The sequence below is a fragment of the Panthera tigris genome, chromosome F3 (genome assembly GCF_018350195.1).
Source record: "Panthera tigris isolate Pti1 chromosome F3, P.tigris_Pti1_mat1.1, whole genome shotgun sequence".
Taxonomy (NCBI): domain Eukaryota; kingdom Metazoa; phylum Chordata; class Mammalia; order Carnivora; family Felidae; genus Panthera; species Panthera tigris.
In genome coordinates this window covers 54,499,431-54,571,519 of record NC_056678.1, presented here as the reverse complement: position 1 = coordinate 54,571,519, position 72,089 = coordinate 54,499,431, and the positions used below count along the sequence as shown (strand labels likewise).

Below are 72,089 nucleotides of genomic sequence, written 5' to 3'. Positions count from 1 at the left end.
ATCGCTGGTACTAAGATCAAAAAAGAAGTCATTCCTTTTGATGTTTGCTATTAGGCACACGCAGTGCAGGGTGGGAGGCTTGGGGGAGAGCGGTCTTAGCATCCAAGTTACTGTCCTGGTCACACGGTGGCCACTGATGGCAGAACATATATTTTGGATCTCTGTCCATTTTGGATGTAAAATTCTGTGAATAGAAAGGTTGAGTGTAGGGTGTTTTAAATTCATATTTAGGTTTGCTTCAGGTACGGATTCTTTTGGTCAGGACACAGAGGATGGCTGGCACGAACACCTGATGAGAACAACTGTATTGGCATGAATTTTCACCAGAAGTCGTACAAAGCTGAGGAATATAAACAAGCCAATGGGATTCGGCCTTTCTTTCAAACAAGAGTAATTGGTTGCATTTACTGTTGGGTGGTAAACTTGGGACATCGGAACCTTATTTGCAAATGAGAGGAAAGATTCGTGGGGTCGGCTCGTCCTGTATTCTGGACCCTGACCAGGCTTTGTTTGCCGCTCTGTACAAGTAGCTTTTGTCCAGCTTCTCAGTTAGTGGGATTTCTCTGAGCAGCGTGAGCCCCAGCCCATCAGCAGGCTGCTAGTCAGCAGCAGGTGTGAACAACATAAAACAGGATTAACACTGAACCAAAGTGTGTACTAAAAACAGAACCCCTGCCTTGCTTTTAAAAGGACGGCAGGACTAGAAGACAGAAGCCACTGTGGTCCCCTACACTTCGTGTTTACTAAACAGTGTTCAATGAACTATGCAAATGGCTCTGTTTAGGTGCCTGCCTGCAAGGGATCATGCGCTCTCTCTCTCTCTTTTAAACTATAAACTCAAAACTTATGTAGAAAATTCTTCTTAGACTTTCAGAGGGGAAAAGCAAAAGAGAACAAAAGTGATCTGGATAAATCTTGAATAACAGCTTAATATTGCAAAGGTACTGTCCTTACTTAGTAATTAAAGTTGATGGTCATCCCATAAGCTGTATCTCCAACCTTTAAAAGATAGTATTGGATAATATTGGTTGGTTTATCCTTAGCTTTTTTTGTGGGTTTAATTATATGACTTAATTTATATTTTTCACCTGGGTAGGTAAACCGCAAAGAAGTAAAATAAGTAATTTCATAGAGATCGTACACCCTCCCCCCAAATTCTTTTTTTCAATCAGTGATACCTGTAGAAAGCCAGCCGGCACACACAAAAAAATCGCAGTTAATATAAGAAATGGAGCATTGCATCAACTGTATGGTATTTGGGTCACTTTATCCATATTTGTTTAGGAATGAGAAAAGTGGCACCTAAAAATATATTTATATTTTTGAATTATGCTAATTATAGCACACTATACATTTCGATAAAATTAAAAAGTTTTTAAATTTGGATATCTGTGTTTTATTAGGTTTAGACGAACTTGTAGAACTTTAAGAGTTGGTCACATCTATAAGGGGGTCTGAAATGGGGAAATAACTCAAACAGTTAGAGAAAATGTATTGTATATATATAGAGATAGATACACACACACACACACACACACACACACACACACACACACACAGAGGTATGCATGCATGAACTATTCTTTCAACACATGTAAAACAAACGTAAGGTTTTTTTTGCATGTATATGATACATCGTTACCCTCATTTCTGATTCTGCAAAAATATGTTTAACTATAGATATTTATATAAGATGGATCTGTTTGAGAATGTCATATGTACTTCACTAAAGGATGATTTTGAAATGCTAAAAATCACAATTATGGTTATCATTCCCTTTCAGTTACATCTGGTATCATACATTACCTTTATTATCTTTTATATCCAGGCCTTAAATTGTAATCACCTATTTATTCCTTTACCCACTGCCTATACTTATTGTTTTTTATTTTTAAAATGGCAATTTTTTTTAGCTGAGACTTTACTGCTTTTTATTTTAGAAGGACTGTTGCCTGCTGGTGTAATTGTGTCAGTCTTAACACACATTGAATACACTGAAAATATCCAAATAATTATGAAATATATAAATTCTAAAATTATGTTTTAATTCTACAGTTACTATCTTTAAGTGTTAACTTACAAGCATTGACCTCACAATGTGTTTCTTTTTAAGAAATGCCCATTCCCTTCTGTTTAGTATTATTAAGTACCCTCAGTAGTATACGTTAATTAGGTTGTGGGCAAATAGTTTAATGATAGTTAATGAAATCAAGTTTAAAAGATATCTGTTTAACATTGATTTTGGAAGTGTATTTTTCATAACCAGTTTTCTGGCATCAGATTGCTTACAGTAACTTTTCATGTTGCATCATAAAGATTACATGCATTGTTTTGCAATTTTTTTAATCATTAAAGTAATCAATTCAGTGCATTAAATTACATTTTCTTGATCATTCATTCAAAAATATTTGACTGTGTACAGGCACTGTCCTGGGCACTAAGATCCTGAAATAAAGGATAAAAAAAATATAAAGTGACCTTGAATGCCTAAAAAAACACTTACAAGTGCGGCTTTTTATACGTACGCCCTCCAATTTAACCTTGAGTCAGTCTTCAGAAAATGATTTCAGGAATTTAGGGAGCAAGAGTTTTAAAACTTAAGCAAATTGAAACTTCCATCCTGGTTTTCTGGTTTATGGCTTTTTAGGACTGGTCTGAACCTAGCGCCATGAACACAACTAGGAATTGTACATTCAGATCCTGAATATTTCAAGAGTGTGATTGGGGGTCTTAGAATAGTCAAGACTGGTGTGGCTAAAAAGCCATTCTGACCCTGCTTCCTTATGAAGCCTTTGAAGATTTGATCACCAAAGTTGCCTTTACATCTTCAAGCACCCTAAATTCCTTACATATGGTTTGTTTTTCAGACTGGAAATGAAAAAAGAGTAAATGCTTTAAAAGATCATGTAAGAAAAAAAAAAATATCTCCTAGATCCTAGGGACAGCAAGGGGGATATATTTCAACCCTGGAAGGTTTATATGTGGTTTGACTTTGAAGGAAAGGTTTGACTTGGTAAACTCATTCTCATCAAAGTAAATGACTCTTAAGGTAGTTTTTGTAAGAAAACCTTACCCTTAATCTTGAGGTAATTTCACAGCTACTGTCTGTCCAGACTTCCCGTTCCCCAAAGGCTAGGATTTTGATTCGCCTGTCTCTACAGCATCTCCTCAGTGGGTGCGTTTTTATTAAACAGTTTTATTTATTTATTTTCTTTGAAGATACAGATTGGTTCGCTTCAGGTCATTAAAATGATTGTCGTTCGCATTTTTAGGTGTTTATCATTAGATGATTAGTGAAGTTAGGTAATAAGATTTATATTGGCATCAGTTAGGTTTATAGAAGGATTAAAATCATGGTATCATGGTACCATTGCCAATCGGAATATGCCAGAAATGTCTCCGGAGAATTTTTATCAAGTGTTTATGCTTAATTAAAATTTATACTTCATGTTACTGAGTGACTGCCTCATGATCTTGGCATCGTGATGTTGCAACCTTCTGAGTGCAGGTGATAGGCAAGGCGAATTCTGTGTGTTCTGGTACCATAGAGTTACAGACTTCGGGAGGGAAATGCCACACTTTTGGAGAAACAGAAGACAGAGTTGTCCCAGTTTGGGGATAGCTAGCCTTTTCTGTAATGGCAAAAGGCTATAAAAATGGGGTTTTTCTCTCCTCCCCTCAGTATCTGCAAAGGGCAGCTTACCTTTCTGTGAGACACTGCAGACGTGAGCTGAGTCATCACCTCACCTATGTTTTCGCTTCATTTGTGGTGTTTGCAAAATATTTGTGAAAATACATTTTCTCGCCCACAGTCTTCTTGACTTTTCTGCTGTCACTCTCTCTAATCCTCTTTTCTTCATTTTTTTTTTTTATTAAGCCGAGGTAAAATTTTGAAATGGATGCGTCCTTCCTTATGCATAGTGCCAAAATGCATCGCAGAACCTTCACCGTGGTCTTAGAAAACAAACAAACAAACAGAAAAAACAACCCACTAACAAAGCAACAGCGGAAAACATCGGGGGTTGCCGGGGGTGGGGGGCTGGGAGGAAGAGGGCAGCTGGTAATTTATGATTCCTCTAGTATTGCATGTAAAGGATTTGCCAGCGCCCCACTTCCACCCCACCCCCAAACTACACACCGCTCAGCGTTAGGATGATGATAATGTACCTGGAAGGAAAATGCAGTCCATGCCGAAGCAAGCAGCATCAGACAGGGCGCCTTGCCATCTGCCCCACCTGCTGCTTTTCTGAGTCCATCTGGTGACTGCAATAGCTCATTGTAAGCCTCTTCTGAGGAACATTCGGGCTGAAAAGCAGGCAGTGTGAATTATTTAGGTAGCTAGTATAAATAAATAGAGGGAAAGGAGAAGAGTAACGGGGGAAGAGGTGGAAAGCACCTCTCTCTCCTGCTCCCTTAGCCCTGGGTGATGTGGAATGCTCGAATGCACGAAAGCATTTGATTTGCATATAGATTTAGACGTATAGATCATCGCGCAGATTACAAACCAATGAGTTTTATCTAGATTTAGATAGCGCTCAGCCTGCTTTGCACTTAAAATATGGCCAGCTTCAGGTAGGGAACCTTTGGAGACGTTCAGCATAGGTGAAACGGATGAAGTGTAATGTTTGTAGGCATTGATTTGGCAGTTGTAAAACAATTGTGTATCCTTTCTGAAAAAGATGATTGTTTTTTGTATGTGTGGGGACAACACTTTTGACTTTTTAGTGAATTGTGATTTATCAATATTGTGTCCTCTTTTTTTTTTCCACCAGAGAGAAAAAGAATTAGAATTTCTGTGTTAATTTTGATTTGCATATGTGGCCGGTCAGAAATATGTTAGTTAGCTGTTATCTCCAAGACATGCTTACCGAAGTCAACATACACATGAGTATATATATATATACTAAATATAAAATGAAGGACTTCAATCATAGAAAAATATGTATGGCTGTGTATTTTGGGGTCTGGATAAACCACATGGTTAGGAATTACCTGATTAATGCAAAATGAACTACGTAAATTGTGAACTGGCAGTATAAATAAGTCATTTATACTGAAATACAGTCTTTACCGAAATAAGGAAAGTTTATCATTTGGATCTAACAAGAAGGGTTTATAAGGCTGTACTTGTCACTGAGGTCTAGGAATATCAGTTTATATAAAAAAAATTCTAGGTTTTGGGGTGCCTGGCTGGCTCACTTCGGTTGAACATGCTACTCTTGGTCTCAGGGTTGTGAGTTCAAACCCCAGGTTGGGCATAGAGACTACTTTAAAAACAAAAAGAGTACACTTATTGTCATGAGCACTGAGTAATGTATAGAATTGTTGAATCACTATATTGTACACCTGAAAGTAATATAACGCTGTATGTTAATTATACTGGAATTAAAATTAAAAAAATACTCTAAATTGCAAATGAAGGTTTAGAACTATGAATGGAATCGGTAGTATCCAGATTTGCAACAAACTCTTCCTGTTTTCTTTCCAACGACTCATTGAAGGATGATATAAATTTAGCATGGGAATGGGGACTTCACTTAAAGTGATTTATGATTCTTTATCCACATTTTTTTGTTTTTTACTTTATAGATTAATACAGATATATGGAGAAGGTGATAATGTGTTGTCTAGCCTGTTAATTTTTTAACTTCAAGCCTAAAAAGAAGCTTGATAGAGCATGAAAAAGAGAATGTTTTTGTGAATATTTCCCCCGGTTCTATTTGTACGGAAAGGGGTGTGACGTCTTGTGTTCTAGAATAGACTAGAGTCCTTAGGATTTGTTCATTCTGGCCCACTTGAATTAGTTCAGCTGCAAAGTAAAGTTAACGGATCTGCTTTTTTGAGCCAGTAAAGCTCTAGCCTTCACTTAAATAAGCAACATCTATCTGGAGCGAAATATGCATGAAAATGAATCATAGTGTTAATTCAAAATAGAACCAGTAACCCACTTCATATTTGTTCAAATAAAGTACTTTTTATTCAAGGAAATTTATTTATAACGCCTCTTTCCAAAAAGTATTTGAGAAGACTCCTTTTTATCTGCATTTGAAACCATTTTCTGGTGCCAAATTAAATGAGCTATTTGTCTTAAGCCAAGTAACTCCGTAAAATGTAAGGGCATTAAATAAAATTCAGCAGTGTGAGGCAACAGCTAGTTCAGTCCTTCTTCTGTGGCCTGGCATTTCCTGCTTTGACCTCCCAGCTTTCTCTCTCCTCCATTGAATCACATGACCCCCACCCCCAGCTTTGAAAACATGCCATTATAAAAATATCCCCCCAAGATTATATTTTTCCACAATTAGTAGCAAGGACTTTTACTTATTCTTCTTAAATTACCTTTTCCTGAAAAAGTCTATTCCTCCTAGAGTCACTTGGATACTGTTTGCTGCTGATTGAATGCCTACTCTTGCCAGGCAGAGGACAAAGTTGACAGACACATGAATTAATTAGAAGTAACACGCATGTGTTAGCGGTAGTGGTTAACTTCAAGAATAGGAGTTGGCTCAGTATTTAATTGGTAACTTCAGGGAACACTTACAGATATTTTGAGGCTCCATAAATGTACAAAGTACGGAAATGTTTTATAGAAAATGTTAAATATATCTGTGTGAGAACATAATTTTTTTTTTTGAAGTATGGCCTTAATTGCTGTTATTCCCCGCGACTTATAGTGCTCATTTTTAAAATTTTGCTTTTATTTAAGACTTATAGACAAGAGTCCTCCTGAGTACTGTTTTATCTTTATTTATTTTTCTTTTTTTTTTTGTATTCTGACAATAGGTGTAACAACATCTCTCTCATCTAATCTGGACAGGGCTGGCTCTATATGATCTTTGAATAATTCACATGCATATAGTTTTGTCAGATCATATGCTTGTGTCCCCTTTGCCTGGAACATGTGAAAACTCACTTTATCCTAAGATCATGAATTTAAAAAGTATATTCGTTATGAGATGAAGAGTTTAGAGTACGTTTATTTCCATAAATAGCAGTGGAAACATAGTACATGAACATGTATTAACACATGGTGCTTGCTATAAACATAACTTTTTAGCATTTTACAGATTCTTCTTTCATTTTCTCTCGTAAGAGCAGAAAATCCATAATATGGATATTAATTTTACTCTTATTTGATCGGTATTTTCACTGAAGGTGTACTTAAAGATGTCAACTTTTAGAGAAAACTTTGTACCCAAATATTTGCAAGGAGTTTTTTTTTTTTTTAATTTTTTTTTAATGTTTATTTATTTTTGAGACAGAGAGAGACAGAGCATGAATGGGGGAGGGGCAGAGAGAGAGGGAGACACAGGATCGGAAGCAGGCTCCGGGCTCTGAGCCATCAGCCCAGAGCCCGACGCGGGGCTCGAACTCACGAACCGTGAGATCATGACCTGAGCTGAAGTCGGACGCTCAACCGACTGAGCCACCCAGGCGCCCCTGCAAGGAGTTTTAAAAGAGAAATTTCATGAGCTGTCAAGGAGATACCCAGAAGGAAATTAATTAGTGTTACTACTTGCTTTTTAAGAATGTTGACTTTATAATTATGTAGTCAGTTGATAAGTCTAATGATTTCATTAGAACCAAAAAAATAAGTGAAATAAATGTTAATAAAAGCCTTTGTGTAGCATATTATATATTTCAAAAGTAAATGTCCTTTTTAGTGGTTCTTCTTGAAATCTGCCATTGACAGTTTAGTCAAATCAGCTGTATTTATGGAAGGCTAGCCTCTCTAAATACTGCACTCTAATAACAGTTATGGTGTTATTAATTATACGGGATAAGTAGCAAATAGTAGCATCCATGTTGCTCCTTAATAGCCTCCCATAAAGAACTTCATTACCCCATTCATAGGGAAGGAGCAGGATGTAATAATAAATCGTGGGTATTTTTATGGGCTTATAAGTGGGGAGGTAAGGTGACTACTTGGGGTTTCCCCAAAGCAAGGCTGATAACAGAGTGGTATTTACTTTCAGACTGAAGACAGTCAGCTTGACCTCGTCATCTTTTGTTTCAGGGTGCCACAACTGACCCAGGCATGATGCCTGATTTCTTTATGTTCTTTATGTTCTTATGTTCTAAAACTAGGTTGTATTTGATGGGACAGAGCCCATGGCAAGAGAGGAGACAGGTCTGTTGATGAGTGCAAACAGAAGGACCATTTAGGAGAAATCTCTCTCCGGGCCTTTCTGCTACCATTTCCTGTCAAGATCTGGCAGAATGTCCTACTGTTAATCTCGGGGTGATGGTTTGAGGATCATATTGAGTACGGGTTGTAAAAATAATGCACCTTATTTTGGGATGTAGGATACTATGGTACAAACCATGCCTTTGGAAGCCAGAGAAATTTGTCCTGTTACTCAAAATATGTTAACTTGAATGATGTAATAAAATAGCATGCAAAAAATGCTTGGTGAGAGTGGGCTCTCAATAAATATTTCATGCCCCTCCTACTTTGCTCTTGATAATGGGGTTGTTAGTAGCACTAGAAGGAAAGTACCAAACTGAGATTTCACTTCTCAAGGCCAAATTAGCTTCTTACCTCAACCGACAAATTCTGAAGTTGAAATGAGTCATAATAAGGATTAGTCAGGGAAGCTTGAATTGAACCTATTTCTCGTGCATGTGTGAGTCCTTATCAGTCTCCCACTACTTATAATTGCTGGATTCACTTTCTGAAATTAGCAAAGGGGAAAGCAAAGTAAAGACAGAAACCTAGCCACTTGCAATTTTCTTTCCTGCCTAGAATGTTAGGGTAAGAATAGGACTATAAACATATAAATAATTATTATGATTAGAGACATGTAGAAATGAAACTATGAAGGAGAAAGTACAGAGTCTCGCAGATTAGAAAAGTTTCTCTTGTTTTCAGTTTCAGCTGTCTTTATTTTTTTTTCAGCTTTATATATTTAAATAATCTTTACATTGAATGTGGGACTTGAACTCACAACTCCCGAGATCAAGAGTCTTATGCTTTTCTGACTGAGCCAGCCAGGCGTCTCCAGTGTCTCCTGTCTTTAAAAAGCATAGACATACTTCTCTTTTATACTAATGTCGTAAATACAACAATATGGTTTCTGAAGTTAGAAGTCCCTATAAGCCTTGTTACCAGTAGTATGAGTGCCCAGCTCATATTTTTTATTTTGTTTTTTATAAAAATACTTTTTTCACTTTTATTCAGTATTGAGGAAAAGGGCATGAGCAGGGGAGGGGCAGAGAGATCAGGAGACACAGAATCTGAAGCAGGCTCCAGTCTCTTGAGTGCTCAGCACAGAGCCCTATGCAGGGCTCGAACTCACAAACGGTGAGATCATGGTCTGAGCCAAAGTCAGCTGCTTAACCTACTAAGTCACCCAGGCACCCCAATGCCTAGCTCATGTTTTTAAGAGTGTGAGTGTGTGTGTGTGTGTGTGTGTGTGTGTGAGAGAGAGAGAGAGAGAGAGAGAGAGAGAGAGAGAGAGAGAGACAGAGGTGGTCCTCAATCTATTTCAGGTGAATTTCCTGCAAGAAGGGTTAAATCAACTGGTTGAGCTGATTTTACTCTCCAGTGGTGATATTTTATTTATATGATAAAATGCTTGGAAAGTGATTAATTTGTCAGGGGAACATCTTGTTACTGTAAATTTGCTGAATATGGAATAAAATTGCCATAACATAGATAGGAAAATGAAGATTTTTAAAAACGGAAATAGCCAAAGGGTCTTCTGTATTTCCCTCAGTTTATTTTTACCTGATATCTCCCTTTAAAAACAACAGCCTCGAAAGACCCCCAGTTTGCAGGTGAGGGCTGCATTGGTGCTGGTGAGGTAGGAAAGAGGGGGAGTATAATGGAAGAAGCAGAGATGGGTGGTGGATGTTGGTGCCTCGTTCTCTCTCCCCGGACCAACGATGACTGATACATCCATTAAATTTCAGCCCAGGCTGATTGACTGAGTGGATTTATATAAATTAAAAAATACAGGTCATATACCTTTTCTGATAGACTGTAAATGAGAAATAGGAATTCCTTTAAACCTCAAAGGAGGAAATCCGTAGGCGAGGCTTTCTAGTCAATAAAGCACTATAGCATCAACTCTTCTTGCTGTGTTTGTACAATAAGTTTTAGTTAATAGACAAATATTATACCAGCCTTCGCCTGACTCTTTCTAGCAAGAGGTAATTTGTAAATGAATTCACCCAGTGTTGAAGATTTCCCAGCTTTTGTTGCAATTTGAACTTGTGCTTTCCAGACATGAAGGAGGCAGAAATCATTCCTTGCTCCATTTTTTTTTTAGTGTAACAAGTGAAAATGGTATTAGTTAGGGAACAATGACTTTTATTCACACTCTTTCTCTCAGGTCCATGTCCATTTGTCCATTGGAATGAGCCACTTATCATGTTTCCAGGTTTTCCCTCTTTCAACATCAAGAGTTATGAAAGGAAAATTCCATTTTTTCCTGGCCCTCCATGACAGGCAGACTGAAGATTGTGGTCATTTGGATTAAAAACATATCCATCACCACCAGCCGGCAGGTTATTATGATGTCTCCTTTGAATATATGAATTTCATACACTGCATGTTGGAAGTCTAAGAATGCCAACTTTTTAGATAAATAATTATCCCATTGGTGATGTACAGCATACTGTTGCCATATTTTCTCACTTTTACAGCATTCTTGCCCTTATCACCCATAACATAAATCTTTTGCTTTCATATTTAATAAAAGTACGAGGGTAACAACCCCTTGTACTCGGTATAGTCAACCAATCACACACCATCATTTGACTATCATTATTTGTTTTCTTGCGACAGATATTTTCGTAGATCGTCTAGTTTAGACTTGACAGCATATTTGATACAGCAATGCAGGTAAATAAGTGGATGACCTTATTTATGTGCCTGCTGTGACCTCAGCATGCAGCCCTCAGCTTCGGGAGGTTCCGAGGATAGAAAGATGGATGAATGAATAAAGTTCCCAGCATCAGTCAGCATTATTATCTGAGCCTGCTCATCTGTCAGCTGAGTTTTGGAGAGTAGGAAGAAATATGTACATATGGGGGAAGGCTAGGACAGAAGTGACCATTTCTCAAGAGATTCATATTTTCAAAGCCTCCATTTCCTGCCTCAGAATTTTTGGTTCCTGAGGCATGGGAGAGAGGCATCCCTCTATCTCTCACAGGGAGTTTCTGAAGTAATGAAAACAAACTCCTTACACCGTTTCCCAGTCCTTTCTCTGATCTCCCCGCACCCCCCGCCCAAGTTTATTTCTCACCGTGGACCTTAGTTTCCTTATCTGTGAAGTTCATGTCTATACGCTGACCATCACTTACTGTGAGTTCTGTGATTTCTCATTAAACAAACAGGCCCAGATAGGAGCCTGGAGTTTGCATGAGGACATTTATGCCCCAGGAGGAGCCTGGAAATCTTATGTATGTAACTGCTTAGGTACCGTGTAACATTGGTCAAGTGTTGAATGAGATAAATTGTACTAACTTTTCCCTTTTTCTGTTTTCCCTCAATATTCCCTCCTGGACTTTGGATAAGAACAGGGAGTATTCCTGCCCTGTCTGTGTGCCTTCTGGAAAACGGACAGATTGACTGTCACAGAAGAGCCTTGCATGGGGGGCAGGGGAGAGACAAGTGGAGGAGGCAGGAACTGAGATCTCAGAGTGTGTGACCCAGCAGGTGCTGAGGCTGAGGACCGTTGGAACTAATACTGTGCCTTGTTGGAGTGACTCCAGTTTTCCATGGTTCTTGCATGAAGACTCTGCCTACAGTCAGAAGAGTCACTTTTTCTCCACCTCCAGAGGTGGGAAATCCACCTGTGGATGACAGGGTTCATCCACACTGTCTTGTCTTGTTCCCCATGTGGTTAGTGGCTGAGATGCTTGAATGTAGTTTATCAGTTTCAGAAGTTAACTCTAACTACACCCCACCCCCAGACCTGTGTTAAAGTAATCCTTATCCACATGGAATCTGATGGAGGGCTCTAACCTCATTAGCTTCCCGTGTGACTTCCGTACTACCTTAATTCTTGCCAAGGAAATTTTGACCTTCTCCGAAACTCCCCACGTTTTCCTTTGGTAAAAGATCCCATTCTTCTTCACAGCCAGCCACTGTTTCTTCTACTTAGTAGCACTCACTAAAGATTTGTGAACTGGTTTTAAAGCTCTGCTAAAAACAACCTCTTAATCTCAGGTACTAAGAAGTTAAGGCAATCATTTTGTGTGATATTGTGAGCTAATGTTGGTGAAAAATCAGTCAAAGTCAGAATGCATTATCAAATTATTTAAACAAGTATAAATCACAACAAATCTCAAAGTTGGCTAATTTTTTGTGAGAACACCAGGTAAGTATGGGTTTGTCTTTCAAGACTAGGTGCAGATTTGCTTTCAGATTTAATTATTACAAAGATTAAAAATGATATTTGTCCTGCAAATTTATAGTAACACTTTACATTTACATAACGCTTTAAGTTTTTCACAGTTTCATATCTGTTTTCCCATTTTTTCTTTTTTAATTTTTTTAAGGTTTATTTATTTTGGAGAGTGAGAGAGCGTGCAAGTGCATGAGGGACAGAGAGAGAGGGAGACACAGGATCTGAAGCAGCCTCCAGGCTCTGAGCATAGAGCCCGACGTGGGGCTTAAACCCACAAACCACAAGATCATGACCTGAGCTGAACTTGGATGCCCAACCAGACTGAGCCACCCAGGTGCCCCTGTTTTCACTTTAGAGTCTCAACATTCCTGAGAAGTAGAGAGTACAGGCATTAATTAATGCCCCCATTTTAATTAACAGATAACTGAGGCATAATGAGATAATTAATATACTTAATTATGCATATTTATGCAGTTAATTAACTGCAGCAACTAATTGGCCAGGAAGTTCTACCTAATATCTCACCCTGGTTTTCCATGCTGTGAAATCAGTCTGTTTCTCCTATATTAGAAGGCTGTAATCCTGTAGCCATTAAATAATATTCATACTTTAGCCTTCTCCTTTCTATCATATAAATAACATAGTATTTTCTAAGTTGCTCGGTCATTTAAAACAATTTTTTCAAATGTTTATTCTGAGAGAGAGAGAGTGAGAGAGCAAGTGTGGGGGTGCAGAGAGAGAGGGGGAGAGAGTGAATCCCAAGCAGGTTCTACACTGTCAGTGCAGAGCCTGACACAGGGCTCGATCTCACGGAGGTCAAGATCGTGACCTGAGCTGAAATCAAGAGTCAGACACTTAACCAACTGAGCCGCCCAGGCGCCTAGTTGCTCAGTCCTTTTGACTTCTTAACACTATTATTCTTTGTTCTTGGTCATTTAAGAATGAAGCTACTTTTTTTGTTTGTTTCATTTTGGTCACTTTTTTGTTATTGTGGCTTCCAGTAGTCATCACAGATACATCATAGCACTTATTTGAGTATACAATTAAGAAAATTAAAGCAGTGAAAAACAAAATCTTGAGAGGATTAAAGTGTTAGTAATTATAGATATGGCTACAGTTGACATTTAGTTGGCTGTTATAAAGTATGAAATCTTTGTGGTGTAGCATTTTGTAACCCAGAGTACAGAACTAAGACGTAGAAAATTCAAGTTCAAGTTCTGGCTCTATCATGGTCTTGTTTCCTCATCTGTAAAATGGAGATAAAATTTGTTCCACAAGGTTGTCTTGAGAACAAACGTGTGATTGTAACTTTTTTTTCCCACAGTAAAGAGAAAAGGAAAAAAAAAGTTTCCATATATCTTCCTGGGGCATATGCAACCATGTAAATATTAATTAGCATTATCTTGAGAATTCACTATACTCTTTGAGAAGCAGCAGAATAGAGGATCATCTGGACCATCATCTTTATGACCTTGACTAACTGGTATCTAGAATCATAGATTTATTTATTTGCTTATTATTTATTTATTTATTTATTGTTTATTTTATTTTTGAGGGAGAGTATAACAAGAAGGGGAGGGACAAAAAGAGAATGGGACAGAGATCTGAAGTGGTCTCTGCACTGACAGCAGAGAGCTGGATGCGGGGCTCGAACTTATGAACCATGAGATCATGACCTGAGCTGAAATAGGATGCTCAACCAACTGAGCCAACCAGGCTCCCTTCTATTTATTAATTTTAATTCTTTTTTTAATTTGAGAGAGAGAGAGAGCACATGTGAGAAGGCGGAAAAGGGTAGAAGAAGAGAGAGAGAGAGAATCTTAAGCATGCTCCACTCTCAGCATGGAGCCTAACACGGGGTTCAATTTCATGACCCTGGGATCATGACCTGAGCTGAAATCAAGAGTTGGATGCTCAACCGACTGAGCCACCCAGGCGCCCCATAGTTTCGTTATTTAAATAATGTCATAAAGACAGATGAGCCAGACATTGAAACCCATGTGATCAAGTTTATAGCAACATTAGTAAAAAATGATGATACCTTCAGTTGACATAATATGTTGCAGTTTATTTACTTATGCATTCAACAGAAATCTATTAAACGACAAATTTATTAAGTAGCTCATATGAGTTCAGCATAATACAAAGTGCTGAAAATACAAAGTCCAGTAAATAGGTGATTATAATCCATGCCTCCAAGGCAATGTTAATTAAAAAAAGTATCTTTTGAGATTATTGTAGACACATGCAGTTGCATGACATCTCCACACCCATGCCCCAGGTTCCTTCAGTGGTGACATCTTGCACAGTTATAGTGCAGTGTGACAACCAGGAGACTGACACTGATACGGTCCACAGACCTTATTCAGATTTTAGCAGTTTCACCTGCATTCGTGTGTGTGTGTGTGTGTGTGTGTGTGTGTGTGTTTAGTTCTGTGTAATTTTATTGTGTATGTAGATTCCTGTGACCATCACCACAGTCAAGATTAAGAACTGTTTCATCACATCAATTGTAATTTGCTTTTACGTTATACTTTATAAAAACATTCTAGTTTATCAAAGACATTTTGGCTTGATTGACTCATATATTACTTGTGGATCACTAAGGGTGCAAAAGCCTCTTTTGATGATGCTTATAACATTTGTCTCCTTGTTTTCATTCTCTTTGCCACCGTCTTCATTCAGGATTTCCTCATCATTTATCTGGATGGATATAATAGCTTCCTAATTGGGCTTTAAACACTGTGAGTTCAGAGATCTGGTCTGTTTGTTTTATCAGGTGATATGCCTAAAATGTAACAGGGATAAATGAATGAATACGTGGACAGTGCTGCAGCCACAACTGTGTTTGATAAAAACGCAAATCGTCTCTTTTCTCCTCGGAATTCTTAAGCATCTTCCTAGCACCTACAAAATGACATCTGCTCTGCACAGTGGAGTATTTTGAACCTTGCACAATCTGGTTATAACCTACTTTCTGAGCCCCTAGCTGATTCCGATCCCCCGTAGTTATCCTTCAGAACTGCTGCCTCCTTCATTCTGAGTCTACCCTGCGCTCTCCCACTTCTGGTCATCCTTCTACATCCTGCAGTGCTGTTCCTTTTTGCTTACTGATATCCTTCTAAATTCAATGCTGCCTTTGCAAGTAATATTCATTTTATCTTCCAGTACATTCACTGTGAGATACACTTCCCATTAACTGATGCAGCGACTGAGGTTTGTAGATAATATGTCACAGCCCATGTGGGTAGAGGACAGTGTTAGTGAACTCAAAGCCAGGTCTTGTAATTAAAACCCTTATAATCATTTACTACTCTGCCCTGCAGGAATTTTTGTTTTGTTTTGTTTTTTTCATTCTGTTTTAAATCAAATCTCTTGGCAGGTTTACTGTAACCTAAGGAGATATAAAAATAAAGCTTTTCCATGCTTAATGGTTTATCTCACAGATTCTTGAGATTATATGACCAACATTTTAATTTAGGAAATTTGTGCTCCAAAATTCAAAGTCCACCACTTTTAGCATGTATGTGAATTCCTGATTTGTTCATTCATTCAACAAGCCAGCCACAGAGTGAAATTTTATAGAAAATAATTTTTTAAAAACAGTTAATGTTTATTTTTGAGGGAGAGAGAGAGAGCGAGCATGAGCAGCAGAGGGGCAGAGAGGGGGGAGCAGAAGATCTGAAGCAGGCTCTGTGCTGACAACAGAGAACCTGATGTAGGGCTTGAACTCACGAACTGTGAGATCGTGACCTGAGCTGAAGTTGGACACTGAACCAACTGAGCCACCCAGGTTCCCCTTTATAAAAAATCATTAACACATAGTCCTCCACAAGTGGAGGGACAGAAATGTGCATACGTCCTGTTAGCCCTTGAACAACACAGCAATTAGGGGCACCAACCTCCTATGCAGGTGAAAATCAGTATATAACTTTGGACTCCCCTCAAAACTTAACTGCTAATAGCCTACTGTTGACTGGAAGCCTTACTGATAAGATAAACAGTCGATTAACACATATTTTGCATATGTATCATGTACTGTATTCTTACAATAAAGTAAGCTAGAGAAAAGAAAATGTTATTTAAAAAAAGGCATGAGGTAGGGGAGCCTAGGTGTCTCAATTGGTTAAGAGTCCAATTCCTTGTTTCAGCTTAGGTCATGATCTCACAGTTTCGTGAGTTCGCGTCCCATGTCAGGCTCTGTGCTGGCACCGTGGAGCTTGCTTGGGGTTCTCTCCCTCTTCCTCTCTCTTTCTCTGTCCCTCCCTACTCACACTGTCTCTGTCTCTCTCAAATAAATAAACTTAAAAAAAAAAAATAACAAGTGGGGCCACTGGGTGGCTCAGTCGGTTGAGCGTCCGACTTCAGCTCAGGTCATGATCTTGCTGTTTGGGAGTTTGAACCCTGTTTTGGGCTCTGTGCTGACAGCTCAGAGCCTGGAACCTGCTTCAGATTCTGTGTCTTCCTCTCTCTCTGCCCTTCCCCCGCTTGTGCTCTGTCTCTCTCAAAAATAAATAAACATTAAAAAATTTTTTTTAAAAACAAGAAAAAATTAAAGCATAAGGTAGAGAGAGTACATTTACAGTACTGTACTGTAAAAAATCTGCATATAAGTGGATCTGTGCCATTCAAACCCCTGTTGTTCAAGGCTCAGCAGTACATTAAAAACAATGTGTGAAGTGCCTATGCAGAAATAGGCTCATGGAATTGTGGAAACATCAGGGGGAAGGGGCGTCAGGAAAGACTTGTGGAGACTTAATAACTCGGTTGAATTTTACTAATGACTAGGTGCTAGCCAGATGATGGAGCAAGGGGCCAGGGGGAGGCATTCCAGAAAGAAGGGAGAGCTGATCAGCGGGGAGTAGTTGCATATTGTTAGGCACAGCATTTGTAGGAAGTACAAGGTGGACAGAGGTGAGATTTGGGGCTGAAGAGGAAGGCTGGTCAGGGAAGGGGAGATCTGGACTCCCTGATCGAGGGGATTGGCTGTCAACCTAGAGTGTGTAGAGCCATTGGAAGGGACAGATGGTGAGCTTGTCCAGATTTGCCTTCAGGAATACACAGCAGTTTATTATTCTGCAGAATCCTCTTTCCAGGAAAATATGTATTAGCTCTATAGTCGCGTCGTTTTCCCTTGCTAGCACTAAATACTACAACCTGTGTGGATGGAAGTTAAAAAGGGAAGAAATGTACTCTGTGATTTGTTTCCTTCTCTGCTAAGGAAAGTCATCCAGACAGTCTTACTTGGGAAGCATGTGGTAAATTGTTTAAGTTACTCTGCAAGGTTTCTTTCCTGGCAGCTTAGAAATTTCTTTTGAAATGCATAATTGTACCTACTCAGGTTTTATAGATTGTACCTTCTCCCCTAAGACTTTTTATTTTGTTTATACTTCTATCCAAACCATATTAAAATAAAATAAGGTGAATCTCCTTTTTCTTATTTCCACTTCTTAAATTCTCATTTTTTCCCTTTATTCCATCTCCCATAACACCTGCTTCCTTGTCACAAACACAAAACCAAACCAAAAGAACATTTTTTTTCAAAGCCCACCTTGACTGACTTAACAAGGGCATATTAGCACATTAGCACTCCTACGTTGCATACTTGCTAAGGCCCTTTTATCATGGGCCATGTTTTGGGGGGGAAGACAGTGAGGAATGAAGTCAGGTGTGTGACCTCAGGAATGCACAGAATTATTTTGTGTTTAGAGTGAAAAATATTTTGTAAGCTTTTATTTATTTGGTTTTTATTTTTTTTAAGTAAGCTCTAGGCCCAACGTGGAGCTTGGATTCATGACCCCAAGATCAACAGTCACATGTTGAGCCAGCCAGGTGCCCCCAAATATTTTACAAGCTTGTAAAAACAGAATACAGGAAGGTGTCTGTCATTGTGATCAGTACAATATCTTTCACTTTGGGTCTAATTTTGATTTCATCTTTTGCCTTATTAGTAAGTTAGAGAAAGATTTGGCCTAAGAGATAGAGACCTGGAATTTGGACTAGGTTCCATCTCTAATTTTGGGTGTCCTTGAATAAGTTATCTATCTCCCTTCCCTGATCCACTGTGTTCTTGTGTATAAATGAGATATAGAACTAGGCGTTGATGACAAATTACTGGATGTGGTGACTCAAGACCTGGTTTAGGACATGGGAATCAGTGGAAACTTCTGGTGTTACAAAGTTACTGAGTTTTAACCTACTGTTTAAAAAAATTTTGGGGGGGCGCCTGGGTGGCTTAGTCGGTTAAGCGTCCGACTTCGGCTCAGGTCATGATCTTGCGGTTTGTGAGTTCGAGCCCCGCGTCAGGCTCTGTGCTGACAGCTCAGAGCCTGGAGCCTGTTTCAGATTCTGTGTCTCCCTCTCTCTCTGACCCTCCCCCATTCATGCTCTGTCTCTCCCTGTCTCAAAAATAAATAAACATTAAAAAAATAAAAAATAAAAAAAATAAAAAAAATTTTCGATCAACTTTATACGATAAAAAATACAACAAAATGGATATTTTCCATGCACAGTTAGATAAGTTTTGACAAATGTTATCCGTCTAGCACGCACAACCACTGGTTTCCTTATGCCTCCCTCCCATTAGTTATTCCCCACCCATTGCCCCAGAGAGCCCTGGTGGTTTCCATCCCTACAGATCAGTTCTGCCTGTTCTAGAACTTCACGTGAGCAGAATCTGAGAGTATGTACTCTTTTGTATCTACCTCGGTTTTGCTCACCAGGATGTCTTTGATGTTTAGCCATGTTGCATTTACCACAGTTCATTTCTTTTTTTACTGTTGACCAGGATTTGGTTGCTTCTATAATATCACAGTTTATGTATTCATCGATGACAGACATTTGATTTGTTTTCAGCTTAGGGCCATAATGAATAAAGCTGTGATTACACATTCGTGGACAGTTCTTTTTTGTGGACATGTGTTTTCATTCTTAGTAAATATCTAGGAGTGAGTTGTTGTGATATGGTATCTCTTTAACTTTATAACAAACTTCCAGATTTTTTTTTCCAAAAAGGTTGCACCATTTTATCCCCTCCCAGCGATGTTACGTGAGTTGCAGTTGCTCTAAATCCTCCCAAGTATTAGGTGGTGTCGCTTAGGAATTTTAGCCATTCTTACGAGTGTGAAGAAAATAAAAATGTTTCTTTAATTTGTAGCTGTAATAATGGATAACTGTATAGCTTTAATTTATAGCTCTAAACTCATACAATACAAATTGCTATATATAACAGGGATATCAGAATTAGCATATTCCTTAATGAATATTGAGAACATTAACAGTGTTGTCTTATATTTTATCATCTTGATAATCTTCAATCACTTATATTTGTTATGACACCCATTGATGTTTTTATAGGTGATGTATATAGATGTTCATGAGTGTATAAGCATATTTATCGTAGTCTCAAGATTTTTTTGTTTATTACAATGCTGTGAACAGTTTATCCTTTTATAATCTCACATATCACTTAAAAATTGGGCTTCAGTTGTAGCTAATAGTTGAAAATACCTGTATACCTAGTTAATTAGATGATTCCATCAGTAAAATGAGAGATTGTTTCCTGAAAGTATTTATCTTTAAATAACAGACCTAGGATTTTTTTTTAAGTTTGTTTATTTGAGAGAGAGCGAGAGAGCAAGCAGGGAAGAGGCAGAGAGAAGAGGGAGAGAGAGAGAATCCCAAGCAGGCTCCACACTGCCGGCTCAGAGCCCAGTGTGGGGCTTGAACTCACAAACCATGAGATCATGACCTGAGCCGAAACCAAGAATCAGACACTTAACTAAGTCACTCAGTGCCCCCAGGTTTTTTAAATTAAGTGTTAAGCTAATATCAGTTTAGTGGTGGGCTTTACATTTTGAAGTCTTCTCTACAAAATGTATTTATGGGTGATAATCACGACTCTTATGAAAATAATTATTTTCATCACACTGTCTCCAGTTATTTACTGAAACTGAGGAATTGTTATCATGGAACCCAGCTAGTGTTCTACACTACTGGCTTAGAGAACCAAAGGATGATTCTTCTAATGTTCATTGGAGTTAGGTAGTGAGCCAGTCGATTAAACATGTAATCAAAACTTCGCACCCCGGTGTTCAAACAGTATCTTTTCTCGTTTTGTCTTGTTTGCCTGTGGATCTTTACATACTATTGCCTTTAGAGATAACAAATTTTCACAGACTTAGAAAGCAATAAAATACATTTAACACTAAATCTTTACTGAGCATAGTTTAATCTTTCTCTGATGCAGAAAGCACTTTATAATTTTATAGCTTCACAACCTCATTATTGTGAATGCCAGTTATTATATTGGCTGAGAGTGAAAATGATGGTGAATCAAAAGTATGTGCTAATAGAATCTTAGATCGAGGGAGGTGACTGCGCATTTACCAATAGACATCTCTTTATTTTAAATTATATATGATTTTTTTCCATTTCCATTTCTCCTAGGTGTTTCCCCTGCCCTGCTCTACTCTTTCTGAATATATATATATACATCACTCTCTCGAGTTTCCTTAACAAAAATACAATTTCAGGCTTTCTCTATGTGAAAACCATGACAAAGTGATTTTATAGCCAGTTCTGAAAGTGACTAAACTTGACAACAATTGTATTTTATGACAACCTCTGCTTTCATGTCCCCAGCCTACTTTTATATCAGCATTTTTTTTTTACCCCAAATATGAACAATTTCATATCTCTGCATTGGCTGAAAACAAATCCCTTTACCAGGAATACATTTTAATGGAGAAGAGCATGCTTCGCTTAAGTCACCGGAGCCTTAACACCTTAACTCTATAATATTCAATTTCTCACTCACCAAGAGCCAAAGCCTTTTTTTTTTTTCCTTTTTTTTTTTTTTTTTTCTTTAGTGGTTGTGTTCATAGGGGTTGGGGAAGAATTAGTATTATGGAACTAAACCAGATTAAGGGGGAATGTGAATTAGATTTGGTAACAGATGGTGCTGTGGAAATTAAAAGTTCTTTGCGAATGGAAGCGACAGCAGCTTGCCTCTGTTCTCTCTGTCTCTCCCGTTCGTGCACTTGATAGACGGGTATAAATCACAACAATCCTGTCTTGACAGCCAATTTCGAGAATTTGATCTGGTTAAAGACATGGCTTTCCTGCTCCACTCACCGAAAACTGCTTCTATTTTATTTTTACACAGCACCTTGTCATATTTAGAAAAGCAGACTCACCTGCTTCCCCTTAATGAAAATTTTCTTAATTACAGTTTTAGCTCTTTAGTGTTAATTACTTTTCCATTCAGCCTGAATTTTCTTAATATCTCTGAGGGATTTTTCTTCTTTTTTTTTTTTTTTCCCTACCCTTGTTACTCCTGCATATGCTTTTGTTGTTTCTAAAGATGCTTTTCATTGTCAGAAGTTGTTGTCAGAGGCACTATTTGAGAATCATAATTACCTAAATCATTATTTTATTATTTTTAAGGGGAGAGGCTTCCATGCGCTGTAGTAAAATTAACCAAATAAGAAAAATTGTAGAAATCGTCAGAGCAGTCACCAAAAATAGCAATGATTTCAACAATATTTCATGAGAAGGTGAATGACAACACCCTTCCTTCCTTCCTTCCTTCCTTCCTTCCTTCCTTCCTTCCTTCCTTCCTTCCTTCCTTCCTTCCCTTCCTTCCTTTCGTTAATAAAGGCTGCTCCATTGGCTAAAATAAACCCCACCAAGTAAAAAGATGTGACCACAGTGTGGCGGAAGGAGTATTGCTGTCTCTGGGTTGACCTTGTGATGAGCTAGGAAATCAGAATTAAAATGCAGACTCTAAATGAGAGACTAGAAATATTGAACAAATTGCATGGACCCTTTATCTCCACGTCCTCCCGTCTCAGGCTCAGGAGACAAGTACTCAGGTTTTGTCTTAGAAACCCACGTGGCATTTGGCCTGACCACATAGCAAGGAAAAGGAAATGGAAGAGAGGGGAAAAAAAATCACTCCAGAAATGAAGAGAAGATTCTTTGCGCTAGCAACTAACAGTTGGTAGAAATGAAGCTTCCTACTGGCAGTCAAATCAAATGTAGTAACAACTCAGCGGCGCCCTGCTGCTTGCTGACAGCGTGGTGTCACACACTGGGACAAACATTCACTTAAACACTGATTGCCGGGAATTGCCCCTTTCCGCCAACGCCTCCCACCAAAAATGTAATGAGCAAAAAGAGAACCAATTCTAGGAAAAACCAAGAGTCCTGCTCCCCAGCTCCCCCAAAATTATCACTGCTCTATTTGTCCTTTTGTAGCCCACTGGGAATGATTCCTCAGTTGAATGTCGTTGCCGTAGTTTCACTGCTACGTAGCAAGTTGTTTCTGTAATTATTCCTTCTGCAACACACACGCGCATGCGCGCCCGTATAATGCCGTGGCCCTGAGCGGTATGCGAGCGCAGCAGCAGCCGAAGAAAAGGAAGTATAGGGAGTGTGCATTAGTTCAGCAGCCCATCCTCTCGGGTCTAATCTGACTCATAGGCCAGTGTGGTTTTTATTTGAGTAAAATATGATTTTTACAAACTGGCGGAAGTTACTTTAGAAAACCTGTAGGTGAACCCTCTTGTTTAGCGAGCGAAGACACTGAAGGTCAGAGTGGAGCAGTGACTTGTCTCAGGTCACACGGTGCCAGACCTGGAGCTGGAACCCACGTTTCCTACATCCTCGAGTCCCTGAGAAAGAGGAAAGAAGACATGCAAGCTGTGGGAACCCTGGTGTAGTACTTTTTAAGACAACTTTTAGGGACCCCTGGGTGGCCCAGTCGGTTAAGCCTCTGACTTGAGATCAGGTCATGATCTCGCGGTTCGTGAGTTCGAGCTCCTCATCGGGCTCTGTGCTGACAGCCTGGAGCCTGCTTTGGATTCTGTGTCTCCCTCTCTCTCTGCACCCCACCACGCACTCTGTCTCTGTCTCTCAAAAATGAATAAATGTTAAAAAAAAATTTTTTTTTAATCCGTTTTTCAGAATTGCAAAGAAGATTTAGGAATGTTTCTCTGCATGTTTGTTTTTGGATCTTTGAATGACAAACACCAAGCAAGTCCTTCCTATCTGGGCTTGGGGCCTGTGGATGGCTTTCCTTGGCTTCACTGGATGCCTCTCACTGCCGCATAATCCCTTTTTACAAAACCCATTCTGCCACAGAGCAAAATCTTCGTCGTTTCCATGGCTTGAATTAAATATATGTGTGTATGTATGTTATTTTCCTTTACCTGCGAATGGTGTCCTTGTGTTTCAGCTTCACTTTCTCTTCAAGCAGCTAGCTCATTGAAATGTTTAAAAAAGGAGAGCAGAGGAAGATTTAGGATTAATAATTAGCGATTTCTCCTCCTCCCTGCCTCCCCCTACTCTCCTGCTTCAGCTGAACAACACCTGATACCAACTGAATATAATCATAACCTCTGCTGCTGTCATAGATCACCCAGGACCAGCTGCATTTGCATCCAGATGTTAACTACTGCAGACTAAGCTATTACGTTAAAAGTATAAATATAGTTTAACCACTTGTCCAAGAGGGAATGATGTGGTTTATTATCTCTGGTTGTGCTATGAATCTCCCACTAGCGTAGAGATGTTCATAGGCGCTCACAGCAACCTTCATTTCGACAATGATTCCTTTTCAGCATTTAAATTTTCTCACCACTGCGACTCACCCAGTTTTCGGGTATGTTTTCAAGTTCCGCTGCAAGTGAACTGGCCTATCTCTGTGGAGGCAGCAGGTTTGTTGGTCATTGTAATTGCTTTTGCAAAACATTTTCTTAATGAGTAAAGGGTGACATCAAGACCACGATCTCAGTATTTTTTGCCTCAACGCCTGGTAACATTCCTATTTTGCTATTTCAGTGTAGCAAAGAGAACAGGAAAGGAAAATTCAGTCAGCCTGAGCTCTCATTGACCTGGATTTGATTTGTGAACTCCATCACTGGAGTCTGTGTGTGTAAAGCGTCTATATTCGATTGTAATTTGTAAAGATCAGTGCATAGACTTTCTATGAGTTGAATGTCTGTTTATTTCTCCTCTAGTGAGATGCCGTGAGAAGGCCTCCATTTAGCTGTCAGTCCCCTCCTGTTGTGTCTGCTTTTCCTCTTCAGTGTGCTCCTTGACTGCTTGAAAACGGAATTGTCTGAACACAAGCAAACTTTATTGATCCATATTTCTGTTTGAAAGACCAGAGATTTGTAGAAGTAGGAGACTATTTCTTTTCTCTGGAAAGCTTACTGCGAAGGAGGTCTCCTCATGGCGTAGTAAATCTCCAAGACCGAATAAATGTTACATTCAGCATATATCGTAAGCTTCATTTTGATGATTTATCTCATGTAGTTTTTACCCCATACTAACCTTCCTTTCTATCAGTGGTCTCCCACCTCCTGCCCAGAGCTCTTTCCCTGTACCCTGGGATTAGTGACCCATTTGCTACCCAAGTGGGTTGACAGAAGGGGATACTATTCTAAAGCCCTTCCGGTCCTTAGGGCTTTTGGTCCTAGGAGTGTAACTTGCATAAGGTAAGAAATATTTGTAGGGGTCACAATTGTCCTTGATTGTGCTTCTGTTGTGCTTGTCGTGCATTTGAATTTCTGACTAGGCATTTCTTGAGATTCTCTTTTAACATCCATAGGTGTCATGGAGTTGGGCAGTTGTGAGGATATAGTTAATTAAGCTGCATTAGGGTAAATATACACACTTGTTAAAACACTTAATTTGCCTCAATAATATTGATTACACGGCAGAAGTTTGTTTAAACTAAATGGTATTTTCCCCCTACTGTTACACTTCTTGAATGCAATCTGTATAATAGCTAATAGCCATCATCAGTTAAATATCATGTTAGTTATAAAGTAATGTCATAAGAATTGATTTGGACTTGGCAGTGGAGGAGAGCTCTCCCTTCAAAGCCGATGTAGATGATTAGCCAGAGTTTTAAGCAGAATCATGGTTCATATAAACTGTGTATATTTTATAGACTTATAGCTACTCTATATTACGTGAGTGCCCATTATATTAAAGAAAAGCTCAGACAGTTAATTATGCAAAACATCATGTATGCAATTACCCAACATTATTATGCATTTAACAGTTTTATTGATTTGCCTATAGCTCACTTACTGTATTCAGAGCTATAAACAAGGGATGTTCACCCCTAGATTGAAATAGGTCCAAGAAAACAAGCTAAGGATAAATTACACTACTAAGCTCCTCTGCATCAGATCGAATCCTTAAATACAGAAACTGTCAACAATCATAATGTGCAACACATTGTGATATCACAGGACCATTTCTTTTCCCATTAATAAAGTTTATCAACCAGGAAGCACCAGAAATCACCTGGCAATACAAATTGAAGCTACTGCAATTTCCTACATCTAAAATAGTCCAGATAACTTAACAAGGTGATCAGCAGTGGCCTCCACCTTGCATGGGGCCCACTGACGTGGGATACGGTGTATGGTTACTTTCTAACACACCTGCTTACAGCACCCCAGTCTTGTCAGGCTGCACACGCTTACACTTATTGGTGCGTTTCTCTAACCAACTTTCTCGGCCTTCATTGCTGAAAATGGATATTCTCCATTTCCCTTCCTTTGTTTTCGGTATAACGCAGGTGGAGGTATGAGGTTCTGTAGTCCTGTCACATTGCATAGCCAACCATCCTCGTTCACCAGGGACTGAGGGGGTTCCGGGACATGGGATTTCAAGGCCTAAACCAGGATGGTCAAACCAACGTGGTGTCAAATCAAAATTGAAAAAGAGGGGATCATTGAGCTCTAGCACCCCAAAAGCAGGTGGCATTTCTGCGAGATCCTTCTAGGTCTTGGTTTCGTCATTAGGGATGCAGTTGTTTTCACAGGGTTCTTTTCTTCTTTCCAAGATTTTATTTAATGGTATGTTTTCTTTTCAATGAGTATGTAGAAATGAATTAAAAGTCTCTCATTTATTGTCTGAAATTCTGACAGGTTTTTTTTTTTTTTTTTTTTTTTTTGGTGTAGTATACAGCCTCTTACAGAATTAGGGGAGCTTTTGGCTTTAAAGGGGGCCCTGATCATATTTTAGGGAGCTGGCTTCATGTCCCCACACTGCTTAGCCACATCTCCTATCAGCAATTCAAGCTGATAGGAGCTCCACAGAAAGCTGTTTGCTTACTCTTGTTCTTGATGGAGTAAGTTCTTTTAGACTAAATGCACAAGTTATTTATTCAAAGAATCACCATTACTAGATGATGTGACCCTGTTACGCAGAAATCTGTTCCATGAGATGGGCCTCAAGGTTTATTAAAGAAGGTCTAAAATTATACAGAAGTGTGTGTGCATATATGTGCATGTGTGTTTTAATCTTTCTGAGCATCGTGGGTCAGGATTTACAATTCTTCCTTTACAATTAATGATCTCTTTTCGTTAGGTTAACCAGGCAGGCCTTAAGATATTTCTTATTAAAAGAAAAAATCCTTTCTTTTCCTTTCCCAACTAAGCCAGTGTACCTTAATGCAATGATGATATGTTAGACCCAGTAGTTGTCAAAGCATCGTATTACTGTGATGCCATAATGACACCCTGTCTCTGTAAAGTAGTCATGTTTTCTCAAATCACACGTTGCACCGTTGATTTCTGACATGACACTTCATTCGGTTGCTTTCCCTTTCTTCAGCATCACCATTCTCTGACAATAGCAGCTGGTGCCCATTTTGTTACTAAGTGATTCACATTTTGCCACTTTACGAGAGTGCAATTAGTTGAAGCAGGAAAAGAAAAAAAAAAGAAGCTCATTGTAAAGTAGCATGCTTGAAGCTGTAACTCAGGCTGCTAAGGGAGCTGCTGGGGTCATGGATTCTGAAGCCTAGGACTTACGACTTGGAAGCTTGGCATAAGTCTTGGAAGTTTCCTTCTATGTACATTAAAACAAAACAAAAAAGCCTATAGGCTGATATATATATTTTTAATATTTTGTTCTTTAAATTTAAATAAAAATACTTAAATATTTAATCTGATGTTTTCAGAAGGTAGAAAACTGACCAGTCCTCATAGATTCATGCCTATTTTGAATAAGAAGTGTTTAGGTGTCAGGATTTGAAAACCTTCCTTTCAAACCCTGAAATTCTGTGATTCAGTAAGAAAGCTAAGGGCACTGTCTTCGTATTTCTCTGTGCATGTGTGAACTTGTGAGCTTGCTGGCTTCAGTGTGCTTTCCTAAAATGTTTGGATACAAATTGATAAAGTGGAGTTTGTAATGCAGATGGGTACCCTCTGGGGCTCTTAAGGATGACAAGGAAGAAAATAAAATAGTGATGTCTTTAGCCGGCATTTTTTCAGCTTATTAAGGTGTCTGTCCTTGGTATGGATATAATAAACGTTTCAAAAAAAAAAAAAACCTTGCCTTAGTATAACAGCCAGGAAATCCAGACAAAACCTGCACATAATATGTTCTTTATGAGAATTTCATGCACCATTTTTTTTAAGTAGGGAAATAAAGCAGCAAATAATTTTGAGTTTGTATAATATGTAAAGGATGAAATATAGCTGTTTAAGAACTTATCTGTTGATGAGATGTGTATGTTCTATATGACTGTAGGACATTATTGATATACCAGCATTTAAACAAAAGTATTGGCTAAGCTTCTGTGGAATGAGGACCACCATGGTTGGGCATCTATGTAAGCATGTGGAAATTCTAACTCATGGCAATTCATTCAAGGTCACACATTTACCTGTATCTAGGTAGGATCTCTGAAAACAATTAAGCCCGATAATTATAATATAAATTGAATATTAACTTACAGATTATCTTCTTGTTTCCCCCTACAGCAACCACTTTAATTGATTCTTATTCTTTCTTTCTCTCTATACATGCACACATCTAACACAGTTAATTAACTTTCAAAAATTACACTTTGAAATAGTCCAGCGAATAAGAAGTTGCATTTGCCTTATCGTTAATATCTAGCACCAAAGGTAAATTTTACCCTTCCCGACTCTTGGGCAAGGTGAGGCACCAGGGTCCTTTTGGAAGCGTGATCATCAGAATTATTGACACTAGGGGCGCCTGGGTGGCTCAGTCTGTTAAGCATCCGATTCTTGATTTCAGCTCAGGTCATGATCTCGGGGTTTGTGGGATCGAGCCCCATGTCGGACTCTGCACTAACAAGGCAGAGCCTGCTTTGGATTCTTTCTCCCCTTCTCTCTGCCCCTCCCCTGCTTGCTCTCTGTCTCTCTCTCTCAAAATAAATACATAAATAAACTTAAAAAGAAAGAATTATTGAGACTATATTTCAAACCATATTAAACATGTATAATAAAGGACTGGCCTTACCCAGACCTCAGGAAGGCTGTTAAATCCCTCAAACTCAGTTTCTTACACAAAAAAGACAATGTTAGTCTTGACATAGCTATTTCTTCTTCCGGTTTATTCTCAGGGTGTTCCCTCAGAAGTCTTCTGGGAAGTCTCTTGTCTCCCTTGTGCTTCTCATCGTTCCTCTTAAAATAATAAAGTAAAAGCAACTGTACTGAGGCTTTAAAATAAACATTTCCCACAATTTTCTAACCATGTTATTTCTATTCATAATTCTTAACTAAATTTAGATTTTTATTAATCCAATGTGACCTAAAATTCCTGCATTAACAGCACAATGTGGAATTGGGCTTATTCTCTTTGGCTACAGATAAAGCCATCATCTAGAAAATGGCTCTTTCTGACAAAAAGGTGTTCTTTTGAAATAAAGTCTTATTCACTACATTCCTCTTAGAGTTAATGTGAATTTTAGTGCCTCTAATTTTAGATTGAAGTGAAGTCTAGAATAAAACCCACCAGCTGACAATTGAATTTATAGATAGTTGTGAATATTTCAGGCTTGAATAATAGAGCTGTAGAATTTCAGAGACAGAGAGGAAGAGAATTAAGACCCACTGTAGTTTTAGGGTATAATGTAATGGTGTCTAGGAAGTGTTCGATGTAATGAGCTAAGTAGTAATTAGGAGACAACTGTGTTCTTTCGGAGGTTCTGCTGAGGTGTCACTCCCAACACTGGAGAGGGCGACTCGATTACAGCAGACCTCTAGCCGGTGGGGTGGCCATCTCGGCCATCTCTGCTCATAGGTGAGCTGTGGGTATAGTGGGTCTCCATGGGCACCACTTCCTCACCCCTGCTTGCTTGGCTTTAAAAAAAAAATCTGTGAACACTTTCAAGAAGTCTGTTGGCTTCAAGACACTTCTTTGTCTTCAATTATTTTTCTTTTTTCTTTTTTAGAGAGAGAGAGGGAGAGAGAGAATCGCAAGCAGGCTCCATGCTGAGCACAGAGCCTGATGCAGGGATCCCGCGATGCTGGGATCATGTCCTAAGCCAAAATCAGGAGTCTGGATGCTCCGACTGAGCCACCCAGGCTCCCCAACTTCAAGACATTTCTGCACTGGACTTTGGCATCAGACCTGAGTTCCAATCCTGGAATTCCCATTTCCTAGCTGTATGACTTTCAGGAGATTGTGTGATGTCTGAGGCTCTGTTGCCTGAAGAGGGATATCTCCCTCATAAGGTTGTCCTGAGGCTTAAATGAGGTGATATTAGTAAGGTGCTCAGGCCAGTGCCTGCCACATAATAAGCACTTGATAAATGGCAACTCTGACTATTATAACTTCCACTGGGCAAAAGATACTAATTAAGGCAGGAGCTCATTGTGTGAAAAGAAACAGGTACAACCTAAGGCACCAATCCAGTTTGATCAGTTTCATTCACTGCTGCAGTAGCCAGACCTTATGTGGGAAGAGATATTGCCACTGCCCAGAGACTTCCCTGACAACTTAACTTCCTAATCTCCTTGCTTCCATGCAGGTAATTGCAAAGTTATGGGTTGAGATTTTGGACCAGACAGCCGGCTGGAGACTCCCTGTTTTTCAGGGCTTTAACAACATGCATTTGACACATAAACATTTGGTGACTTAGAAAATAACTGTTCCATAAACGGGAAAGCAATTCTTGGCCTTTCTTTCTTTCTTTCTTTCTTTCGTTCTTTCGTTCTTTCGTTCTTTCTGCCTTTCTGTCTTTTCTTCTTAATTTGTTTATTTTTGAGAAAGAGAGTGAGTGCAAGTGGGGGAGGGGCAGAGAGAGAGGAAGACAGAGGATCTGAATGGGCTGTGCACTGACATCAGCGAGCCCAGTGTAGTTCTCAAACTCACAAAGTGTGCGATCACGACCTGAGCTGAAGTCAGACACTTAACTGACTGAGCCACCCAGGAGCCCCTGGCCTTGTTTCTTAATCAAGAGTTCTGCGGATTTTAGAAGTCCATGAGAAAGAGCCAGAGGGAAAGAAAATTGGGGTGAAATTGACCATAGATGGTACAAGAAAAAAGAGACACAGAAAAGAGGGCCTGGAGAAGACTAGGGATGTTTTGTGATCAAGCTGCTCTCCTCTGCAAAAAAAACGGGGGTGAGGGGGGGGGTGGGGAGAGGAAAAGAATGGTGCCTTAAGGGCAGATGGTGAAAGAGTTAATTGTCATAGCTGTGAGAAATTCAGTGCCAGAGAGAGGAAAGGGGAGCAACCATGTTTTAGTACCCTAATAACTTCTAACTCTAGTCCAAGATCATAATGTATGTGCGAGTCGTCCAGTAATTATAAGGTAATAAGTGAAGTGCTGGGGTAAGTGCTCTAAATTAAAAGGAATTCGCAGGGCTGCTGTAAGTCAGTGCCGACCCGCTTTCTTTCAAACGTTGACTCGAGGAAAAGTGCTTAGCCCAGAGTGCGAGCAGGGAGACAAGGAGAGCGATCTATTAATTACAGCGCTCATTAACAGTGACGGGTACAAGGCAGCAGACGCAGAAGGAAGAGGACGCCGTAGTTCAGGCTGGTGAGGGGGATATTTTTTCTTTCACTAGCTCTTGAGGAAAGGACAACACGGTGGGTGGGCGAAAGTGCGAAGATATTTTTGTGGATTTCTTCTTCCTGTTTGCTTTCTTCACCTCCTGATACCGTTTTACTTTAGAAGGCAGAACAAAATTTCCAGTGTGCAACGTACTTGTTTAAGAGGCAAATATTTGCTCTTAATGCTCTGCTTTGGAGACTGCCTTCTTGGAGCAATGAAGTGAGCATTCCCCGATAGGAGATTTTATATATTTATATATATATATATTTTAGTTTGAATTAACAGAACAGTGGGGGAAGGGGGGCGGAGGAGGACATGAAATTTGGGCAGTGATGAAATATCATTAGATTTATAGTAGAGGAGATAATTGCATCCCGTTGGTTATATTGTGACTACTCCCCCAAATTCTAGTGAATGCCCATTACCCTGTGGGATTCCTATAAATCAACTTTCCACTGGGAAGCAATTAGCTAAGTCCCCTTCTCAACTGTCACCTCTTCTTTCTATGGCAGGCTCTCAAAATGTTCTTAGAGACTTTGCTAAAAGGGGTTTTGCACTATGGCTAATCGGAAAGAAAATAGGACCAATTATATCTTCTCATCTAATTACCTCTTCAGAAATTTAATCATTTATGGGTCCAACAAAGAAAGAGGGGAAATATGTTTCGTCTAGATAAGAGAGATAATTTGTCAGATTGGATGCCTCATCATATTTCCTTTTAGGAGGTATGATGTTAAAAGGCCAAAAGAAGGGGGGGAAAGAGAGCATCCCAAATCTCAATTTTCAGGACAAAATTTGATACATTCCTAGTTTGCTGAATATAATACAAAGTATCAGATTTATGGACTCCCAGGTGTACTGAAGGCTCAAATGGCTTTTCTTCACTCACCTCTTAAGCAATGGCAAATCACACAGACACACGCACATGTTTATTAATCCGTGTTGGTGATCGTTTCACTAAGTTTTGTGGGCTCTAGGAAATTATCCGTACATCTTGGCTAGAATTTTATACTTGATGTCTTTCTGTATTGCTAAATGGCTATGAAATAGAGCGATTTAAATAAAGAAGCGAAGTGATTGAGGATATATTCCCTATGTGTCTTAGATCAATAAGAGACACAGTTATGCTTATGGAAGCATGTTGACAAACTGTAATTACAGAGCTGAGGAATCATCTGTTCGGTCTTGAAAATAAAAGTTTGATTCTGCTCATAATAAAATGATTGCAGCATGGGAACATGGGAGGGAAAAATAGAGTGAGGATAAATCCAATTTTGGAAATGATATAGACTTTTAAATCACTCCTCTTCTGCGGCAAATTTAGAATCTAGAGTATTGACAGTGGTTTTCCAGGAGAAAGGTAAAATAAAAGGAATTGGACCCATTAGAGGTTTTGTTTATGGCCTGTCTGGGCACTTTGATGTAACCCTGTCATGCCCTTATGCTGATTACCTTCTTGTAGAACAAGAGATATTGACTAGGGAATGAATGATGTGTAGTCCCAGCTCTTAGGCAGCGCTCTCAAAGAGCAATGTCTTTAACATATGAATTCTTCTATTTTTTTTCCCCTCCTTTCATCCTTCCCTTTCACTTTCTCTCTATTTTTTTCACCTTCTCTTTGTTTCTACCTGTTTTGGTTTCTATGTTTAACACTCTCTCCTTTTCTCTCTCTCTCTCTCTCTCTCTCTCTCTCTCTCTTTCTCCCTCTCCGTTTGTATCTCCTTACATCTCAGGCTTCTCTGCAGAATGTCAAACAAAGATCGACACATTGATTCCAGCTGTTCGTCCTTCATCAAGACGGAACCCTCCAGCCCGGCCTCCCTGACGGACAGCGTCAACCACCACAGCCCAGGTGGCTCCTCAGACGCCAGCGGGAGCTACAGTTCAACCATGAATGGCCATCAGAACGGACTTGACTCGCCACCTCTCTACCCTTCTGCTCCTATCCTAGGAGGTAGTGGGCCGGTCAGAAAACTGTATGACGACTGCTCCAGCACCATTGTTGAAGATCCCCAGACCAAGTGTGAATACATGCTCAACTCGATGCCCAAGAGACTGTGTTTAGTGTGTGGTGACATTGCTTCTGGGTACCACTACGGGGTGGCATCATGTGAAGCCTGCAAGGCATTCTTCAAGAGGACGATTCAAGGTTAGTGTTGCACCTGGGAACACCCCACTCTCGCCCAGCCTCAGGTTGATGGTTGGCGGTTGGTTGGCTGGTTTTTCTTAGTTCTTATCCTTGATAATCAAGTTTTCCAGTCTCAATTCTGTCTTGAGTACAAAATAGAAATAGATTACAATAGCTTGTGGAGGGATTATAGAATAAACTCCCCCAGATATGCCCCCTAAGAATTCTGCTTTCACTGTTAAGCCCTAATGATGGAATGATATTAAGCTACGTGTTAAAAAACACAGCTATTATCAGAGCAATGGAGGTCTGTGTTGCAACTAAACAAATACACACTGGATCCATAGTGTTTTTACCTCTTTGGTTCTTCTTACAGAGGCATGAAAATAATAGATACTTTAGAGCAGTGGTAACTTGAGTGCGTACCAATATCACCTTGAGATCTTGTTAAAATACAGGTCACCCTACCCTCAGAGTTTCTGACTTGTTACATCTGGAGTAGAAGTCCAAGAATTTATATTTCTGACAAATTACCAGGTGATGCTGATTATACTGGTCCAGGATCCATGCTTTGAGAACCACCAGTCTACACAATTTAATTGTCTCCAACCTTCCTTCTTTCCCTATGGTGGGATATACTTTCCTCACCTTTTTAATTAGTTTGTAATGGAAAGTCTTCCAAATTATACCTAATTATGAAATATACCTCCCACATATATAAGACACATCTGAACCTTCATAGACTTTCAGATTTATAAATAACAACATAATTGTAGGAAAATATGGCGGAAATTTGTATGTGCTCATTTGAACTAGTAATCCACAAATACAGAGCTCCACTCATGTTAAAAGCCATAGATCTATATTCTCACAGGAAGTTATAATTTTTACTTTTTTAGGTCCTTTGTGATATACTTATGAAGAAAATAGGGGAAAGAAAGAGTAAGTGTTGAGGATTCTCAGCTCATCAGTGATTCTATTCTCAGTGGCTTACAAAATGTTTTCTTTTTTTTTTAATGTTTATTTATTTATTTTGAGGGAGGGGAGCGGGGGGAGAGAGGAGGGAGAGAGAGAATCCTAAACAGGCTCTGCCCTGTCAGCATAGAGCCCAATGCAGGGCTCAATCTCAGAAATCGCAGGATGGTGACCTGGGACAAAATCGAGTCCAGATGCTTAATTGATTGAGCCACCCAGGCACCCCAAAATGTTTTCTTCTTAAAAGACAGCCATTTTTTGGATACATGTATGTCTTCCCACTTATCAGTGGTTCTCACCTTTGCCAGCTCACTGGAATCATCTGGAGACTGAAAACATACTGATGCCAGGGCTCGTCCCCCCAAATTCTGAATTAACTGGCTTTGGGTGTGGCAAGGGCAAAGGAGGGATTTCTGAAAGCTTCACACTTAATGTTTAAGTAAAGCCAAGTTTAGAAATCGCTGCCCTCTCCTGTGCTGTGTTCTATAAATAAATGGTTTCTCAGCGTATCTCTAGTGGACCAGTGGTATCACTGTCGCCTGGGAATCTATTTGAAAGCTTCATCACAGATTACCCCAATCGGAATCTGTGGGGGTGAGCCCAGCAATCTTCCAGGGGATTCTGATACTCTGATACTCAGCCGAGTTTGATGTCTACCATGTGGCTGCTGATTACCACCAATGACTGACCATCGTCTGCTAATGGCCCATTCTTGGACGTAACTGAAATCAGTTTAATAGCTTTGTGATGTACTGATTTTTAAAGTGCAGATGAGATTATGTTTGTTGAATTCTCATCCTTCTAAATTTTTAACAAAAGGTGATCAGGAAACCCTTTATTTGTACATACAGTAATCTCCCACCTTTTTTTTTTTTTTTTTCTTCTTTTCTTTTCTTTCTAGAGCAGCTGGGAGGCAAGTCTTGTCCATTAGTTGCACTGAAGATTTCAGTAAAGGTCCTTAGTGGATTGGGTTTTACAATTTCCCTTACTTCTGTGTCTATTCCATAGCTTCCTTGATTTGTGGCTGTTTACTTAGGATCACAGGTTTTCGAGACATCATTAACTCTTAGATAATAGAGTGGATATTTAAGCCTAACTTTTTCATAACCTTTCATAGTTTTAACTGAAGAACACAAGTCAGGTTAGTTTGGAGTAAATATGAATTACCTAATTTTTTTTTTTGTTTTATATCAGACTTTAATTTTTTTTTTTAACGTTTATTTATTTTTGAGAGAGAGAGAGAGAGACAGAGAGCAAGTGGGAAGGGACAGAGAAAGAGGGAGACACAGTATCTGAAACAGGCTCCAGGTGCTGAGCAGTCAGCACAGAACCCAACTTGGGGCTCAAACTCACGATCTGTGAGATCATGACCTGAGCTGAAGTTGGAAGCGTAACCAACTGAGCCACCGAGGCGCCCCGAGTAACCTAAATATTTTCATGGCTGTATCTTCATATTTTAGGGTTCATCATCGCCATATCTTATTAGCATTTTCTTACGAAAACCCTTTATCCACTGGATCTTTGTTTTCTTTTTTCTCATCTATAAATTGAAGGCATTGATACCTACCTCATGGGATGTTTAAGGATAAAATGAAATGTGAAATCATAGGTAAAGTAAGTAAAAACAATGTTTTGCTTCCACTCTTGTGCATCTGAAAAATATCTTCAGTTTATTTACTAACATTGTAAAACTTGAGAATGAAAACACATTTCAAATCTTTGGGTTCTTAGTAGCCATTGTCCAAAGGTATTAGAATACTTACATTACGGAGTATCTAAAAATTCAAACTGGTAGTGACTTGATTTTGTTTATCCAGTTTATACAGCTCTGGAATTAACTACACAAAGATAAGCAAATATTTTGGGATAAATTAACAAATGCTGTGTATGCTTCTATAAGCAAGAGGCTCTCACCATGAAAACCACCCCCGTTTACTCAACAAATATTTACTGAGAACCTACTGTGAGCCAGACACTAGCATGCTGTCTGGAGTTTCATCTTACCAACATTTTATTAAACCTCAGTTCTCAAACACTTGTGCCTTGAGGTGAATTCCTCTACAAGCATCTTCTGCCTTGAGGGAGTAACAAATTTTTAGGATGGGCTGGGGGCGGGGAGGGGGCAGGTGGTGGTTAAACTCCTTGGTTCTTAGTATGTTTTCAAAAGATAAAACAACTATGAAACGGTTTCCTGACAGTTTTTTTTTTTCTTTAAATCCTATAGCTTAGATGTTAGTAGCTCTGCATTAGTTATTTACTGTGCAATTAACTGGAATAGAGCAATTGGAATTCTATGCCTGATTATTCCTTAGGACGCTGAAATGCTACCAAAAGCTTAACAGAGCAAAGCACAGGGTGATTCTTGGCATTGATGTATAGTGCTCAGTTTTACTCCATATTGGAGAGAGCAACTTTCAAGGATTTTGAGCAGGAGACAGAGATGTCACTGTCCAGATTAGCACTCTGGACTTGCCCACCTGGCTGTGTTTGTAGCTGGCAGCTGGGCGGCACTTAGGCTACCCTGCTAGCTACATCAGCAGGCATCACACCGTGGGGCTAACTTAGCCCCAAAAAGGCAGTGAGGCAAATAAAGGGATTAAATTGTGAAAGTATAATGTAATAATTAGGGTGGTAATTGTAAGGAAGACTGGAACAGCCCCTCCTTTCTGTGGCCAAATAGTGATAGCAGCTGAACTCCAAAGACATTGAAAGGGGCCCAAATCTGTTGTTCTCATCACAGATTCTTGTTCTGATGCTGAAGGGGCCGGGAATCTATTCTCATGCCTTGAGGCAGCATTGCAGCCAAGCTCTCCTTGCAGAAAGGAGTCTGTCCCTTCCCTCCCCTACAGCTCTTCAGGGAATGAGAAGAGATTATGCAACTCCCTTTAAGAGCAAGTCTTTCTACTGTTCACAACCCGTAAGATCAGGGCATTATGTAAGTGTGGCTTCCTCCTCACTAGCGCCTGCTGGTGCTCTTGTTACTTGACTACGTGACAGGTGCACCCAAAAGCATATTTGTGGGGAATATTACCTCTTTAGAGTCTTTATTTCTTGTTGTAATAATCTGTTTTTAAGATTGGTTATACAATATTGATAAATATCAATTATGAAGGTTGGGGAAACTACTTCTTAAATTTAAAGCCAAAAGCACATATATCTGGAGCACACCTTAAGAAAAGTAATGAGGGGCGTCTGGGTGGCTCACTCGGTTAAGTGTCCGACTTCAGCTCAGGTCATGATCTCACTGCTCATGAGTTCGAGCCCCTTGTTGGGCTCAGTGCTGACAACTCAGAGCCTGGAGCCTTCTTTAGATTCTGTCTCTCTCTCTCTCTCTCTCTCTCTCTCTCTCTCTCTCTGTCTCTCTCTCTCTGCCCCTCCCCCACTCACACTCTGACTCTTTCACTGTCTCTCAAAAATAAACATTAAAAAAATTTTTAATGGAAAAAAAAAAGAAAAGTAATGCGAATTGTTCTCTTTAAAGATGAATGTGGTACTCCAATTGTGAAAGGCAATTAATCATAGATTTCAGGGAAAGCCAACCAGAAAGGCATGTTTTAATTATTGACTACTTCCAAGTTATCATTGAACAACCATTGAACTAGGTAAGCGCTTAGGGAAAAGTCAAGGTGTTTTTGTTTTTGTTTTTGTTTTCTGCTGACCAAAAAACCTTTTTAGAAGATTTTGACAGTCCTATCACCTGATGGGTTTAAAATGGTAGTTGTGATCTCATTGCCATTTTCTGGGCTTTTTAATGGTGTGTGTGATATCATTATTCTGATTTCTTTTCAATTCCAGTGTTAGTCCCGATTCATAAATGAGTGGGAGATTTTTTGGTGCGTGTACCTTCCTGTTAAGAGTGTTCCTTGGAGTCTAGTGAGGGAAGCAAGAGAAGAAAAATATCTTCCTATGCCCCCAAAATATCAATATCAATACATAGTTCATCATTTAACATACAAAGTTCTAACTTTCTCTTTGTTTCTCTACAAGGATATATGTACATATATATATACATATATGTGTGTGTGTGTGTGTGTGTGTGTGTGTGTGTGTGTATTTGTATATAGTTATATGGCCAATAAGGCCCTTTCAGCTGCTCATTTCTGGGCTAGAGATAAGACCTTTTGTTTTCCCCACACCTTCATGAAGAGGAAATTGTATACTTAAAAAATCAGGTTTTGGGTTTGTTTTGTTTTGTTTTGTTTTTTAAGATATTCATTATAGCATAGGTCTTGGGTTCATATAAAACCAGGCCTAGGTGTCAGCCATTTAGAGCTGAGAGACCTTAACATCACTGTGCCTCTGTTTCCCAGGTAGGAAGGGTTAAAGGAGAGAATGTCTGTCAATTACCTGGCCCATAGTAAGTGCTCAATAAATTATGAATTTTGATTGATACTGGCAGTGTACTGGGATACTCAAATACTGGGTGGTTCAGATATTCCAGCACAAGTGTGTCCTTGATGCTGAACTGGGATGTGTAGGCTTCCTCAGATCATAGCTATCTACCTTATGCTATGATAATAAACCCTCTCTCCCTGAAGCCATTCTTGACAATGGTGCCCTTTTTCACCAGGAGGATTTGAGTGGGCTGACTGGAAATTCGATGAGTTTTGTATAGTTTTATGGCAATAAATTACCTTTTCTTCCCCCTGTGTCAATGGATGGGAAACTGGGTAAATCAGAATAGGAGCCTGAGTCCTGGGACTTGTGTGAAATATCAGATTCCCAGTTAAGCTTTACATGTGGGATTCAGGAATGAAGAAGCAGGACGTCCTTGCAGCATGAGATGTAGGAGTGACCGTGATAAGAACTGAGTTCCCTCTGGACATTTGTGGGACCCGAGACAGAACTATGGCGGTCAGCCACGTAACATATGTGTAAATGTTTAGAAGCTTAGAAATCGAGATAACAAACTGCTAAGTGACGTATGTTCTCTTCTTCTATTGGACAAACATACCTTCATAATGGCCTGGGAGGCCAGCTTTGCATTTTGAATTCTTAGACTCATAGGAATTTTGTGTCAGAAAGAGGTAGTAGAAAGAGGGTCTGTCCTTAGCCTACACCCACGCCATTTCTCTCTTCCCCTCTACCTCCTATTATGTCCTGTGCATAGCGTGGACACCCTTGCTCACATGTCCAAGGCACATTGACCCCTTCCAAACAGTTACCCCTAGACTGCATGGGTGTCATAATGTGCACACCAACAGTCCAGTCCAGGTCACCTTCCAGAGGATGGACCCACGGGAGTGGCCCATGCAGGTCCTGGAAGGGGATTGTGGCAATTTAGCCGCAGAATTTGAGTCCCAGCTACTGGGGATCATGGGCTACAAGGGGGTTGGCTCCAGCTGGTCTTCTCCTTTTAGCCTGTTGAAGGGCCCCCTGCACTGTGAAGTCTTCTAAAGCCCAGGGCCTTCAGGTGAAGGTTTTTTTTTTTTTTTTTTTGGTCTGGTTCTAAAGGTGTTATGGTAAGAGCCTAAATATCCCCTTAAACATGGGACATTAAAGATGAGGCGTTTGCCTGCTAGCCATCTGCTAATGCTGCGGGCATAGCCTGTGGATCTGATGTGCCTACTTCTCTTCCATACTGAACTGCTGACTCTTTCCCAAAGCAGGCGGCGTAGTCCTAGAGGATCTTTCCTGGGTGTCACGTTTTCTTTGCCATTTGTGCTATTTTAGTCTTAGAAGAGAATATTTGCAACACTGGAGGAAGAAGAGACTTACAAATTGAGTGTCTGAGCATCATCTGAACCTTGCAAAAGAAAATATAAAATACTCTCTATTTAACTTAAATAGTATTTAAGAAAAATACTTACCCCAGTTTATAAATGACCTCTTTAAAACTCTAATATGTTCTAAGATTAAAACTCAAAATAATATGGAAATGTTTAAATTGACTTGAAGAATCTCAGGGGTTATCAGTTTGGATGTAGTATTAAATTAAATATTGATACTAATATTACAGAAGAAATATTGTGTACAATTCATTTGCTTTAGCTCGGAGTTTACTTTTGTTAAAGTTTAAGTGACTTTTCCACTTTTTCTTGCATTTGATTCCAATTTTGTCTGATTCTTGGAAATGCATTTATGTTGCCAAATTATAAATGAGAGATATCATTATACTCTGGCTATTTTAATTGTAACTTTCAGTGTTTATTTTAATAGTAAAATTTATATTACAGACTTTCTGTGTTGGTAGAGAATATGTATTATGTGAATGGATCTTTTAGGAAAAAGCATAATTTACAGATTCATCTCTCTTACTTTTGACTTAATGAACCCACTTCTAGGGATAAAAGAGTAGTGATTTCTTTTCTGTGGTTTGTTCTGACTTTTAGGAACGCACCTAAATTGTCATCACTTCTCAAGTTGTTGTAGAGCCAGAGAGTAAATATTTTAGGACCTGTGGGTCACATGCCTTCTCTGTCACATACTCTGCTTGGCTTTGTTTTATTTTTTAAGCTGTTTAAGAATATAAAAACCACTCTGAGCTTGGGGCCATACAAAAATATGCCTGGGGCTCGATTTGACTGCTGGGTAACTGCCAGACCAAAACACCCCAATTTATCTTCTTGTAGGCAACATTGACTCCTAGGATTTTCAACCCAGAGGACTTCTTTAGGCAACTTTCCATACCTATTATTTTAAACTGAAAGCAAGTTCTGTATCATGATGATCTTTTAAGTGTACTATCTCAGTTTTCCGAATGTTTTTATTTTTTCAAGGATCACATTTTTCTAATCTCTTGTCACTGTTCACTGTGTCATATTCGTGCGTGTTAGCTAGCGAATTGGAAAGTGGAATCAATGTAAATTAAAACATAGTAACAGAGCAGTTGACAAAAAGTTGGATCTTGAGTTGTATAAGACTGATTATTTTCAGAGATTAAATTGCATGGTTGATCTTTGATCAAAGAGAAGAAAATAGAAGAACATTTAACTATCCTTACTATATTTTTGTCCTTCAGATATTAGGAACTCAAATTTGTGACATGACCGTCTCTGGTGTCATTTACATGTTTTTTAAACACTTCGTTATGTTACTGTAGTTTGAAAGTCATTTAACATTGACGTATCATTTTAGCTATTGATTCACAGGGGAAGTTTACCAGCTGAGTGACACTGGATAAGAACCTGTCCGGTGTAAGGGGTATATGCCAATGGCAGGAGGAAACGAATTTTTAGTGAAACTTTTTATGACATGGTAAAATGTCCAACTATAGTTTACTGTCAAATTAGTGAGATATTTTAGTCACATTAGCCAAACAAAATTCACTTTCATAGCAATATATTTGCAAAATGAGTGACACTCTTTTCTACTGTCTATGCTGTTTCGCAGTGGTTGGGAAGTGATATAGTATGCGTTTTATGTTCCTCGGGTAAGTTACATTATGTTTATTTTTACTTATTTAAAAAAGGATATTTGATGGAAACCAATTTGACAATAAATTCCATATTAAAAAAATAAATAAACATTAATCTTTTGTAATTAACTATAAAAAATTGAAAAGGACATTTGTGATAATAGTATCACTAATTTTTAAAAGTGCAATAATTGTAATTAATAGAAGGACAAGCGTTTTAGGAATTTTTTAAACTTAGCTGTATCTTCTGGGACGTCTGGGTGGCTTAGTCAGTTTAGCGTCTGACCCATCATCTCACTTCAGGTCTTGATCTCAGGGTTGTGAGTTCAGGTCCTGCACCGGGCTCTGCGCTGGACTTGAATGCCTACTTAAAAACAAACAAAAAAACTTAGCTCTGTCTTCATACTTTAAAGTGCTGATGTATCTGTAATATTAATATATTCTCCATTGATTCTCCTTGACGTGGCCTACATGATAGAATCATAAAAAATAAGGAGGTAATTCTGGATTATCTCTACATGTACATGCATACGTAAGAGGCCATGCTCTTCTGTATTTATTTTCATAAACTTATTTTTCTTGACTGAAACTGTCTGCCCTCAGATAATACAGTCAGTTTCCCATGGTTCACCTGAGCTGGGGTCCTCAGAGGTAGCAGCATGGTGGGAAGGGTACTGGTTGTGGCATGAGACCTGGTGCTGTCTCTGGTTCCAGCGTGGCAACATCTCAACATGGCAACCCACCTGGGCCGCCCAAACCTGTTCCTGAGTCAGTCCCTCTCCTGTGGAAAGGGAGCGTGTGCATTGCCGTTTCTTCTAGGCACTCTGTTGGTGAGTATTTTTCTTTTCTTAGCCTGCCCCAGCCTACCACTTGTCAAATCTAAAACGCCTCCCGGCACTCCACACCAACACTCCTCTGGGCAGGTAATGACTGAGGAGGACTTTGTGTAGTTTACACGCTCAAGACTGAGGCACTCCAAGATCAGTTCCAATTAATTCTGTAAAAATGCCATTTGCTCTCCTGTCTTTTAGTGTGGTCGAATTTTATATTTGTGATAGACTTCTTAGGAAGTGGGGTGTGGCAGATCCTTTGCCTACAGACCAGTGGACTTTCTTCTGGAAGGACCCACCACCACCCTAGAATTATCTGGTGACCCTTTTTTGATGAAGGGCCGGAGGCTGTTTTTTGATTACTAGATAAACTGCCCAGCAAAGCTATCAGTGCTTCGCTTTCTATGCTAATAGCTTTCATTCTCCCGTTCTTGTTCTCCCTTGACCCAGAACCAAGCCCTGACAAATCAGGCTGTTTTATTCAGAGAACCAACTGAGAAATTGCCTTGTTAGAATTGCCTCAGTAGCTATAGTAGGAATGATACCTTGTGCTTTATTTTTTCAGGATGCACGCTTTAATGCCTATGTTAAAGTAATTATGTGATAAGACCCTTCCTCCCGTAAACTCAAAGTTAGTTACTGCTAACCCCAGTAGATTACAATGTTCACCCTAAAGGTAGGAAGGTAAACAAAGAATGAGCAAGGAAAGGTCTATGGTCTCAGGTTCCTATTGATGTGAATGTGGGTCATTTTGGTAATTAGTTGTAAGAGTATATGTCGCAGTATGATTTGCTGGGTCCTGAGGAAGGGAGACATCAGTAACTTGTTAAAATTCAAGTCTTTGAAGCTATGAGGTGGGATGTAAGGAATGGCGGGGTAGGGTTTCATGGCATGGGTCAGAAAGAACTTTTCTCCTTTACTGTTAACAAGCCCAGAGCAGTGTTTCCTTTTTCTGATCTATTACTTGATAAACTCAGATAGTATCTTAGATGTGGTAAAGAGTACCCACTGCATTAATCCACTTTCTCTTGAAGTTGTTGATAATGGGATTCAATAATGGCCTAGTCCTTGCAACTCACTTACACAATTTTAAAAGTGTTTACATCTGAATGATGTTTAAGCATTTATTTATTTCTTAATATTTATTTTATTTTTATTGTGGTAAAAATCACACAGCACAACATACACATAAAAAATGCATGTGACATAAAAATCACAGAACATAAAAATTGCCATCTTAGTCATTTTTAGGTGTGCAGTGTATTAGTTAACTGCACATTTTTGTGCAACAAATCTTTAAATGTTTTTATGCTGTAAAACTGAAACTCTACACCAATTAAACAACTGCCCATTCCCCTCACCATTCCCGTCTCTTTCCAGCCCCTGGAAACCACTTTTGTGCTTTCTGTGAGTTTGGCTACTTTTACCTCCTATATTCTAATCATGCAGTATTTGTCTTTCTGTGTTTGGCTTGTTTCAGTTAGCAGAATGTCCTCGGGTTATCCATGCTGTAATATATGACAGTATTTGCTTCTTTTTAAAGGCTGTATAATATTCCATTATATGTCTATACCACTCTTGCTTTTTCCATTCCCCCATCAAAAGACAATAGGTTGTTTCCGCCTCTTGGGTGTTGTGAATAATGCTGCAGTGAACCCGGGTGTAGAAATATCTCATTCAGATCTTGTTTCCAATTTCTTAGATAGATACCCAGAAGTGGGATTTCTGGATCATCTGGTAATTCTACTTTTAATTTTGTGACAAACCTTCATACTGACTGGTTTCCCATAATGGCTGCACCATTTTACTCTCCCACTGACAGTGCACATGGTTTCAATTTCTCTGCATCCATCCTGCAATTCTTTTCTTTTCTTTTCTTTTCTTTTCTTTTCTTTTCTTTTCTTTTCTTTTCTTTTCTGATGAGCGCGTGAGGTGAATGTGTAAACATTTTTGAAGGGTTTCACATACTTTCTGAATTTGAAGTTCTAATCTTTTACCTCCTTAGGCTGTGCATAAATAATTACATATGTGAACAATGTAAATAGTTGTTTTCAGCCTCTTGAGTTGCACACAATGCCTTTACCACTAACAGTAGATGAAAAATTCATTAGTCTGTCATAATGACTATATCAACTGTTACAATGTGCCACATTGTTCTAAGTGATTTACACTAATTGTTCTATTAATTCTTCCATTATCCCAAAGAAGTAGATACTACTATTATATTATTATACTATCATATTTATATATGTGGAATTTGAGGCTTAGAAAAATAATGGCCCCAAAACAACTGGATCTCAGACAGTGTGAGCCATGATCCTGTGCTCTTTACTACTCATTACCCTGCCTTGCATATTTTTTAAGCTTTTAAAGCATCAAATAATTTTAGACTGAATTCTTCGTAAGAGATTTTAGTCCATGGGCAAAATTTTCTATAACATTGATAAAATAAAATAAAAACGGGAAATTAAGAATATTTCCAAAGTTATGATTAGATAATAGTAAAGGTTTTTAATAGTAAAGGTTTTTTAAAAAGGAGACACTCAGAAATATGTCTTAAAAAGATCTGTTTTTTTTAATTCATTTTTAGAAACCCCCTACGTATGAAGTTTGAGGGCTCAGTTCTTCTATCATACCAGTTTTCTGTCTCACTTCCCTGATTTTTATCTGTTGGTTCTCATTTTGCTACTCAGGATTTTTTAAATGATGTTTGTAATGTTTATTTTTGAAAGAGAGAGAGTGTGTGCGCACGCAAACAGGGGAGGGGCAGGGAGAGAGGGAGACCACAGAATCCGAAGCAGGCTCCAGGCTCTGAACTGTCAGCACACAGCCCGACAGGGGGCTCAAACCCATGAACCGCAAGATCATGATATGAACTGAAGTCAGACACCCAGCCAACTGAGCCACCCAGGTGCTCTGCTACTCTGGATTTTTAGTTGTTAGTTTTAGGTTGATCCTAAAAATATATCTCCACCCCCACCACTGATAAAACTTCCAGACTCTTCAATTCTTTATTTCAGAAGAAAAGAGGTTTATTTCTTTTCTTGTTTTGATGTGAAAATTGTTGTCTGCTTGTGTAAACTTTGTGACTGAAGTAGAGGGCAACTCTTTTTTTCTTGTGATGAATACTAGTCAGAAGAAGGGGGGAGAATGTGATTATATGAATGAATCTGTATTTTTAAAGAAAAAAATTATGTTCTTTGGGATGAAATCTTGTTTATTTTGGTTTGAATTAGCTTAAAGAGACCACTGAATTCTAATATACTTTTTAATAAAGGCACAGCTGAGTAATAACACAAAAAGAAAAGAAGAGGATTTAGTACACAGGAAATTTTGATTAATTTAGAATTTAGAGCTTGAAATCTGAATGTACCTTTGGAGTGAATCTGAAAGCATAGCGAAGTCTACATTCTGATATCCATTTTCCAGTGCAAACTATTCACATAGTTTTCATTTGAAGAAGATCAGAGACAAGTACAAGAATCTTCAAAGGAATGAATCTAGCCCAAGATTTTGTCCTTGATTGCACCTTTTTTTTTTTTTTTTTTTTTTTTTTTTTTTTACCTTTTGCCTCCAAAGCATCTTCACTACTCCCAAGGCACCTCCTTGCTTCTGGAACGCCTTCACTGTCCCCCAGAGTCTTCAAACTATGTTTTATATGGGGAACAATTTCAAATTTTATAGATATTTAAAGCAAAAGCCCTCCAACTTCTTCTGCCATTTGTTCCTCTGAGATAGTACCAATTTACTAAGATTTCTTTTGTAATATCTGTGCCTAACTTGTAGGAAGCTACTTGACAGAGTTATAAGTAAGAAAGGAAATAATGGGTAATAGATGTTTTGTGTGTGTGGTGGTTTTTTGTTGTTGTTGTTGTTGTTGTTTGTTTGTTTGTTTTAAATCATTGCTGCCTTTTGTCCATATGTTTTAAGGTCTGGGGCCAAAGAAATTTGCTAAAGAAAGTTTTATTGGAACACAGCCATGCCCATTCTTGTATTGTTAGTGGCTGCTTTTGGGCTTCTGCCAGATTTCTGGGGAGTCATAGTAGAGATCAAATGACCTTCAAAACTGAAATGTTTACTGTCTGGACCGTTAATAAAAAACACTTGTCCACCCTTGCTGTTATATGAAGGAGTGAGAGCTAAACAGGTATCCCCAGCCTTCCCTGCCTCCCCTGGGCCGTCACCACACAGGAAGTCCCCCTCCGTCACTGCTAACTTTTCCCCTATACTCCTCCTTCCTGAAGAAATGCCTGGCACTTTTCTGCAATCCCTATCATAGCAGACAGTTTAGTACACAGGTTTTATTTCAGAGAGGAAAATCTTTAGGTACAAACACCACATGTTAGGAAACTTTCGTGGTCCTCCCTTGGGCTTTCCTTGTTTTACTCTAACTCCACTTGGCAGTCCTATGTCAGTTCCCTGATCTTTGGGGTAATTAGTTATTACTATCCTTTTTTTTTTTTTAAGATTATTTATTTATTTTGAGAGAGAGAGGGTGAGCGAGCGAGCATGAGTGTGAGCAGGGGGAGGGGTAGAGAAAGAGGATAGAGAGAATCCCAAGCAGGTTCCAAGTTTTCAGCCCAATGTGGGGCTCGATCTCACAAACTATGAGATCATGACCTGAGCTGAAATCAAGAGTGAGACACTTAACCAATGGAGCCACCCAGGTACCCTGATTACTGTCTTTTGAATATTTGTTTGCTTTTACTTCTCATAATGTGCCTGTGATTTGGACATCAGGTCTATGCCTGTTGGCTTTCTTGCAACAGGCCAGAAGAAATTCTCTGCCAGGCATTTCCTCACTTCTGCACTGAGAACCAGCACCTGGCCACTTGTAGAGCCCCTTTAGCTTTTCTGCATCCTGAATCCCTTCCCTGCATATAATTACAATGTTGTAATTATTGTTGAGAATCGGTGCTCATTCTGGTTCAGGCCTTGAGTTACATGATCTCATTTGATTTTCATAGCAACACCATAAATGTGTCCATTGGTATGATCCATCTTTCACCCCTGAAGAAAGAAGCTTGAAATTTAAAAGTTTTCCTTGACTCCTGTAGAAAATGGTGGAACAATCACTTGAACCCCGTTTGACTCCTATCTTATCTTGTAACCATTGTTGTACTGCCTCCTGCAGTTTAAGGTCAGATCAGTTACCATCACTGTGTCCAGCAGATTTCCCCAAATCTGTGCCAACTTTGGAGGACACAGATAGATGCTTGTTGAATGCATCAACTTGATCTTGAAAGAAGTAAGTCTCTAATACCAATATTATCTCTTTTCTGACAAAGTTCTTGGCACATTGATGGCACTCAAGAACAGAAACATTTAAGGACAGTATTAGGAAAAGATGTGCTTGTGTTTACTTGTTGAAGGTACAAGGAGAGTCTTTGGATTGGTATGAAGTCAATTTCCTATATAAGAGTCAGTTGGGGCACCTGGCTGACTCAGTTGGAAAATCATGCAACTCTTGATCTTGGGGTTGTGAGTTCGAGCCCCACGTTGGGTAGAGAGATTACTTAAAAAAATTTTTTTTGTAATTAAAAAAAAAGAATCAGTTGCTTTGTCACATAGGCTATGATCCTAATGCCTCCATGTTTGTCACACGGACTTCCTGTACCGTTTGATGACTGCCACTGTAAAATGTACCTTTCTATTAAAAAATAGTGAATGCCTTAGATTTTATTAGCATTTTTTTCTTTCACCTAAAGTATTTTGTTAAGCCACTTTTTAGTCATATGTTTTAAAAAACAGATAAGAAAATTCATCAAAGTTCAAAACATGTAGGTAGAGACAGAACATGTAAAAGTTGCTGTGGAATACTGAGCACAGCAAATTTGGGGGTTATGGTTGCCTCAGCTATCATCTTTCTTATGGCAGTGGTCATCTCTGAGCTCTTTTATAAATACTTCTGTGACACCATCCCTACTCTGTAGGAGCTTAGAAACTGAGATGCAGTGGCTACACACGTCACACAGGGTATGCATTCTACACTAGGGAAGAAGAGTTGCCTTTTCCAAGAAGATGTCATCGTATCAAAACTAAAAAAACATTGCATTTCTGGTTACCTTGGATGAGAGATATTTGTATTCTCTATCATCTTCATCAACGAGCGTGTTTTTTATTAGATACTGATTATTCCTTTTTAAAATGCCTTTCAGAACACACTCTCCCGAGTATGGATTACTTTTCTCTCCTATCATGAACAATAGCATTATTTTGGGATCTTTAAAATGCATTGTTTACAACCTGACACCTGTTGCTTTGGTGACATGGTCTGTTTGGTTTCTGTGGAATTAAACTGTCCGCAAACCGTAGTGGTACAGAGACAAGTAGAGGGATTTCTTTTTGAGGTGTTGAGAGATTCCATTCCCCAAAAGCAACCCTATCCTCTCCCACAGCTGCCCTTGTACCATAAGTCTGACAACAGCAAAAGACAATGCCAAGATCCACCCCTATCTTACGATTCTAAGGCATCAAAATTTCCTTTCCAACCAGCTACAATAGCAACAACAACTACACAAAGCACACTCTCAGAAGATAGGAGTTTCATTTTTTATTTCTTTTCGAACAATACTCCATTACTTTTAGAAGATCGGAGTCAGGCAGCATTGCATCATAGTTAAGAGCACGGACTTTCTTTCAGTGCCTTAATTCTCTCATCTGCCAAATGGTGTTCATATCTGTAAAACACATAAAATAGTGCCTGACACCCTTTGTGTTTATTATAGGTATTGATATGCAGATTTTAATGGGCAAATTTAGGGAGCATTGGACTGGATGTCAGGATATTTGAGTTTTAGTCTTTTTTTTTTTTTTTTGTAATTAATTAATCCATATCCTTGTCAAGAGGGTCCAGCGAATAGAAATTAATCAGTACATATTTACCTGTCTGTGGTCTCTAACACAAGGAGGCTGAACCAGCTAACTTAATAGTTCTCCTCAAAGTCTAATATCCTTTAATTTTGTGTTGCTTAATGCCAAATGATACGCTATTAGCAGTTTCCTATTAGTTTTATTTTGTCTCATTGACTGTACTTAGCTTTTTTTAAAGAATAATTTGGGGCTAAATATTAAAATGAAGGAATGAGGAATGGGATCACTAAAAATCAAGTCAACAGGTAGTGGGTGGCTTCCTGTGGGTCATTGACTTGACTACACGTTCTTTGGACACAGGGGATTCCAAGGGTTGTAAGTTCCTGTCCTTAAGGAATATACAATTGGAACAGGAAGTGGGTGATCCAGTAGACACAAATAATAAAGGATGTTGAGTTCTTTTTTTTATTTTATTTTATTTTATTTTATTTTAGTTTATTTTTTGAGAGAGAGAGAGAACAGAGCCTGATGTGGGGCTCAAACTCATGACCATTAGATCATAGCTTGAGCTGAAATCAAGAGGCAGATTCTTTTTTTTTTTTTTTCAGTATATGAAATTTATTGTCAAATTGGTTTCCATACAACACCCAGTGCTCATCCCAAAAGGTGCCCTCCTCAATACCCATCACCCACCCTGCCCTCCCTCCCACCCCCATCAACCCTTAGTTTGTTCTCAGTAAGAGGCAGATTCTTAAGCAACTGAATCACCCTGGTGCCCCAAAGTATGCTGAGTTCTAAGAGAATGACCCACGTGAAGACAAAAGTGAGATGAACCAGTTACACCCATGAGGACTCAGTCTTGTGGGCTCTGGGAAAGCTTCATGGAAAATGTGGTAAAAGAGGCACGTGAAGAGGGCCAGCAGAAAAGATAATGCTGCTTTCTAGGAATTTGGACTAATTCAGTGTGCGTGTCAGACAAGGGTGGGCTTGGGATAGATAGGCATAGAAATTGACCTGAGACTCTGGGAAGGGATAAGGCTGGTGGGATTTGGAAGAGCTTTGCAAATCCTTTACCCTTGATTATAATCAGATTACACCCACTGATGTGCAGTTTATGAGCCCCAGCATAGTGACAGGAAGTGCTCACAAGGAGATATGGTTGATATCTCAGAAATTCGCTTCTTAGACAATTTGGTGCTTTAAAAAAATGACTTGAGTTCTTATCCTTCTTCCTCTCTTCCTATTATCTGCAAAATATAGCCATGTACACTAGAGTTGTTGGCAAGGCAAAATTTTCTTTCAGCTTCTCTGGATGAATGGCATATTCATTTTTACACTTTTGCATAAATCTGAGGAAGGTTGTTTTATAATATTTCCAAATTCCAGATTTAGGTCTTAAGAGCAGAAGTATTTAGTAACTGATGAAATCCTACAGTGTCTCTCCCTTTTGTTCTCAGAAGGGTGAACAACGTGATCTATGGTTTTAATACCTACATTACATGTAATTCTTACAGTGTTATAAAGTACACATGATTATTCCTCCTATATATTTTAGTAATCTGACAGGAGTAAAGGTAAAGTAACTAGTTAAGTCCACACAGCTAGTAAATGGCAGAGCTAATTTGGACCTTCATCTGCCATTTCTTTTCTTCCCCTTCTCTCTCCTCCTCTGCTTTCACTCATTTATTTTGAGATGTCTTCCTAAACCCTATGCAGGGTAGTATGTTATGGACATGCAACGGGCATCCAGTAATTTTTTCCACCTTTTCTTTGAGATGAGCATGCCCAGTGCCTCATGTTTAGTCACTGATTGTGAAATTTATGTTATAAAGGAATGTCCATGTTTACGGACTTGGTAGAAGCTGAGGTAGGCTATGTTTTGTTTCACCTGGGAAAAAAATCAAGGCTGAATAATTTCCCCCCCCTTGACAAAACTGTTTTCTTGTGGGTCTATTTTTTATTTAATTCAACAGGTCAATACAATCTTGTGGTTGGCTGTATCGTACAGAGAGGTGGTGGATGCCCACTGTGGGTTCAGTGGCCCACCCAGTATGGATCGCCAGAAGATGAAACCAGAGCGTGTCTATAGTCAGTCTATAGTCAGTCGACGTTGCTCAGGGTTTATGAGCCTACCTCCTTATGGGCTTCTTTCTGATCTCTTTTTTTTTCCCTTAAGGACAAACCGTCATCTCTTCTCAGGTGGGAGGTAGGCCTGAGCTTCAAGGTGAAAATGCAATAGTCCGTGCCTGAATATACTAGTATGGCTCTTGTGTACTATGTTTGTGATTATTGGAATTTAATCCTATAGAATCTGAAGAGCCAAATATCAAAAGACCTTTGCTCTACCCGCTTATTTTCCACCTCATTTTTTTAAGAGGATAGAGGGGCAGCAAAAAGGCAAAGAACGTGGGGCTTTGGCATAACCCTATATATGAAATTGCTTTGATAAGAGCTGGGCATGACTGTTAACTGGATGTGACACCCTCTCCTCCCGTCTCAGTAGGCCACAGCCTCCATTTCACAGGTGATCTGCCATCCCTTTGGGAATCTGACATGGCCATTCCTTATAATACCTTTGGGCATCCTCTTTTAGAACTTGAGGCAGGTTCTCAAAATACCATCAGTGATCTAGAGATCTTTGAAATTTGAAGGTAAATTTAAAATTTAATACTGAGCACATATCATTTGCCATCATGTCTTGCGATAAGGAAGCAGTCAGATGTTTTGGGTGAATACGGATGAAATGTAATTTGACACCCCCCCCCCCCCTTATAGCTTGTAAAGTGACTTTAGTGGCATTTCTAAAGGGAGCTTCAAAAAGTATTCAGAGCAATCCTTTGGGAACAGGTATAATGTCTCTGGGTAACTTTGAAGTCTAACTTGGGATTCTTTGAAAAAATTTAAAAAGTGTGTACATTGATGTACGGATATGTAATAAATTATTATTCCATATTATATAATCCTACTTATAGCTAATATTTCAATTTCAGGTGGAAGGGGCAGAAAATAGGAAAAAGGAAGCATTAAAAACAAGAAAGAAAAGAAAAGGAGAGAAAGGAAAGGTGTTTTGCTGTATGGAAAAACTTTTACTATTATACACTAGAGGGTTTTCTTTCATTTTTGAATGTTTTTGGTCAAATACTATGGATTATTGGCTGCATGTTTTTAATGCTCTGTAATTGTGTACTAAGGCAAATCCCATTATTTTAAAATTACTTAATACTGGAAAACAATTGGATAAACCCCACTTGGAGCGCCCTGTGGGTCATCTCAAGCCATTTGGTTCTGTTAATAAAATTAAAACAATTGGGGGAAATATACAGATGCTTTCAAAGTGGCTTTACAATTATGATGTCTGTATGTATGAAAAAGAGGATAACTCTTAGGAACTGCATGAAGCCAAATGCATCATTACTGTGTTTGAGTGATGTGGGTTGGGAGTAAGGATTTGACATATATTTTTATTTTGAGATGCCATGCTAATTTACATCATTCAGCCCTTTCACTGCCAAACTGTAAAAGTCCATTAAGTGACTGAAAGGAATATACAAATTATCCACTGGCACTCCAGGCTGGAGTTTTACATACACCCTGTTATTCTATCCGCCAGCTAGCTGCAAGATTCTATTAAGCAGTAAGTGAGAAAATTATATTGCCTACAAACTAATTGTACAAAAGACTCTGAAATAAGTAATCAGAGCCCAGGACTTTCTGAAAAGCTGCCAGGAGATATTATAAATTGCTCTATCATTCTTGTCAGCCTGGTTTAAAACCCAAAGCTTCCATGTTGATTTGGTTCCCTCTGCAACAGAGCTCACTTCCCCAGCTATTGACAAAACTGGGAAAATTCCAGTCGTGTCCTCAGTCGGTGCCCAATTCAGTCCCCAGTGCCATCTAACAAATGTGTCCCAGAAAATAGCAAGCTATAATCCAAGAAAACTCCGTGTCTGAAATGAGAATCCTAGCTTGTGAACAATAACTTCTGCCTCCTCCCGAATGACTGTCCTGTGTTAACATTCCAGGTACCCACAGTTGCTATTGGAAATATTTTTACCTGCTTTCCACTTTTCGCGAATCGAAGGAAAACAAGTGCCCCGTAGAGGTCACGTGGTCTACTGGGAGTAATGTCTTGGAGCCATTACCAAAATAGATGTAGCATTATTACCCAGGTGCTTGGGGCAGCACATTTTTAGGATAAAAATGCCTTTAAAAAAATTATTGCATTGAAAAAGCACCAGGGAAGGTATTTCAAGGACAGAATCTGTGTAGACTCTAACACGGATCAAAGACTTTGTTGGGTGGGTGATCATAGCCAACAACAACGAACTAAAACTCGATGGGAGGGCTTTGAAATTAGAGAGGTATCCCTCCAGCACATAAGTTCTTTAGAATAATGTTGATTTGTTTTTCAAGATATAAACTGGTGTTACTTAGTGAAATCAAGGTTATCACTCATATATGTCAAGACTAATTTATTGAAATTTGGCTGAAGGATACCTGATTCATCATAAACAATTTCTGTAAACTTAAGCTGAAAATATATCATTTGTGCAAACACTCAGGACCACTATATTTTCTACCCGTTCACAGTGAAATTTTTACAAAAATGTTTTGTTGCCTATAGCTTTGGGAAGATACTTCTACCATGGCGTAGTTAGGTATTCATTTTTCACAGCATAGTTTGGTCATTCGCTCCTAGGCTGAGAATTCATTGACTTTCTTAGGCATGATCTCTGCATTTGTGGGAGTGCGTGTGTTTGCACGTGCATGCTAATACTGAATCCAGAACCATTGCCCCCTACACCAAATTGTATTGTTATTTGCTTACAAGTCTTATCTCCTCTGTAAGACTGTGGACTTCTCAAGAGCAGGAACTACCTCTTTCTGTTCCAGCCCATCACATGATACAAAATTGCAGGCTCATTGATGAGCATCAAGGATCCAAGAATGAATAAGACAGATCTTCTCCCTCAAAGTTCATCCTAAGGCACTATTAAAAATTTCTCTGCCTTTACATTTCTTTTTGTCATTGAGGAACTATGGAATGTAATGGTTAGAAAGGAAACTAGAGTACTTCTTTATATATGATCTAAAATTCTCATGTGGTAATTTTATAATTTCCCTTCTGTTTTTTGAAGAAATTTAAAAATCTTTACACAATCATCCTTAGAAGGGTCATAAATCATAGATTTAGCTACTCTTGTTGAATCACTCCTAAATATTTTCTCCAATGTGTTCAGTAAGTACTATAACAAGGTAAAAGTTAACCCTTTTAGTGTCATCTGTCTGTATTTTCATGTTTTATTTTCCTTTCATTCTTATTCTATTCATATCAAGATGCTCTTTTATTTCCTTTAAAGCCTCTTACAGTTTTTTTTTTTTCTTTTCACACTTTGTTCCCTAGCAGCTTTTGTATATTTTTGGTTTTCCCCTCAATGATCTCTTCCTGTTTTGCCTTGCATTTCATTTTTCTCAAAGCCACTTTTCAAGGTTTTAAAAAATTAACTAAGTTTCTGAATACTGTTTTTTGGTTCGTGGAATGATTTTCCTAGTGTTCTTTAAAAATTTTTTTTTAATGTTTATTTATTTTTGAGAGAAAAAGACAGAGAGAGACAGAGCTGGGGAGGAACAGAGAGAGAGGGAGACACAGAATCCGAAACAGGCTCCAGGCTCTGAGCTGTCAGCACAGGGCCCGAAGCGGGGCTCAAACTCACAAACCGCGAGATCATGACCTGAGCCGAAGCCGGACACTCAACCAACTGAGCCACCCAGGCGCCCCAGATTTTCTTAGTGTTCTTAACATTGCCTCCTGATGAGATGTCTAGCTCTTGACCTTGTGGGCATTACTACATTATAGCACCATAATTAGTGTTCAAAGCAATGACCTTGAGGAATCAAGAAAATATAAGCTTTCTAAGCATATTATTTTACTTATTTACTACTTTTTGGTGGAAGATTTTTCTACTGTGTAAGAAATGGTCCTTGCCTCCAGGATCTTACCATCTAATGGGTAATATGCATGCAAAAAAGGTATGACAAAATATGGCATGTCTGTAGGTGATGAAAGTACGTGAAAAGATATGAGAACCAAGAAGTCATTTTCTGCTATGATGGTCTGAGAGGTTTTCATGAAAGATTTGAATGGAATTTGAGTTGAACATTGAGACTTGGAAGTAATTTTAAGAAGAAAAGAGGGGCAAAGATAGATCATTCTCAGAGGGAAGTCTGAAGGACACAGGAAAAGAATAAATTGAAATGGCTGCATCAGAAAGTTCACATAAGGTAATAATTGTAATATTGCTGGAGAAGTAGGCAGGAGTTTTATTGGAGTGGGGATTTTGTTTGCTAATCTAATATTTTATATTTAATTCAAGAGGCCATAGAAATCTAGTGATTTTTTTTTAATTTTTTTAAAATTAAAAAAAATTTGTTTAACGTTTATTTATTTTTGAGACAGAGAGAGACAGAGCATGAACAGGGGAGGGGCAGAGAGAGGGGGAGACACAGAATCGGAAGCAGGCTCCAGGCTCTGAGCTGTCAGCACAGAGCCCGACGCGGGGCTCGAACTCACAGACTGTGAGATCATGACCCGAGCTGAAGTCGGACGCTCAACTGACTGAGCCACCCAGGCGCCCCTAGTGATTTTTTTAAATTAGGGTACCGACGTACCCAAAGAAGTCGTAGGAAGAGGTATGCAGCATGGATTACAGGGGGACAGCATGGAGGCAAAATGCCCAGTTAGGAGATCACGCCCACAGTCCACATGTGAGCTCACACGTGCCTGACTTAGGTTCCTGTCAGAAGTGTGTTCTTGTGGAGGATGAGGATAGAATTTTCAGATGAAGAGGAACTGGTTGGAAATGAAAGATGATTTTTTTGTGGGGGCGGGGAGGGGAATGGTGGGTCACCCTGGTAGAAGTTCCCAGCATTGAGTTCAAAGTGCGGGTCATGCTTTGATATTGGAAAGTGAACAAAGGTAGGACTTGATACTGAATCTTTAGGCAAAAACAGGGCAAGAAATGCTGTTTGGAAACCATTTTTCCTCCCTAATAGTTATTGTTCAGCTCTTTCTAAGAAAGCAAAGACAGAGTTTCTTTTTAATAAGTATAGGAAGAGGTATGTAGAGTGAAAGAATCTGGTAGTAGAATACTAATTAATCCCTAGGAAATTACTAGCAATACTCCCTGGATGCAAAAGAAATTTCCAGTGATGGTTAAAGGAGCACAGCAGTGAAAAATGGTTCATCTAAAGTTCAGATCCTAAATCCTTTTATTCTCAGCCATGACCCAGCCAGTCTGGTTCCTTTGACTTATCCTCAGTTTCCTGGGTATTAGTAATATCTCTGAAGATGATGGTGTGTGCCTTTGTTGATGCAATTAATATTACTCTTATTATTGAATCTCTTATGTTAAAAAGTAGTTGCTTTTATTACTATAAATGCCCTGAGTTAGAATGCTAATTTAGTCAAACAGTTTTGATAGGCTTATCTCCAGTTATAGTACACAGCTTTTTAAAAAATTTTTTTAGTCATGCATACTTAACCAATTTTCAGTACTTATAAGTGGTTAGGTGTTACTTCCTGTTGAATTAGCAGTTGCTGAGTAGTTGAGTCTTTGTACAATCCTGCAATCCACTAATGTGATATTTAATGAGGAGACATCAGTCTGGAGAAAGGTAGTCAATATAAATCAGTGTTTACAAAGTGTGATTAACTCTGAAATATTTCATCAATGCTGTGGTCCCAGGCAGACTCTATGCTAATTACTAGAATCTGCGCATGTTTCAGGGGACTTGGATGGACCCTGAGTATTGCAAACACGGAGCAGCAAAATTGCAATTATGCTCGGACCGTCTCTGATGACAATTTATGCATTTGGTGTGATGACCTCCCCCTTCCCAAGAGGGCAATAAACAGAATGCATTTTCATTAAGATACTAATGCACTTAATCACAAGGGGAAAGGGTTAGGAAGCAAGGAAAGACCTTCAAGCACTATGTGACAGAGCTGATACGGGAGAGAGGCTTTATTTTAAAGGCAGCTTCTTTGCAAAGCTGTAGGCAGCCCCAGAGCACATCCCACATGCTGTCATTGGCATTAATTGAAAAAATTTCAAGTTAAAGTTTGGATCTTCTTCTGGCTACATATTTATCACTTCCAGGGTGTAAGTACGACCACAAATAATGTCAACTCTGATATTAACAGTGTAGTTTCATAGCAGTTTATTTTTATTTATGACACTTTCATGGAGCTTGAGTGTTTGGAATTCATTAATGCAGATAATGTAACAAACATGATGATGACGGTGATGGTCATCATCATCCTCTTCCTCCTCCTTTTCAATAAACATTTACGAAGCAGAGAACCATGTTGTGAGGCCTACTGAGAGCCAAGTCATTTCGGTCCCTGCCCTCTAGGAGCTTATTGTAAGGCCCCAGGTTAGCCTGCTGATAATTTTTCACAGTGGGGTTTGTGCTGTTTAGTGTCAGAAAGACGATAAGCCTGATGCATTGGAGCATCCGTAACCAAAGGAAATCCAGAACTGATGATACGAGAATATGATTTTGCCGTTTGTGCTTTTACGGAAATAATCTAGTTTGAAAATTCATTTCGATCCTAAGATTCTGAAAGACTGATGTTTTACACGGGTAGACTGAGCATAGTGTTTTAAAGGCTAACTTTAAACTTAAGCTTTTGAGATCCTTTACCATTTATCTTCCAGTTATTCAGTGCATCTCAAGTGGTTGCTACCAAGCAGACAGCTTCGTGACATTTATGACATCTTCATGAATCTCCTGTGACTTTTTTGAGGGGAGGGGCAGGATGAATGCGTAGTCATTGCCTTTGGGATGCTCACATTTTTGGGGTCTTGCAAATCTAACCGCTTTCCTTCAAACTCTGTGTTTTAGGTAATATAGAATATAGCTGCCCCGCCACGAATGAATGTGAAATCACAAAGCGCAGACGTAAATCCTGCCAGGCTTGCCGCTTCATGAAGTGTTTAAAAGTGGGCATGCTGAAAGAAGGTAAGGCACGTCGTTAGAGGCCCCGCGCTTTAGGGTGGGAATGGGGGAAGGGGTGTGTGCAAGGGATTACAGAAATGCTAGAGAAATCAGGAAAAGAGGGGGTCACAGTAAGCACCCTGAATCTGATGACAGAATACTTGTTCACGCCTGAGTTTTCTGATGAGTCCTGGCTGACGGCTTGACATCGACAGGAGGGGACAAGGTGGGAAACGTCACATGTGCAGCTAAGCCCACCAGGTATGCTTGGTCGTTCTGGTTCTTTTTACCTTTACAATTTGCAGGAGGTGAAGGTCGAAGGACACCAAGAGGCTAGTCGTTGTCTTTTTGTGTTTCTTCTCCTTTCTAAGTTTGCAGAGAGATTTTTCCTTCCGTCGTTAATTGAGATATAGTTGGCAAATAAAAACTATATATTTAAAACGTATGACTTGATGTTTTGATGTGCATGTGTACTGTGAAATAATCGCCAGAGTCAAGCCAATCAACATAGCCATCATTTCATATTGTTACCACTTTTTTAATTTTTTTTTTTTAACGTTTATTTATTTTTGAGACAGAGAGAGACAGAGCATGAACGGGGGAGGGGCAGAGAGAGAGGGAGACACAGAATCCGAAACAGGCTCCAGGCTCTTAGCAGTCAGCACAGAGCCTGACGCGGGGCTCGAACTCACGGACCGCGAGATCATGACCTGAGCTGAAGTCGGACGCTTAACCGACTGAGCCACCGAGGCGCCCCACCACTTTTTTAAAAAAATTAATTTTAGGTGTAAAACACTCTTTCTTTTTTTCCAGTCTTCTCTTTTGGACTTATGTTCTTAAGACCTTTACTAGACCACTAAGAACTAATCCCTCATTTGACTAGGAACAGAGAAGACTCTCAAATTCTTCTTCTCATCTTGACTCTCCTCTTCCTCTGGGGGGGGGGGGTGAGGAAAGCTATAAACAAAGGGTGTATAATTGTATAATTAAAGCCTTATGAAAAGGTGACGCAAAATGTATTGTCAAGTAAAAAAATAAAATAAAATAAAGCACAAATCCGCTAGTAGTGGGATTCACCGTATATATGAGTATATTTTTATATACAAATATGTATTTATATTAAATAAAAATTATAAAAAGTTTATCTTAATAATTCATACGAAAATATCTGGAGAGAGAGAAAGGAGAAAGAATGGTAGAAGGGAGATATGCTTTGTGGTAGGGTGCACATGGGGAAGTAGAAGGAGGGACAAATAAAGATTGGGGACAGTGTGGCACTGTAAATCCAGTGAGGAGGGGTATTTTCCCTTTTCACCATATAGCCTTTGGCACTATTAGGATTTTTCACAGTTAGTATATTTTGTATTTATAATGCCCTTGCTAAATATGTATTAAGTTTCTCCAGAGTGCCAGGCATCATTCTAGACTGCAGTGGTACAACAGTGAGCAAGTCGGGTATGATTGCTCTTGCTAGAGAAAACTTAAGTGGAAATGCCAATGGGACAGTTTTGACCAGGAAAAACATAAATAAAAACCCAACCATAATGGCACTACACACAGGACAAAGAATCTCCCTTTTAGTTAGGATGATGGTGATAGCTCACTTCTTTTGAGGTTGAAAGCTTTATCTTAGCAATTGCCTTAAATCCTGTAAAAGAGTGACAAACAAAACCTACTTCACGGTAAATGGTGAGTAATTGGTGGTCGACTTTTGGTCTTTATGTTGCCGCTTAGTTGAGCTGTAGAGACTCGCACTAAACTTACGCTCATTCAAAAGGGGTAAATTAAGAGTCAGGAGTTGAGGAATCATTTTCAAAGAGCAAATCCATGTATTTAAAGTGCCATAAAAATAATATATCAATTAGCGCTTTGCATTGCTGTGTCCTAGATGTGGCTTTTATTTTCAAAAACTAAAGTACATGGAGATATGTCTCCATTTCCAGGTTGGTAGCATTTTTTGACTGGTTTCACTTTACCCCCATGATTTACTCAACTCTTTGCACTTCCAGGTTTATGGAAGAAGTAAAAAAAATAATAATAAAATTTCCTCTAAATAATTTCCCACGTTGTGGTTTTGAAGCAGGAGCAGTTTTGAAGGGTGGTTAGAGTGACGAGGAAGTGTGAACTGGGTTTAATTAAACATTGTTGGTGAAAAGAAATGGGACAGTGCTTATCTGTAATTCACACCTCTTCAGTTGCCCTTATCAAGCCTTTAGAGGGTCCGTTTTCAAGGGAATTGCTGCTGTTGCTGATATACTTAAATAATAATTTATTTTCCTTTACTTCCTTATGCCCACTTTGATGGGAAAATACCAGTTCTCTAAGCCCCTCCCCCCAAAAGGATGGCTATGAGTAAATATGGAATATTCCTCTTCTTTTGTACTTAAAAATGCAGTGAAATATTGTATTACACCCTGCATATAAATGCACAATTATGTTTGGCCATCTCCTTGGCTCAAGACTGGCCTCCTCAGCCTGGAGAGAATGATACTGTCTTAAATGTATCTTTATGGATGGAGAGGGATTTCAGTCCCGTGCAGTGTGTCAGAGATCATGATGTAGTAAATCTATTCAAATGTAAACCTGTTCAATTCAATTACCAGTCCATAATAAAATTTGCTGCTACAACCCCCGTGTTGACCACAGCAGTCCATACAGGCTGATGGCACAGCAGGTCTGGAAATTGACAGACAAAATCTATTTAAACAAAAAACAACATTAGTTCTAGAATCTGAAATGAAATCAGATTTCAACAGCTTTGATGGGAACCTTCTTTCCTTTACCGGGTATTTTTATGCAACCAGCCAAATACATCTTAGATAAAGTGCTGTCTGAGGGAAATAAAGAAGTTTTCATTAAAAGGGTGGTTTAGAGAAAAATGAAACTTTCACTCACTTCAACACAATGGGTTGTTTGAACCGGGTTTATTCACTGGTATTTCTGCTAATGATTTCGGGTGCCAACGGGAAGTGACGGCTTAGAGTGTAAACAACCCCAATTGCGTCACGGTTGTGCGCGATTAAATTCTTAGAAGATACGCCTTCTCCTTAGCCAGCGCCAGAATTATGTCTGAATGAACTACTTGATTTTAACGTTAGAATTTTTGAGTCAAAAAGTTGTTATCGTTCGAAACAAAGAATTTGTTGTGTGGAGCAAATAACAAAGTGTCACAACATAAGAACAAAACAAAACCCCAAACTTCAAGAAGTACAGTTAAAAAATGAAAGTTTGTTCAAATCCAAATGGTTGTGCCTTTCCACATCCTGGAAAATCCCCTTTTCTTTTCCGGGCTCCAGTTGGCTAGTAAGCCTCACGAATGATGGGCCAGCATTACTTTGTCAGCATTATACCATACTGTATGTCAGAGAAGACCCATCTATTACAAGATATCTGGTCCCAACATTCCCTTTTCATTTTTTTTCAGGTATTGCGTATTTGAAGGAAAAAAACAAGAACTAATCAAAGTGCACCTATAAATCTGGTCAAGATTTATTTTTATTTTGATCTCTCTCCTTGGTTATTTAAAGGCTATTGTAGGACACGCTGGTTCAGTTTACTCTCTGTCAGTGGCCAACAGAGACATTTTATGAAAGCAATAATTATTTTATTTAGGTATAACATTCACTGATCGAAGGATTAAAGGGCTTTTTGCTGTTTATTGGTATGATGGGTTTCACCTTGGCGACTCAAGTATTTTTCTTGGACTCTTGCACACGAGAGCAAGGCACCCACAGTCATACACAGCGTGATATTCCCCAGCCAGGCCAGCGTGCATGACAAAGTATAGATGAATCACAGAAGCATGGGGGACCAGTTTAGCTATTTCATGCCAAAAGAGTGTATTTCACTTTGCCTTAAAAAAAAAAAAAAAGATACTTAAGCCTTTCTAATCTTCTATTTCTTTCTTTTTTTAAAATTTTCTTAAAATGTTTTTATTTTTGAGACAGAGCGAGACAGAGCATGAGTGGGGGAGGGGCAGAGAGCGTGGGAGACACAGAATCCAAAGCAGGCTCCAGGCTCCGAGCTGTCAGCACAGAGCCCGATGCGGGGCTCGAACTCACGACCCGAGAGATCATGACCCGAGCCGAAGTGGGACGCTTAACTGGCTGAGCGCCCAGGCGCCCCTCTAGTCTTCCGTTTCGTCATCTGTAAGATGATGGCAGTAGTAGTATTTGCGAATAAAATGTCGTGAATATCCAATAAGAGACTGCAGGTTAAGTGCTCAGCATGCCACATGATATAGAATAAGGATGAAATCAATATTAGCTCTGGTTGCTGGAAACAGTAAGGGTCAAGCTTCAGGGTGAGGCGGACCTAGATTCAATGCCTGGCTCTGCCACCTCCTGGACCTGAACAAGTTGCACAACCTCTAAGACCTACTGCAGCCTATTTACTTGTGAGCATGGGACTGAAGACAGAATTTACCTTGCTTATGAGGTTTTTGTAAACCCAAGAGAGCTAATTTAGACACAGGGTATGTGGTTGGGGGGTGACGCCATGAGCTAGAATCTGGATATATTATACTGACCTCCTGGACTAATACAAATTCATATAAATTTTGTTATTTTTTGGCGATGTCAACGATCTTAGGGGTCCTTTCTGACTTTTTATAGACATACAATAGGTGAAAATTGGTTCCAAAATTTCATAAGGAAATTTAGTTTTTAATATTTACCCTTAGGTCAAGCAAAGCAAGACAACAGCATAAAAAGGAAAAAAGGGACTTCAACCCAAGCAGTTTTCACCACCACCAACATAGGTAAAGTAGTTGAGATGAAGAAAGGAGGGCTCATTCCTCTATCAGAGAAAATGGACAAATAACCCATATTTTAAAATGTGCATGAAGAAATAGAAGAATTCCTTTAACGTACTCATAGGTACATTAAATTTTACTAAGGGAATTTTGATAACAGAGCATCGTGGAAAAAATTCAGAGGATAGAAATAAGTTTTAGCACACCTCCATAAATATTAACTGAACTTCTCTCACGTGTCTGGTAAAATACCACGCTTTAGCTTTTAATTGTGATTTTTCCACTACCTAGCATAGTGATTTTGGGGAAGTCCATTCAGCTCTGTGTCTATTTCCATATGCCCAGGGGAGCAGTTAGACTGCATTCTTTCTCATCCCTTCTCTTCTGATATTAGTTGTATTTAGAAAATGATATAATGGGAGCACCTGAGTGGCTCCATTGGTTAAGGGCCCAACTCTTGATCTCAGCTCAGGTCTTGATCTCGGGGGTGAGTTCAAGCCCCCCATTGGGCTCCACGCTGGGGCTGAAGCCTACTTAAAAAAAGCGAAAAAGAAAATGATACGATGTGCATAGAAACATGACACCAGTATAGGACACAAAGGTACTTGTAATTATTATGATGATGACAATATCTGTGAGTACCAACCCATAGGAACTATGATTTGTAGATCTGGCTAGTAAGTGGTGCCCTTTTATAAATTTTGTCTTAACTGGATAATTCTTTGGATGCTTTTCATCTTTCTGAAAAAGAGGAAGTAGGTTATTTTTGCCACAGTTGATAGGAATGAGAGGGGAAGGAACCATGGAACAATTAATAGATATTTCAATACTCAGGATCTGAAGTCTTGTTTATGCATTTTTGCCTATGTTTGAAAAACTTTCCCTCTGTATTTTCTCACAATCCTACCATCTCTCGTCAATATATTGAAGTGCAGTAGAGTTTTATTTCTGTGAGCATCTGAAATCTTCCCACAGATTGCTATATTACTACCAGTCAGATTTATTTGAAGTTTGGTTGGTACATTTTTAACATAAAAATACTGACATAAACAGGAGAGGAGAAGAGCAGGTTTATATAATTTTAGATGACTTCTAAATACTTCCTCATGGGGAAAAATGAGTCATTAAAACTAATAACATACTTATATATTTTATGGATAGACACATTTGCTTTCCTTATTTGATTTGACATTTTGAAAGAAAGTTTCTATTGCAGAAGTGCTTAATATTTCCTCTACTTTTTAAAGTCTACCAAATACAAACATCAAGAGTCCAGGTAGGCAGTTTAAAGGATGTGTCTGAATTGTGAGTCTGTCTCTTTAGGATACAGTCAAAGCAGAGGATGGGAATAGGTGTGTTGGAATAAGTCACCGTTCAGTGTGGAAAGGGCACAGGATATTAAGGTTCCATTATCACCTTAAAGCCTCACCCAGCAGGACCCGGAGTGTGAGATTCTCATTAATCAGATGAAGAATCCAAGGCTCAGAGAGTTTCAGTGACTTACTCAATGGCCCATTGCAGGTAGAGTAGGAATGGGATGAAAAGTCAGGTACGTCACCTTTCAGGCTCTGTATCTCTATCAAGCTTTGTTGCAGTCTTGGCCAAACGGGGTGTTACTGCTCCAGCCTCGGGTTGATTGTCCACACTCTCGGCACAGTGGGCTGGTACTGGTGCCAGATATCACTCGGGGGGAGGAGAGATGGGGAAGAGTCCTGGTACTCCCAGGAAGTGGCAGAGTTTGTGGGTTCAACAAGGGGTTTGTGCCTAAGGTATAAGTGACATTCATGAAGAGGGGACTTTTCCTTAGGATTCTGATCTCAGGAAACCAAGCTCTTCTCACTTGGGGTTTGATGAGGCCAGGAAGACGCAGATAGTGGTGGGGATCGGTCCAGAAGAGATCTTTACGGAATACCTGAGCAGCTAGAGTGTTGGGTTAATTGTGAGTTGGAAGAAGCATTGTGTACCAGAAGCTGTGGAGGTCACAATGTCACAGCTTAAGACCCCGTGTGGAACAACATGCTTAGGTCCCTGTGTTTTGGTTAGGCTGAGTTAGTGTCTGCCTCTGGATACGAGGTCCCCAGGGAAAGAAGTTAACTTCAAACCATTGGAGGATCTAGAAGTATCTTTTATTTTTATTCCTGGGTGGATCTTAAGGGGGTCCTGTCGTCTATACCCTGCTGAAATATCGGCTTGACAAATCATTGCCAGCCTCTCTAGAATGGAAGGCCCTCATCATTTGCTCTGACTCACGAATTAATAGGGCTGACCTAATGTTTAGGAAGCCTTTGGGTGGAAGAAATGTAGTAATTTCTCTTCTTCTCCATTCAAAGTTTCTTTATCCAGAGGCCCTATTAATTCTGAGCTATCTCATCATAATTTATCGGGTATACTTCCTATTTCCACTTTTCAGTTTAGAGAAGGCATTGTGTGTGTGGGTATGGGTGTGTAGGTGTGGTGTGTGTGTACACATATGCATATATAAGAGAACACAAAATATAGTATTCATTTAGTTGCCATGTATTCATTTAGTTGCCATTATATCTCTTCAGTCAGTTGTCTTGAGCCCCCAGGATATAAAGAAAAATTATCCCAGAACTGTTTTGCCACAACCACAGCTTGTGTCTTGATTTATATATGGCAGTGGGAACTCTGAGAGTCTTCTGGGTTTACCCTATCAGCAGGATAGCAAAGAGCAACTTACTTGTCTAATTACCCTTCTGTTTCATATCCTCCATTTTAATAAAATGTTCATTTAAAGGGTGTAGTGTTTTCGAGGTAGGTTCTCTTTAAAAAATAGAAAGCTACTCAGGTCATTTAGTAACAAGCTGATTTGTTTTTGCTTACTTAAAGAACCTGCTTAGTGCAATTTATCCTAACAAAATATCTTTTGTAAAAACCCTCTGAAGAAGACATTGCCAAGGTGATTTTTTTTTTTTCCTCAAGTCTAATATCATTATGCTGCCAAGTCGAAAACAGAAATTATTGGTAGGGAAATTTGGGTTCCTACTGCCTTCAAAAAGCAGAACAAAGAAAAGGAGAAAGCTTTAATGGTATTCAAGGAAAATATTTCTGTGTTAGATGACAGTTAATAGAACTGCATTGACCTCACTGGTATTTCTTGCACTCTCTGTTGTAATATTATCCTAAGAAGCTCCCTCATTAATGCAGAGTATTGAACAAAACTCCCAAGTTATAATATAAGCAATAGCGAAGAGCACCTTCTTTGTGAGCTTTGTCCTGACATTAAGCCATTTGGGAATATATTTAAGTGCCACAAAAAGTTATTTCATGTACAGATACTGCATTGCCAGATGGTGATTTTTTGGTCATGCTTTGTTGATAAGAAACTTGAGCAGTCTGTCTCAAAATTAATAGCAAAGCTTTTGCAGGTAAGAGTAATAACATAATTCTTGAGAGCTTAATATGCATTAGGCTACGTGCTATGTGCTTTAGTTGGAGTTTTTTTTTTTTTTTTTTTTTTTTTTTTGCTGTTCCTCACAGTGACCCTCAGAGGTGGGTATTTCCCCATTTTGCAGAGGAATGAAAGCTTAGAGAGGTAATGTTACTTGCCAAAGTTCTCACATTGCATGATAAGAGACTGGATTTTATGGCAGGCATTCTGACTCTACTGCCTGGGCTGTGTATTTGTTTAATATAGTTTGTCTTTGTGAACCATAGGAATATTTAAATATATATTTAGTTTGGGATTCTTCAGAGGCTATGGGTGTTAGGAGATATTGAGCTCTTAAATGATTACTTAAGTCAACCGTTAAAAAAAAAAAAAATTAGGACTTATTTCATTGCTTTGAGTTCTTCACTTAATGTCCAGAAACAGAATGAACTGTGTTGGAAGGCAGTAAGTTTCCCATCACTGTGAGAGATGTGGAGAACAAGTTCAGGTACCATGTGGGGTTTAGACTAGAATATCTTTTATGGTCACTTCCCACTCTGAGGTTCTTGAGATCCCACCATAAACTTTGGATTAACCTGCCAAACGTTATAAACGGTATGAATAAACATAACAACACTCAAGCTGTTCAATCCCTGGGAACCTGTTTCAGGGGTCTGTGCTTTTGTCAAACAGTGTATGATATGACATCTTACATAAATCCAAGTTGGAGCATAGAGTAACATTTTAGCGTAGGTTTACTTTCTGGCTCCAATTTTTAGAACTTCAGGACCAAAGTCCTTGTAAGTTTTGCCTTTGTAGAAAGAAGTGAATTTGATTTATTGACTTTGAGCACCATCTGCCTCAGTCGTTTTGAGAATATGGCCATAGTGGACCACTGGAGTATTAACAATCTTACTCTTTTTATTCATGGGGAAAATTGAAGTACCAACATTTTAAAGATGTGTCCATGATTCTGTATATAATCCATGTGGGTTTTAGGCTGCCACATACTCCCTGTGCGTGTCTGGGTCTCTGGAATATTTATTTATTTATTTATTTTTGAAAAACAACAATTACATTAGAAATGAAGTAGATTCTCTCTTGTGGACTTACCAAACATAGCATCAAGAATCCTTTGAACTGAATAAATCTATCCTTTCTGCATTTGTGTTAGAAAGGACAGAAAGATTGAAATGGTTAAGAAAAGGTTCTTTTAGCTCCCTTCCTCCTGCGTTAATTGGAATACTATTAAAAGTTAATCATTTATTTGACTGTCCACATTTGTCATTTCTGTTTGTGAGGTTGATATAGGAATCCAGCATTTGTCTAATATGCTACCCATTTTTATTCCTTTTATATTGTAAAAAATTCCCAGTGGATTTCACCTGGGGTTGGTGGGGGGCAACCTGTTTCCACATTTGCTCATATACTGAAAGTACAGTGATGGCACCATGAGCAGTGATAGAAGGGGGAGGAGAGGCCCCCATCAGATAGCACTCTGATGTGGAATTTCTTCCCACTGGCCTCCAAACAGCAGATCCCTATTTCTTTCTACCAGTGTGTGTATATGGCATTGATGTTCATGACATTGTGCTTAAATTTAATATAAAGGAATTCTGGTCTACATTTGACAAAGGCTGTTTCATTTGGGCACCATTCCTGACTGGTTAGTTACCTTTCTACTGTCTAGTTAAGGCTCTTCAGAGTGCAACCCCGTCTCTATTATCAGTCATCCTACGTGGTTTTGTTCATTCCTATGTCTCCCTCAAATGAAAGTGAGCTCTGGTCCTTTCTTGAGAGATTGTTCTGTAGTTCTGCCTCCCTCTCGCTTAGTAGGTTGTAGAGCCACCAACCAGCTTCCCTAAGGCAAGCTGTCTGCAAAGGAACAAGCCAGCTGGCTTGGCCAAGGTTGATCAATGATGAGAGGCAGGCTGGGTTCCAGGTTCACAAAAGCCACTCAGTGGAGAGTAGGTCAGCGGCTTCCCCAAAGCCAATTAGCTGGCAGAAGTCTGAGGTGCCTGGCGCTAGCCAAATTCCCTGAGCCTGATGGTACTGGTGGGGAGTCCATCCTTGGGCTTCCTGGCAAACCAGACTTAAGTGAATGGCAGATTGTGCTATTTGAGAGCCAGTGTGGCTTTATGGCTACTAGAACAAATATCAGGGACCTGCCACTCCCATTCAGCCTCACCCCGGTAGACGGTCCTCAGGTGCAATGTATTTCAGCTGATTATCTACATCATAAATTTATTTTTACATGACTTCAGCTTTTTGACGTTGACCTGGATAGGAATCGTGCCATTAAAGGAGATTAACATGGAACTGATTTGGGAAGTAGAAAGCATTATAGAGACCTTTAAAAGGAGTGTTAGGATTTCTGCTATTTTAAAGCCCCAATTGTAGCAGCTGCTTCTTTCATAGATAACTGTTGTGATAAGATGAGACCTAGGACAAAACCCAGAGGGAGGGTTTCTTAGCAATTGCCCTTTGATTAACCTATTTCTCCCAAGATCATGTGTATCTAGGATCATAATCGCTTCCCTACTTTTTCTCAATGATTACATGTTTAGCTATCAAGTCTTTTATTTTCCTTTTTAAAATTTATTTATTTATTTTGAGAGAGAGGGAGAGCATGAGTGGGGGAGGAGCAGAGAGAGGAGGGAGAAAAAAATCCCAAGCAGGCTCCATGCCACCAGCACAGAGCCCAACGTGGGGCTCGATCCCACACACTGTGAGCTCATGACCTGAGCCAAAATCAGGCCTAATCGACTGAGCCACCCAGGTGTCCCTCAATTTTTTTTTTTTTAATTTACTTTAATGTTTGTTTCTGAGAGACATAGCACGAGCGAGGCAGGGTGGGGGAGGGCAGAGAAAGAGAGGGAGACACAGAATCCGAAGCAGTCTCCAGGCTCTGAGCTGCCAGTACAGAACCTGATGCGGGGCTTGAACCCACGAACTGTGAGATCATGACATGAGCTGAAGTTGGATGCTTAACCGACTGAACAGCCCAGTGCCCCTCAAGTCTTTTCTACATAGGGTGCCTAATCTTAAGATGCTTAGACTATTTTACTAGAGATTTTAGATACATTGGGGATGTGGAGAACTTAAGGAGTACAACATGTAAGAATGAGATCATTCTGGTTTAACTTAGCATACATTTTTCCTTACATTTGCACCAATTTTTGGTTCTGTGTGGCAGCTCCAGCCAGCATGTTACCCCCATAGGAAGCCAAGTCCATTTTGCCCCCCACCTCCCTTTTCCTTCTTAGCTGTTTGAGTGTTTTCTTTGAGGCCACCTGAGCCCCTGTTTAGTGGCTTCTCCCTGGACAGTCCAGTTAATTTAACCCAACTAAACTTCTCCCTCACACATAACTTTTTGGGCCACACAACTTCCTCCTCTTACCCTACTGTTAATTTTTTTTTTTTTTTTTAATTCCAAAATTTCTTCTAAAAGCAAAGTGTCTTCACAATTGTAGTGAGTTGCTGTTTGGTGATTCCCACGCTGATGACCACCATAATTATCCCCTTCCGATCCCCACCTCCCATGGATTTACCTCTCTGCTCTCCCAGACATTTTTCTCCAGACCTATTAAGTCTTTTTAGTATCAACATTATCATAATCATTAGTATACTTGAAGCCAATTAAATGGCAATTACTCTGACCTTAGCCAGTCTTAGGTTATTATCAATTCATGCATAATTTGGAAATATTTGGAAGGGAGTGGATTCTTGCTTTATGGTCTAAACTGTGTAAATATTTCTCTCTGCTATATGAGAAATACACTCTGTTCTTTATAACATCTAGTGTCGGGGTCAGGCTATTTCCCCAGCAGCTGCTTTCTAGATCCAAACGATATACAATTGTCAAGCCTATCTTCAAATGTTTATTCATCCATCTTTTGTCCACTTGTTCAGGAAATGTTTTTTTTTTTGAGACATGGATCCATACGACTCTTTTATTAAGTGCTAGGAATTCAAAATGAACACGACAGATGAGTTTCTGGCCTCATGAAGTTTATGATCCATCATACATCTGATTACTTACAATTATATAATTTCTCCACTTTCTGAATTTCACTATTTACATCCTGTTCCCTACAACTTTGCATTTTAACATCATATTTTCCACAGAGGAAAATAGAATGTAAAGGTAAAAAGCTTGGTCTCTTGGATCAGGTGGAGTCTGTGAGTATTGACTGAGCCTTTGAAATGTCTCTAATGCAAGTGAAGAATTGAATTTTTTTTTTAAATTTTTTTTTTTCAACGTTTTTTATTTATTTTTGGGACAGAGAGAGACAGAGCATGAACGGGGGAGGGGCAGAGAGAGAGGGAGACACAGAATCGGAAACAGGCTCCAGGCTCCGAGCCATCAGCCCAGAGCCTGACGCGGAGCTCGAACTCACGGACCGCGAGATCGTGACCTGAGCTGAAGTCGGACGCTTAACCGACTGCGCCACCCAGGCGCCCCTTGAATTTTTAATTTTAGTTAGTTTTACTTAAATTAACTAGTCCCCCAAGGCTGGTGACTACCATATTAGAGAGAGCAGAGAATCTGGGTTCAATCCAAAATTTACTACTTACTAGCAGTATTATCTCAAGAAACATAGTTACTTTACCCTTTTTTTTAAATGTTGATTTATTTGGAGAGAAAAAGAGCATGAGTGGGGTGGGGGTGGCAGAGAGAGAGGGAGACAGAGAATCCCAAACAGGCTCCACACTGTTAGCACAGAGCCTGATGTGGGGCTTGAACTCACAAACTGTGAGATCATGACCTGAGCCGAAATTAAGAGTTGGATGCCTAACTGACTGAACCACCCATGTGCCCCAATTACTTTACCCTTTTTAAACCTTTTCTGTAAAATGGAGGTTGTAATTATAACAGCATCAGAGGGTTATTTTGAGGTTTAAATTTTTTTTTTTTAATGTTTATTTATTTATTTTTTTTTGAGAGAGAGACAGAGCATGAGCAAAGGAGGGGCAGAGAGAGGGAGACACAGAATCCGAAACACGCTCCAGGCTCTGAGCTGTCAGCACAGAGCCTGACGCAGGTCTCAAAATCATGAACTGTGAGATTGTGACCTGAGCTGAAGTCGGATGCTTAACTGATTGAGCCACCCAGGTGCCCCATTGAGGTTTAAATGAGGTAATAGATGTAATATTTTTGGCACAGTGCAAACAACAAACACTCAGAAAATATTGTTAGTATTCATTTTTACATTATGTTAGTCACCTAGTATGTCTCATAGGGAAGCATAAACAACTTGAGAACAAGGACTATATTGTTTATATTTTAGTCCTCCATAACACTTAGCATAATAAGCCACATAATAGTTCTCAATAAATTATAGCTACATATTTTTTCTTGTTTTTAAAATGTTTATTTTTGAGAGACAGACAGAGTGCCAGCAGGGGGAGGGCAGAGAGAGAGACACACACAGAATCTGAAGCAGACTCCAGCCTCTGAGCTGTCAGCAGAGAACCCGGCACGGGGCTAGAACTCCCCATCCCATCCATGAGATCATGACTTGAGCCGAAGTTGTATGCTTAATTGACTGAGCCACTCAGGTGCCCCTCTTTTTTTTTTTTTTTTTTTTTTTAAGCCTGCTTTACTAGGCTTTCAGTTACATTACCAAAATTTGAGTACAAAAT

The 72,089-nt window shown here is 39.2% G+C and overlaps 1 protein-coding gene across 1 annotated transcript; it reads left to right on the top strand.

The window, feature by feature from the left end:
- Positions 1–32,940: 32,940 nt before the first annotated feature.
- On the top strand, positions 32,941–58,511 carry LOC122235805 (estrogen-related receptor gamma). Its single transcript, XM_042975973.1, has 2 exons — positions 32,941–33,345; positions 58,207–58,511. Exons 1-2 carry the CDS (start codon positions 32,943–32,945, stop codon positions 58,338–58,340), a joined length of 537 nt encoding a protein of 178 aa, XP_042831907.1. The 5' UTR covers positions 32,941–32,942; the 3' UTR covers positions 58,341–58,511.
- Positions 58,512–72,089: the final 13,578 nt, after the last annotated feature.

Bases quoted from the DNA above. Each gene is read 5' to 3' on its own strand.
- LOC122235805 (XM_042975973.1), top strand. From the start codon at position 32,943: ATGTCAAACAAAGATCGACACATTGATTCCAGCTGTTCGTCCTTCATC. The intron at 33,346-58,206 runs GTTAGTGTTGCA...TCTGTGTTTTAG, and splicing joins CTTCAAGAGGACGATTCAAG to GTAATATAGAATATAGCTGC.